The 70916-nt window shown below is 45.4% G+C and overlaps 4 protein-coding genes and 1 long non-coding RNA gene across 6 annotated transcripts in view; 3 read left to right on the plus strand and 2 right to left on the minus strand.

The window, feature by feature from the left end:
• Nucleotides 1-30813: 30813 nt before the first annotated feature.
• On the minus strand, nt 30814-32124 carry LOC112895015. Its single transcript, XR_003229125.1, has 2 exons — nt 31501-32124; nt 30814-31206 (listed from the first exon to the last, which is right to left on the minus strand). It is a non-coding gene; the product is annotated as an uncharacterized LOC112895015 (long non-coding RNA).
• A 1121-nt stretch (nt 32125-33245) lies between these two features.
• LOC112892696 lies at nt 33246-37107 on the plus strand. Its single transcript, XM_025959824.1, has 5 exons — nt 33246-33406; nt 33499-33742; nt 34471-34600; nt 36519-36576; nt 36662-37107. The coding sequence occupies exons 1-5, from the start codon at nt 33363-33365 to the stop codon at nt 36903-36905; spliced, it is 720 nt and encodes a 239-aa protein (XP_025815609.1). The 5' UTR covers nt 33246-33362; the 3' UTR covers nt 36906-37107.
• Nucleotides 37108-40433: 3326 nt separating this feature from the next.
• LOC112895305 (bidirectional sugar transporter SWEET17-like) lies at nt 40434-44185 on the minus strand. Its single transcript, XM_025963252.1, has 6 exons — nt 43991-44185; nt 43820-43856; nt 43496-43709; nt 42727-42891; nt 40899-41018; nt 40434-40797 (listed from the first exon to the last, which is right to left on the minus strand). The coding sequence occupies exons 1-6, from the start codon at nt 44022-44024 to the stop codon at nt 40603-40605; spliced, it is 765 nt and encodes a 254-aa protein (XP_025819037.1). The 5' UTR covers nt 44025-44185; the 3' UTR covers nt 40434-40602.
• A 9464-nt stretch (nt 44186-53649) lies between these two features.
• On the plus strand, nt 53650-57410 carry LOC112893891 (malignant T-cell-amplified sequence 1 homolog). Its single transcript, XM_025961414.1, has 8 exons — nt 53650-53785; nt 55181-55262; nt 55360-55427; nt 55642-55739; nt 55931-56067; nt 56318-56385; nt 56662-56725; nt 57105-57410. Exons 1-8 carry the CDS (start codon nt 53775-53777, stop codon nt 57120-57122), a joined length of 546 nt encoding a protein of 181 aa, XP_025817199.1. The 5' UTR covers nt 53650-53774; the 3' UTR covers nt 57123-57410.
• Nucleotides 57411-67477: 10067 nt separating this feature from the next.
• The window catches only part of LOC112894663 (lipoamide acyltransferase component of branched-chain alpha-keto acid dehydrogenase complex, mitochondrial), a 4306-nt gene continuing 867 nt past the window's right edge, over nt 67478-70916 (plus strand). Inside the window, exons 1-6 of one of the 2 annotated variants that reach the window (XM_025962437.1) lie at nt 67587-67902; nt 67986-68144; nt 69162-69287; nt 69724-70103; nt 70199-70446; nt 70539-70627. In XM_025962437.1, coding sequence (XP_025818222.1) covers nt 67684-67902; nt 67986-68144; nt 69162-69287; nt 69724-70103; nt 70199-70446; nt 70539-70627 — 1221 coding nt within the window. In that variant the 5' untranslated portion in view covers nt 67587-67683. Of the gene's footprint in view, nt 68145-69161; nt 69288-69723; nt 70104-70198; nt 70447-70538; nt 70628-70916 lie in introns of both variants that reach the window. The other variant, XM_025962436.1, reaches the window with a different exon arrangement.

The raw sequence follows: 70916 nt of genomic DNA on the forward strand, positions 1-70916 counted from the left end.
TATAAAGAAAATGCGTGTGTGTGGGAAAGGGTAAAATGTGGATTTGAGAAACGAGTCGGACGGGATGGATGGCATTTCTGTGTGAATTGCCGTTGGTGTGCTCGTACCTGTGTGGTTGAGCGTGGAGGGGAGATATCCATCTTGTCACCCCTAAGGACCGAGTTGATGTGTCGTCTCACCTAGCTTCCTGTCGTGCAAACCACTTGACCGTTGTATGGGCAACGGCTTGGCCTAACCCCACTAGTTAGTCTGATAGCCATCAGGAGAGCTGGGAGCAACGGGTGATCAAGGAGACGGGGTAAGCTCTGTGTGACTTATGCCCCGGTTAAACCTCGGTGGTAGGTCGAATGACCCCTTGATAAATCCCGTGGTGGCTAGTCAGGTCCAGCTAAGGTGGGTAAGGGCTTCGATGGGATCTGCACCGGCACTAAGGTGTTCGTGCTGTGGTACCCCACCTGTGGGTAAAGTTGCACACCTCTGCAGAGTTGAAAATCTATTCGAATAGCCGTGCCCACGGTATTGGGCAAGTTATGGTGTGGTCACATAACTAGTGTTTCTCTTGGGAATGATTGGGCTGGTGTGAGTTGTTTGGAAAGTGTCCGGCAGTTGTGCCGTGTGCTACGGCGGACGGGGAGTCCGGTAGCGATCTAAAACGTGAATCCTGTGTGGATCCACATCGTGTGTTCTTTGATATTTGAAAACTTACTTTGAAAATATTTTCCAAAACGAACCCTTGCATATAACCGAGTTTTCCATAAATAAACCCTAACTCCTATCTTGAATATTTCCTGTGCATTTAATTCTATTGTATTCCCCCCCCCCCCCGTGGGTGTGATTGGACTTGCTGAGTACGTTTGTACTCACCCCGTTCTTACTTTACAATGGAGGATCCCGACTACATCCCCGAGAGCGACGAGTAGGGTCCCGTCCTGCACCCAGTCTTGCCTGTGGGTGAGGTCACCGTTGGAGCTCCGCATGGCGCAAGACTCTGATGATCCCCTGTTCGTAGTTAGTGTAGTAGTATGGGCTTTTGTTGTAATCCTCGCGATAGTGGCGCTTCACTGCCCATTACCGCGAAGAGTTGTACGGTGATGTACCATCTGATGTAATAAAAGTGTTATCAGCCTCCTGGGACTGATAAAGTAACACTTTTAAGTCTTCCCTGATGGGGGGACGCTTCAGGTGGTATCAGAGCCGTAGGCTGGCCGTAGGACGTGACCCTAGGAGCGAGACCCCTTTTCAAGCCCTAGAACTTGTCCCGAGTTAGAAATTTTCTGCACAAACACTCACCACTGGTCTTTGCCTTGTTCCAGATGGCTGGCAATGGATGGGTTAGCGGAATCTGCCACGCAGAGCCCGGCCTCCCCAAGTTATTATTGCTCAGCCTGGAACGCGTCGGGGTTATGGAACCACCGGAGTATGCCTACCGTGAGTACATCGCCGGAGGCACCCTTCGGTGCGACACAATGGTTTTTGTGGAGAAAAGCACCCGCTACCCGGATGTGGACCCTTGGTTCATCTCCACCACTGGTTTCCGTTTCCCCGACACCTATCGAAAGGCCGCCCGTAAAGCCCTGCGACGGCTGCGTGTGCTCTACAGGCACCACCTTCAGCGGACTCCTATGTGATTTTTCCCACCCGCTGAGGGAAGAGGGCGCACTTGGATTGCCCGAATGAGGGGACTTGGACGAGAAGAAGAAGACCTGGAAGACACGATCTCCCACCTGTCCATCTACCTCACTGGCTTGGATGCACTCTACCGTGAACAGGCGGCACAACTGAAGCAGCTAATCCATGGGGTTGAAAAGTTAACCCAAGAGCTGGAGGAACAACGGACAAGAGCCGCGAGCGCCGAGTATTCCTTAGCCGCCCTCCAAGCCCAGATGCAAGAATATGAGAACCGCAACGGAATAGGTGGATGGATCGAGGAAGAAGAAGAAGAACCCATGGAAACCCATTGGGATAAGGGTACTCAGACCGAAAACGAGATGGATCGGTTCCTTCCAATAAAGAAGCGCTCTATCAGGACCGAGGAAGAATCCCCATGATAGGATTAGCACCCCTAGCAAAAACCCTACCCTAATGACCCCGTATCCATGAAAACTGTACCACCCTTGTTGTAATAATAAATATCATCTACTCGCTTTTGCACCTGTACCAGGTTGTTTACCCTACTTCTGTTTCAGATGGCTGAGGAAGGATGGACCCAGGGCGATTGCCAAGCTGCACCTGGATTCCCCAGCTTCTTGATCGACACCTTGGAAGGCCTTGGCGTTACAGAGCGCCCAAGGTACTACAGCCGAGAGTACGAGTACCATGGTACCCTCCGCTGCAGGGTGATCCTGGTCATCGCCAGGAGCAACCGCTACCCCGACATCCAGCCCTGGCGAGCGACCGCCACAGGGTTTAGACACCAAGACGCCTACCCCTTGGCCATCAGAAAAGCCCTCCGTTATTTGTGCCGGATCTTTGAAGAACACCTCGCCCCCACGCCAGCGAAGTTCTTCCCGCCAGCCATCAGAACCCCAGTCTGGGAAGCACGCATGAGAAACCTGGAGCGACGACGCCACGAAGAAGGCCCCCTGTACCAAGTGGCTACTTACCTAGCCGCCCTGGACCAACTCTTTGATGAGCAAGCCAACCTTCTAAGGGAGCAGACCCATCGAGCCGAGCAAGCAGAGCTCGCGGTGAGGATACAGCAGATCCGAGCCGCCCATGCCGAGGCGAGAGCCGCAGCCGCGGTCAGTAGCGAAGTAGTCGCCCAAGAGAGCCTCAGGCAGACCCGAGACCGGCGTATGCAAGATTGGACCCAAAGCGGAACACCAGTCCCGGCAATTGGGGAAGACCATGTTTTACTCGGGACACCCGTCATAGGGTGGGGATCACTCTTTGGGAGCACACGAGCCCCACCCGAGAATCCTGAAAGTTCTGCTGCCGCCGACGAAAGGGATGCTGCGATGCAACCCCTGACCGATGGGAACCCAGAAGACGGCGAGCGAGAACCTCTCACCCTGTCCGCCCCGGAAGAAGACACACCGCGCAAGTAGAGTGACTGACGCCATCCCAGTGATGCCCCTCCCCAGCCTTTCTGTTTACGCCGTACCCTTAAGACAAGACCCTGGCCGAGTAGCACGAGACCTAGTCGTACCCCCAAGCTGTACCCCCCCTTGCTGTAATAAAAGGGTTTGTGCTTGCTGTTTGTGGTGATTGTGTGCTGATTTGTTGCGTGCTGCTTAGATACCGGCAGAAGGTAGATTCTGCCTTATATATACGAATTAAACAACTTAAACATCACCAAAATCGTAACCCTGATTTACCCAATCAACAGGTGACCCCCCGGAACGTCGCGAGGGCCTCCCGTGGCCGGAACCCCGTAGCCGCTAGTGTCGGAGCACAACCCGTTGAACAAGATCTTCCCCAAGGAGAGCAAGAAGTAAGCCAGAACCGAGGGGGAAGTCAAGAAGGTGAACAACTACCACCACCCCCACCCCTCGGAGACCTGGCGCAAATCATCCATAACCAGACCCTCATACTGGAGACTCTGGCGAATGCCCTTATTAACCGGCAGCCACGAGGGCAGAATATGAACGACAAGCTGACGGCCTTTCTAAGGACCAAGCCACCTACCTTCGCCGGATCCTGCAACCCGTTGGATGCTGACGACTGGTTGCGAGTAATCCAGAGGAAGCTCGAACCATTCGAATGCCAGGACCGGGATAAAGTCCTTTTGGCAGCCCACCAGCTCACCGGAACAGCGTAATCTTGGTGGGAAAACTATTGTGCCGCAGCCGAAGATGCCTCTACCATCACCTGGGGAGAATTTGTAAGGGAGTTCCGCCGCTACCATATCCCTTCGGCCACTATGAAGCGCAAGGCGGATGAATTCCGCGCACTACAACAAGGAAGCATGTCGGTAGAAGAATACACCCACCGGTTCATAGAATTGGCCCGGTACGCGCCGGAAGAAGTGAATGACGACGACAAAAAGCAAGACATGTTCAAGAAGGGGTTGAGCCCAGAGCTCCGGACCTTTCTTACTCCCCAGATCTATCCGGACTTCAACACCCTGATGAACAAGGCCATCCTCACAGAAAGGGCCAAGGCCGAAGAAAGAAAGGACAATAAACGCAAATTCTTGGAAAGTAAGGCTCGCCAACAGGACCGCTTCCAAAAGCCGAGGAACTCCAACTACACTGCACCAAGATCCCAGGCCCCAATGCAGTATAGGACTCAGTCCCAAGTGACTGGATCACGAGCCTCTGAAGCACAGCCCAAGAGTCAGAATACCATGAGGGCCCCGCAGAGCAACACAAGTCTGGCCGCCTCCGACAACAACAATGTTAGGGCCTGTTTCAACTGCCGTGAGACGGGGCACTTCATCGCCAATTGCCCCTACGCCAAGAATAAGCCGGCCACGTCAGCCTTCTCCAACACAGTGAATGGGCCCAGACCAGCCCTGACCGGTGCCAACCGAGTGCCCGTCCGCAACAACGACGGCAGCCAGCAGGTGAAGCAGCAATCATTTGGACGAGCCCGCGTCAACCACATCGACGCGCAGGAGGCTCAAGAAGCTCAGGGCGTAGTGCTCGGTGAGTACTTAGTCAACTCAGCTCTGGCGACAGTATTATTTGATTCTGGAGCATCACACTCGTTTATATCCTCGAGCTATGTGGAGAAACACAAAATACCTACAGTACTACTAAAAACACCCCTATTAACCCGGACGCCTGGAGGCGACATCAATTGTCAATTAGGTTGTCCCCGGGTAAGGATCAATTTAAGTGGGGTAGACTTTCTAGCAGATTTGGTAGTACTTAAGCCTGGGGGAATAGACGTGATCCTTGGGATGGACTGGTTAAGCCGACACAATGGTCTCATAGGCTGCACTGACAAAGTGGTACACCTAACAAACCCCGAAGGAATACAAGTGATCTGCCATACCCGGGATAGTAAGTTTGACCCAATGATGTTTAGCATGGAAGCCAAGCCCTTAGAAGGGGTCCCGGTAGTAAACGAATACCCAGATGTGTTCCCCGAAGAGCTTCCCGGTATGCCGCCAGATAGGGATATAGAGTTCGTCATAGACCTTATCCCCGGAACATCCCCTATAGCCAAGAGACCCTATAGGATGGCGGCTTCCGAGTTAACAGAATTAAAGAAACAACTGGAAGAACTGCAACGAATTGGCTTCATTAGACCAAGCTCGTCACCATGGGGAGCCCCAGTTCTATTTGTCAAAAAGAAGGATGGGAGTATGAGGTTGTGCGTAGATTACCGGGCACTGAACGAGGTTACCATTAAGAACAAGTACCCTCTCCCCAGGATTGATGACCTTTTCGATCAGCTAAAAGGAGCCAAGTACTTTTCCAAGATCGATCTAAGGTCAGGATATTTTCAGCTCAAGATTAAGGAAAGTGACATCCCTAAGACAGCCTTTGTCACCCGCTACGGGCAGTTTGAGTTCACCGTAATGTCCTTCGGACTAACCAACGCCCCTGCCTATTTTATGAACCTCATGAACAAGGTATTTATGGACGAGCTGGATAAGTTTGTCGTAGTCTTTATCGACGACATACTTATCTACTCCAAGAGTATTCAGGAACATGAGCAACATCTGCGGGTAGTATTGGAGAAGCTGTGGACACACAGGCTCTATGCTAAGTTCAGCAAGTGCGAATTCTGGCTGGAAAGAGTAGCTTTCCTTGGTCACATCCTGACCGCGGAAGCAGTAGCAGTGGACCCAAAGAAGGTTGAAGCCGTATCCAATTGGCAGCAACCGACTAACGTTAGTGAAATCAGAAGTTTTCTTGGATTAGCCGGATACTATCGGAGATTTATTGAGGGATTCTCTAAGATAGCCCGACCCATGACGGAACTTCTTAAGAAGGAGAAAAAGTTCGCTTGGACAGAATCCTATGAAAGAAGTGAAGCGAAGACTGACAACCGCCCCAGTGCTGACTCTACCGGACATCCATCGGGACTTTGTCATTTATTGTGACGCATCCCGACAAGGATTAGGGTGCGTACTGATGCAAGACGGGAAAGTCGTTGCATATGCCTCCCGCCAACTCAAGACTCATGAGCAGAACTATCCGACCCATGATTTGGAACTAGCAGCCGTAGTGCATGCCCTTAAGATTTGGAGACATTACCTGATCGGGAATAAGTGTGATGTTTACACCGACCACAAGAGTCTGAAGTATATCTTTACCCAGCCGGATTTAAATTTGAGGCAGAGAAGATGGTTGGAGTTGGTCAAGGACTATAATTTGGAGATTCAGTATCACCCCGGAAAGGCGAACGTGGTAGCCGATGCCTTAAGCCGAAAAACCTATGGACCCAAGGATGACCACCTATGCGAGGAAATAGCACGATTAAACGTGCACATCGTTCCTCGAGGTTCCAGCCAGGTGCTAAACGTCCAATCGACATTAGAGGATAAGATTAGAGAAGCCCAAAGCTCGGATCAGGAGTTAATGAAGGTCTGTAAGCAAACTGGAGAAAACAAAGCGCCGGGCTTCCGAGTAGACGATAAGGGAACATTATGGTACGAGGATAGAATTTGTGTACCCCGGAATGGAGATTTCCGGCAATTGATCATGGACGAAGCCCATAACTCGGCCTACTCTATCCACCCAGGATCCACCAAGATGTATATGGATATAAAGCAAAAATATTGGTGGAACGGAATGAAGGCGGATATTGCAAGATTCGTGGCTCATTGTGACATTTGTCAAAGGATAAAGGCCGAGCATCAAAAGCCGGCAGGATTGTTGCAACCCTTGCCTATTCCGGTGTGGAAGTGGGATGAGATAGGGATGGACTTTGTAGTGGGACTGCCCCGAACACAGAAGGGACACGATTCCATATGGGTGATAGTGGACCGACTCACTAAATCGGCACATTTCATACCCGTACGAACTAATTATGGTGGGGAAAAGTTGGCAAAGCTTTATATTGAAAACATAGTGAAGTTGCACGGAGTGCCTAGCCGAATTGTCTCGGATAGAGGGACCCAATTCACCTCTAGGTTCTGGAAAAGCCTGCATCAAGCCATGGGCACCAAGTTGGATTTCAGCTCTGCATATCACCCACAGACGGATGGTCAAACCGAAAGGGTAAATCAAATTATGGAGGATATGCTGAGAGCATGTGTCCTAACCTACGGAAAGGACTGGGAGCAGAGTCTGCCCTATGCGGAATTCTCGTACAACAATAGTTACCAAGCCAGCTTGGGCATGTCGCCATTCGAAGCTCTCTATGGAAGAAAGTGCAAAACTCCATTGATGTGGTCGGAAGTTGGGGAACGTGCCCTAGTAGGACCCGCACTTATAAAAGAAGCAGAGGAAAAAGTAGCGGAAATCCGCGAGAAATTGAAAGCAGCTCAGTCCCGACAAAAGAGCTACGCGGACAAGAAGAGACGGGAAATAAGTTTCAATCCGGGAGATTTTGTCTATCTCAAAGTCTCACCCATTCGAGGGACACGAAGATTTCAGGTACAAGGAAAATTAGCCCCTCGATACATTGGGCCGTATCGAGTTCTAAAGAAAGTCGGAGCCGTGGCGTACCGACTAGAGTTACCAGAAGAAATATCGGATATACACCCAGTATTTCATGTCTCGCAATTAAGAAGGTGTCTGAGAGTACCCGAGGGAGAACACGTGCCGGTAGAAACAATAGACCTGCAACCGGATCTGCGGTACCAGGAAGTGCCGGTCAAAATCCTGGACACTGTCACTAGAAAGACAAGAAACTCCGAAGTACGGATATGCAGGGTTCAGTGGAGTAGACATGGGGTAGAAGAAGCGACATGGGAACGCGAAGAGGCGCTAAAGAAGGAGTTTCCCCATCTATTTAGGGGCCAGCCGAATCTCGAGGACGAGATTCATTTAAGTGGGGTAGGTTTGTGACACCCTAAAAATTTGCAAATTTAAAACTACGCGTTAGAGTATCCTGGCCGAAAATGTATTCGTCGTAAAACCCTGATTCTCTCCGTTTCGCCGTCACACTGCCGCCCCGACGCGAGCCTGACCGCCGCACTGCTCATTCGCTAGGGTAATTCGTAGAAACGGTTCAACGTCGAAACCCTAAAACCTAACCGGAACGCTGTCCCGTTCCGTTTCGCTCAATGGCCTGTCACTCACGCGCAACCGCCCGCCGCGATTAGCGCCGGCGCGACTCCTCCTCTTTTCCCTCTCTCCTCGCGCGAATCCCGCGCGCGTGGCCGACCGGCCGCGGTCACCGCCGCGACCGGCGCCGGCGCTTCTCCCTCCCTCTTTTTCTTTCTCTCCCTATTTCTTTTCCCCTTTCTTCTTTTCTTTCTTTTTCCTTTCTTCCCTCCCTCTTCTTTCTCCTTTCTTCCTTCCTGCTTCTCCCCCTTTTTCCTCTGCTCCCGCGTACCGAGCACCGAACGCCGGCCCAGCTCCGGCCACGCCACGACGCGCGCGCCCGCGCCGCGCGTGGCCGTGCGTCGCGCCGCGCCGCCCCCGCTCTGGCCCGCGCCGTGCCGCGCCGCCCGCGCGCACGCGCGCGCCGCCCGCCGTCGGCCGCGCCACCCGCCGCTGCTCCCCTGCCGCGCGCGCCGCCCTGTGCTCGCACAGCTTTCCCCCCCACGTGCCCTCGGCGCCCGCGCCCCGCTGCACGCCGCGCCACGACGAGAGCACGCGGACAAACGCCATTACGGCGCCCCGCGCCGCTCGCCGGCTCCCCCTCACCGGCCACCGCCCCTCCGCTGCCCCGGCCGCCTATAAAAGGGGCCGAGGAGCACCCCCGGCACCCCACGACCGCCGCCCCACGACCGGCCCCTCGCCTCCACCGCCCTAACGCCGCCCCCGCTGTGCTCCCGAGCCGCCGCCGCCCTCTCCCGCCGGCCGGCCTCCACGCGCCGCCCCGGCCCGTGGTGAGGCCGGGAATCAATCCCCCTCACCTCCCTCTCCCCTTTGCCTCTATCCCCGGCCGCTGCCGCACTCCGGCCTGCCGGAATCGGCCGGCGCCCGAGCCCCATTTCCCTCCCCTGTTCCCTGTTAACGGGAGGAGGAAGAAGGGGGGGCGTTTTTGCCCAAAACCCCCTCCCTTTTCTGGCTTCTCCCCAAAGACCCCCTCCTTCCTATGAGCACTTCCCCATTCACTCCCCTTTTGCAAAAGAAACCTCGTACTTTCCATTAATTCAAATTGAACCCTCTAATACTCGAACCTAGATACACTTGACACTCTTTAGCATGCCCCGAGAGTTTATAGGATTTACAAAAAAACCCTCGTTCTTTCCAGATACTTACGAATAAACCCCTAGAGCCCCGTTTAACCACCCGAACCCCCTTTAGCTCATCATTTTATGTGCGAAACGACCTCCGATTTACCCGAAACTTTACCACACCCTTTCTAGTATAGTTTTAGCCATGCCATTAAGAAACCACCAGAGATACCACCCCTAACTCCGTAACTAAATTATTTCCGATTCAAGCCCAACGATAAAAGCTTTTAGTTCTTTCGCTTGATTGTGTGTCTGTTTGTTTGCGTCGTAGGACACGGAGTGAACGACGAGGTTCTCGACCGCGACCAAGCAACTGAGGACCAGTTCTGCGACCCCGAACCCGAAGGACAGTGCTTCGATCAGGACCTTCCGCAAGAGTTTGACGATGGCAAGTTCAATTCCGCCCTTTGATGCATGTTTTTGTCCTAGTTTTTATAAACATAACCCGATGGCCTGTTTTACAAAATTGCATGGTAGGATAGCCACCCTCGTTGTGACAACCATACCTTGACCACCTGATTTTATAAAGAAAATGCGTGTGTGTGGGAAAGGGTAAAATGTGGATTTGAGAAACGAGTCGGACGGGATGGATGGCATTTCTGTGTGAATTGCCATTGGTGTGCTCGTACCTGTGTGGTTGAGCGTGGAGGGGAGATATCCATCTTGTCACCCCTAAGGACCGAGTTGATGTGTCGTCTCACCTAGCTTCCTGTCGTGCAAACCACTTGACCGTTGTATGGGCAACGGCTTGGCCTAACCCCACTAGTTAGTCTGATAGCCATCAGGAGAGCTGGGAGCAACGGGTGATCAAGGAGACGGGGTAAGCTCTGTGTGACTTATGCCCCGGTTAAACCTCGGTGGTAGGTCGAATGACCCCTTGATAAATCCCGTGGTGGCTAGTCAGGTCCAGCTAAGGTGGGTAAGGGCTTCGATGGGATCTGCACCGGCACTAAGGTGTTCGTGCTGTGGTACCCCACCTGTGGGTAAAGTTGCACACCTCTGCAGAGTTGAAAATCTATTCGAATAGCCGTGCCCACGGTATTGGGCAAGTTATGATGTGGTCACATAACTAGTGTTTCTCTTGGGAATGATTGGGCTGGTGTGAGTTGTTTGGAAAGTGTCCGGCAGTTGTGCCGTGTGCTACGGCGGACGGGGAGTCCGGTAGCGATCTAAAACGTGAATCCTGTGTGGATCCACATCGTGTGTTCTTTGATATTTGAAAACTTACTTTGAAAATATTTTCCAAAACGAACCCTTGCATATAACCGAGTTTTCCGTAAATAAACCCTAACTCCTATCTTGAATATTTCCTGTGCATTTAATTCTATTGTATTCCCCCCCCCCCCCGTGGGTGTGATTGGACTTGCTGAGTACGTTTGTACTCACCCCGTTCTTACTTTACAGTGGAGGATCCCGACTACATCCCCGAGAGCGACGAGTAGGGTCCCGTCCTGCACCCAGTCTTGCCTGTGGGTGAGGTCACCGTTGGAGCTCCGCATGGCGCAAGACTCTGATGATCCCCTGTTCGTAGTTAGTGTAGTAGTATGGGCTTTTGTTGTAATCCTCGCGATAGTGGCGCTTCACTGCCCATTACCGCGAAGAGTTGTACGGTGATGTACCATCTGATGTAATAAAAGTGTTATCAGCCTCCTGGGACTGATAAAGTAACACTTTTAAGTCTTCCCTGATGGGGGGACGCTTCAGGTAGTATCAGAGCCGTAGGCTGGCCGTAGGACGTGACCCTAGGAGCGAGACCCCTTTTCAAGCCCTAGAACTTGTCCCGAGTTAGAAATTTTCTGCACAAACACTCACCACTGATCTTTGCCTTGTTCCAGATGGCTGGCAATGGATGGGTTAGCGGAATCTGCCACGCAGAGCCCGGCCTCCCCAAGTTATTATTGCTCAGCCTGGAACGCGTCGGGGTTATGGAACCACCGGAGTATGCCTACCGTGAGTACATCGCCGGAGGCACCCTTCGGTGCGACACAATGGTTTTTGTGGAGAAAAGCACCCGCTACCCGGATGTGGACCCTTGGTTCATCTCCACCACTGGTTTCCGTTTCCCCGACACCTATCGAAAGGCCGCCCGTAAAGCCCTGCGACGGCTGCGTGTGCTCTACAGGCACCACCTTCAGCGGACTCCTATGGGATTTTTCCCACCCGCTGAGGGAAGAGGGCGCACTTGGATTGCCCGAATGAGGGGACTTGGACGAGAAGAAGAAGACCTGGAAGACACGATCTCCCACCTGTCCATCTACCTCACTGGCTTGGATGCACTCTACCGTGAACAGGCGGCACAACTGAAGCAGCTAATCCATGGGGTTGAAAAGTTAACCCAAGAGCTGGAGGAACAACGGACAAGAGCCGCGAACGCCGAGTATTCCTTAGCCGCCCTCCAAGCCCAGATGCAAGAATATGAGAACCGCAACGGAATAGGTGGATGGATCGAGGAAGAAGAAGAAGAACCCATGGAAACCCATTGGGATAAGGGTACTCAGACCGAAAACGAGATGGATCGGTTCCTTCCAATAAAGAAGCGCTCTATCAGGACCGAGGAAGAATCCCCATGATAGGATTAGCACCCCTAGCAAAAACCCTACCCTAATGACCCCGTATCCATGAAAACTGTACCACCCTTGTTGTAATAATAAATATCATCTACTCGCTTTTGCACCTGTACCAGGTTGTTTACCCTACTTCTGTTTCAGATGGCTGAGGAAGGATGGACCCAGGGCGATTGCCAAGCTGCACCTGGATTCCCCAGCCTCTTGATCGACACCCTGGAAGGCCTTGGCGTTACAGAGCGCCCAAGGTACTACAGCCGAGAGTACGAGCACCATGGTACCCTCCGCTGCAGGGTGATCCTGGTCATCGCCAGGAGCAACCGCTACCCCGACATCCAGCCCTGGCGAGCGACCGCCACAGGGTTTAGACACCAAGACCTTCAAGAGCACCTTCAAGGAGCTATACGACTTCTCCATGGTAATACTCGGGTAACGCTCCAGATGTGCACGTTAGAGAGTTGTTGAGGACTCATTCTCCCCCTTTTGCGCAGCATGTCATCACCAAATCCCAGAAGAAGTCGGAGAAACTCCGTGCGGTCGTGAGTGACGCGCGAGAGCTGGCTACCCTGGACAAGCGCGTCTCCGAGGAAATCACGAAGAATTGCTATCTGCAGCGAGAGCTTGATATACTGAAGCAAGAAAGGACTCGAGAGACCTGGCTGCTCAAGAACGACCTGAAAAACATGGAGAAGGCCAACTCCGAGCTCCAACAACAGCTCATGGAGCAAAAAGCGGAGTACCAGGAGCAGCTCAAGGCAGAGAAGAAGGCGCACCAAGGTAGGCCCTAGCTCCACTCGAGTACTTCCCCTCAGTAATTCCTCATTAGATGCTGAAGTACCCTTATCACAGAGCTTAGGAAAATAACGAAACACAAAGAGGAGTTGCTTACTGACGTGAAGAATATGCTGTATCGATGTACAGATGATGTCGAAAGGCTGCAGAAGGTGATCGATGACACTGAACGTCAGTTCGTCGACTGCCTTCAGCAAGTCAAAGCGTTGAGCGAGAAGGACGAGCAGCAGCGCAAGGAGCTGGAGGACCTCCGGGGGGCCGCCCAGGAGCTGGTGGACATGGTGGATCCGCCAGAAGAAGGCGATGTAGGCCCGCGGCCCCTGCTGGGGCGACTCCGCGAAGCCCCGAAGAAGGTGCTCAAGTTCCTAGCCGAGGCTCCGGTCGCGTGCGTGAGCAATGCCCTCGCCTATGTCAAGTCCTTCGTGCCGAACGCGCAGCTGAGCATCTTCGCGCAAGGGATGGCGGCGGACTGCACGGTCGAGCGGTTCGAAGAGTAATTATTAGAGGCCCAACCTGTAGCAGAACAAATTGTACAAAATGTACTGCAGGATTAGGGTATATGAAACACTTAATCATTCTCGTATGTAAATGCTTTCCTCGACAATATCTGAGCTGGATTGGGATCCAGGCTTACGAGACTCAAGTAGTAGACGTGTCCCTGGGTGCAACGACCCGGAGGGCAGCTAGAATTCGTCTAACAGAGTAGCCACAACTCGATCGAGCGGGTCTAGACTTGTTAGGATAGAACGCGAGCAACGTCGCGGGGTTGCCGTTCGTAGGGCAAAGAGGGGACTACCCCAAGTACGAGACCTTGGAGTGTAGTCGAGGAGCGCTCCTTCTGTGAGCGTGCTCCGCAAGCTAGGCAAGACCCGGGCAGACGGATCAAACTTGCAAGGAGCGGGTGCGGGCAGTGCCGCGAGATTGCCATTCTCTTTTGGCAAAAACGAGACTGTTCTGAGTGCAGCCACTCAGAATGTAGTCGATGTAGCTCTTTATGCGAGCCGTTCCAACGTACTAGGTGTAGGCCGGTCGAACGGATCGAATGTGTTGGAAAAAGTGCGACCGCTGTCGCGTGCGACCATCGAAGGTCGCGGCGGAACTCGAAATGCCGAGGAGTTAGCCGGAGCCAAGGGCTCTGTGGGAAACGAATGTCGAAGGGGGATGACCGTGGCCGTAGCCCCCGCGTCGTGCGTGACAAGAAGTCGATATATATATGTTTGCACGTGACGCTGGCCATCGTGGAGGTAAGAAGGCGTGTACAACCCGAGTCGTGTGGCTTATGGCCTCCAGAGTGACTCGGGAAAAGGAGATCTTCTGAGCCCCCGGGGAATTAGCGATCACCGGGTCTCGACTTAAGTGTAGAACTTGCGCAGGTTTTGGATGTTCCAGGAGTTCCGGACTTCGCGACCATCGGGGAATTGTAGTCGATAAGACCCTGGCCTTGTGACCTGCTTGACGACGAACGGGCCTTCCCACCTTGAATTGAGCTTGTGCAAGCCAGACTCGTCCTGAATGCGACGCAAGACCAAATCGCCGACGCTGAATGACCGCACCTTGATGTTGCGATCGTAGTATCGCCGGATCCCCTGCAGGTACCGGGCTGACTGAACAAGGGCGGTGCAGCGAGCTTCCTCCGCGGAATCGAGCTCTAACTGCCGCGCCTCGTCCGCCTCGCCTTCATTGTACATTTCGACCCTTGGAGACCTCCACATGATATCGGCTGGTAGGATAGCTTCGGATCCATACACGAGGAAGAAAGGTGTTTGTCCTGTGGCTTTGGACGGCTGAGTCCGAAGCCCCCAGAGGACATGTGGTAACTCATGCACCCATTTTCCTCCCTTCTTGCTGTTTTCATCATAAAGTCTCTTCTTGAGGCCGTCAATGATCAAGCCGTTCGCCCTTTCGACTTGTCCGTTAGCCCTGGAGTGTGCAACCGAGATATATTTAACTTTGATGCAAGCATTCTCGCAGAACTCATAGAACTGGTTCGCCGTGAAGTTTGACCCCAAGTCCATGATGATGGAGTTGGGGAAGCCGAAGCGATGCATAATATCTGAGATTAAATCGACGACCCGGTCTGGCGTGAGCTTGGCTATCGGCTTGTACTCGATCCACTTGGTGAACTTGTCGATAGCCACCAGAACATGGGTGAAACCGCCTGGTGCCGTCGTGAAGGGCCCGATCATGTCAAGGCTCCAACAGGCAAAAGGCCAGGATGGCGGTATGGTGATGAGGCTATGAGCTGGGACATGCGTCTGTTTGCCGAAGAATTGACAATTTTGGCACCTGCGCACGAGATCCTCCGCGTCGGTGACTGCAGTGGGCCACCAGAAGCCGGCCCTGTATGCTTTCCCAACCAGCGTTCTTGAAGCCGCATGGTTGCCGCAGACGCCTTCGTGGATCTCCCGCAGTATGTCGTAACCCACTTCCTTCGTGACGCACTTCATGAGAACTCCTGGCCGAGCGCCACGCCGGTAGAGCTTGCCGTTGACCAGGGCGAAGCCCTTGCTTCTTCGCAAGACGCGTACCGCTTCTGCACTCTTGGCGTCAATTCCCGCTGGTAACCGCTGGTCTTGAATGAAGTCGATAAAGGCCGCTCGCCAGTCCTCCCCCAGCACCATAACCTCTCGATCGGGTTGTTGGGAACCCGAGTCGATGGTTACCTGCGGAGAAGGCTTGATGGATGGCTGATCGAGCTCCTGGACGAAAACCCCCGGCGGGACTTGAGCGCGCGTTGACCCCAACTTGGACAGGATATCCGCACCGACATTGTGCTCCCGTAACACATGGTGGACCTCCAAGCCGGAAAACTTGCTTTCCAGCTTGCTCACTTCCTGTACGTATGCATCCATTGTCTCCTTGTTGCAGTCCCATTCCTTATTGACCTGCTGAACAACAAGAAGAGAATCGCCGTATACGAGTAGTCGCTTGATCCCTAGTGATATCGCCAAACGAAGCCCGTGAAGCAAGGCTTCATACTCGGCTTCATTATTGGATACCTTCCATAGGATCTGAAGGACGTACTTCAGTTGTTCGCCACGTGGGGAAATAAGCAAAACACCAGCACCCCCGCCGTCGAGCTTGAGGGACCCATCAAAATATATGGTCCAGTGCTCTGGCTTGTCCACTGGGGTTGGGACTTGATTCTCCCTCCATTCAGCCATGAAGTCGACTAGAGCCTGTGACTTGATTGCAGTGCGTGGCTTGAAGTCGATTGACAAAGCCCCCAGTTCCACTGCCCACTTAGATATGCGTCCCGTGGCATCTTGATTATGGAGAATATCCGCCAGCGGGAAATCCGTAATCACAGTGATCTTGTACTCGTCGAAGTAATGGCGTAACTTTCTTGATGTAATTAGAATTGCATATAAGAGCTTTTGAACAGCTGGGTACCGTACCTTTGTTTCGGAGAGGACCTCGCTGACGAAGTAGACAGGCCTCTGCACTCCAAACGCATGGCCTTCTTCGCCTCGCTCGACTACAATAGCACTGCTGACAACGTGGGTTGTCGCTGCGATGTAGAGTAGTAGGTCTTCCTCCGGTAACGGAGCTGTAAGGATCGGAGGCGACTGGAGGTGAATTTTCAAGTCTTGTAGAGCCCGCTCGGCCTCCTCCATCCATTGAAACTTGTCTTGGTGTTTTAGGAGCTTGAAAAAAGGTAGTCCTCTCTCCCCGAGTCGGGAGATGAACCTGTTCAGGGCCGCCATACAACCTGTCAGCTTCTGCACATCCTTGATTGTGGCCGGAGCCTCCATATCAGTGATGGCAGTGATCTTTACAGGGTTGGCTTCGATGTCCCGGTTGCTGACGATGAACCCGAGCAACTTCCCTGAAGGTACTCCAAAAACGCACTTGGTGGGGTTGAGTTCCCATCGATATCTGCGTAGACTGCTAAATGTTTCCTCCAAATCTGCGATCAAGTTATCGGAATCCCTGGTCTTGACGACCACGTCATCCACATAGGCCTCAACATTCCGGTGCAGCTGATCCGCGAAACACATCTGGATCGCACGCTGGTACGTTGCTCCTGCATTCTTCAACCCGAAGGACATTGTTTTGTAGGCGTAAGTCCCGTACGGCGTGATGAATGCAGTCTTGATTTGGTCCTCCTCCTTGAGCGCAATCTGATGATACCCTGAGTAACAATCAAGAAAACAAAGAAGAACACATCCCGCCGTCGAATCGACTACTTGGTCAATGCGCGGCAGCCCAAAATGATCTTTTGGGCAATGCTTTTTGAGATCGGTGTAGTCGACACACATTCTCCATTCATTGTTCTTTTTCTTTACAAGGACGAGATTCGCTACCCACTCTGGATGGATTACTTCTTTAATGAATCCAGCCGCGAGAAGTTTAGCGATCTCCCGTTTAATGGCCTCACGCTTGTCGTGGGCAAACCTCCGCAGGCGTTGCTTCTTAGGCGTGGCCTTCGGGTGTACATTTAAAGCATGCTCCATCAACTCCCTGGGCACCCCTGGCATATCCGCTGGTTTCCATGCGAATATGTCTCGGTTAGCCCGAAGAAAGCTGACGAGCGCGAGTTCCTATTTATCACCCAAGCCCGCACCGATGATGGCGGTCTTGGATGAGTCTCCCTCCTGGAGCTGGATCGTCTTGAGGGCTACATTATCAGTCGACTGGATGCTCGACTTGTTGGCCTTCTTGGAAGGGATCTCCAGCCCGGTCTGGGAGAGCTGCTGCGCGGCCGCGAGTACTTCTCCCGAAGCATCTGGCACGCGAGTAGTCGAAGCGTACTGGATCGCCTCCTGATTGCAGTCATACGACTTCTTCAAGTCGCCACGGAGGGTGAGCACTCCACCGAGTCCTGGCATCTTAAGAAGCAAATAGACATAATGCGGCACTGCCATGAACTTGGCAAGTGCCGGACGACCCAGTATTGCATGGTAAGAAGAATCAAAAGTAGCCACTTCGAACTTGATGAATTCAGTACGATAATTTTCCCGCGTGCCGAAGGTGACTGGGAGGATCACCGTACCAAGCGGGTGCACCGCATTACCTGGGACGATGCCGTAGAAGGGAGACTTGCTGGGAACCAGCATCTCCTTGAAGTCCAGGCCCATCTTCTTCAAAGTGTTGACGAAGATGAGATTGAGCCCACTCCCGCCATCGATGAGGACCTTGGTAAGCTTGACCTCTGCCACCACAGGGTCCAAGACCAAGGGGAATTTGCCAGGCTCGGAAAAGCTCGTCCACTGGTCATCACGAGAGAATGAGATGGGGACCTCCGACCAACGGAGTGGTCGTGGTACCGCCGGCTCGATGGACAAAATCTCTCGGAGGAGCAGCTTCTGATCCCGCCTGGAACAGAAATCCTCGTCCCCCCCGAAGATGACGTTGACCACTTTGGACGCATCCTGAAATTTTGGGTTGCGCCCGTGATCCTCCTGATCATCATCTTCGGGTCCCTTGTCGGCAGGCTTCTTATTCTTCTTGCCACCACCAGAGTTGCTGAACGTCCTCCGAAGGTGGTAGCAGTCAATGGCAGCGTGGTTGGCGCCCGGGTGCCACGGGCACTTCTTCTGCAGGAGCTTCTCGAACTCCTCCTGAGTTGTCGACTTCTTGCCCCGCGAAGGACGATCGATAGCCGCGATGACATCATCTGGCTTTCATTTCTGGGGTGGCCCAGAATAGTCCCGCTGGCCTTTGTCGCTGCGGTTGTCATTTGGGCGCCGCGGATTGCTGTCGTGGTGCCGCGGGAATTGCTCCCGCATCTTCTCCTCCTGCTCGGACCAATCATGCATCATATCACGAAGGCCCGCAACAGTTTTCGGCCTGTTCCGCCTGAAGTCTCTGTAGATGCTCGGGTCGGTGATGCCGTTGTAGAAACAGTCGATGATGTCCTCCTCCGAGATGTTCGCGATGGTGGCGCGGACGTCAAAAAAGCGACGCGTGTAGGACCGCAGGAGCTCGTTGCGTTCTTGCTTACACTGGGCAAGATCATGTCGAGTACCTGCACGAGCAATCGCTCCCTGGAAATTGTCGATGAAGACCTTCTTAAGTCGTCCCCAGGAGTTGATGGAGTTGCTGCCGAGGCTCTCCAGCCAAGTGAGCGGCGCAGGATCCAAAGCCATCGGGAAGTAGACGACTTTGGTGACGTTCGAGCCCCCTGCTACCTCGATAGCCGTGGAGTAACAACGGAGCCACTGCTGAGGAGCTTGCATGCCGTCGTACTTGGTGATGCCAATGGGTTTGAAACCCTTCGGGTACTTGTAGCTGCTGAATCGTGCAGAGAAAGCAGGGAATCGATCGCTACAATCAGTACCTTCGTTTTCGACTTCTTCGCGGGTCTTGCGCCTGGAAGAAATCACGGTCCGCGCATCGCGGCCTTCATTGATGTGCTGGCGTAGATCCTCCAGAGGAAGTCGATGATTGGCTTGTCGTGGCTGACCCCCTTGCGGTGGCTGCTGCCTCCCGCCCGGGGTTTGGCTCCCGCGAGCGTTGTCGTTGCTGGGCTGGTATCGAGGACGGCCGCTAGCTGTTCGGCTGTGAGCCTGGCTCCGGCTCTCACCCACGCATTCCTCCCTGATGGTGGGCGCCGGGTTGTGCTGATCCAACTGGATCCAGGCCCTTTGTGCATAAAGGAGCGCTTGACGCACTTCCGGATCATGGCTGCGCTCGAGGATGGCCGTTACCCTGGCGATGTTGGCCACCGGAGTCCGGAAACCCCGCTCGCTTACGGCGGCAAACTCAGGGTCGAGCTCGCGATGCATAGATCGCCTTCGCTCGTTGGCCCTCCTCCGCCGGATCGCGCGGGCCCTGTTCCTGGCCCTCCGCGCTTCGCGATCGGCGTCGTTCTCGTCAACGGCGTCGGCTGTGATCTCATCCTCAGAGATCGCTTCGAAGTTGACGATGAGGAGGTCCTCATCGCCCTCGCCTTCTTCGGCCATCAGCACTTGGCGGGAGGAGAGCTCATGAGAACTTTCATCGACTAGTTCAGTCGACCCCTCCGCCACGGTGGCCAAAGGCCTGCCCTCTTGAAAAGGCAAGGGCTCAAGGTGGGCCACGAGTCGACCCTCTGCCTCGAGTAGATTGGGGAGCGTCATGCCCCTCCAATGCACCACGTGCCCCTCCGACAGAGAGGTGACCACCAGATCTCCGGTACCGGAACAACCCGAAGCCCCCCGACACGCGGTGGCTTCAGGCTTTCCGGCCTGGGGTAGCAAGTCCAGGTCCTTCTCTAACATGGAGAGGGACCCGGAGGCGTTGGCCTCCTGAAGGTCAGTGGCCGATTCGCACAAGCCGAGTTGAAATCGGTTATGCAGATCCCTAGATTGGAACGAGTCCAAACCAGTGGGAATTGCCGCAACACCAGAAGAAGTCGAGGATGGAGCGGACTCCATCTCGATCTGTGCTGCGGAAGTGTGGAGCGACAAGTTGTCGAGCCCGCCGACGAACTTGTCGAGGTTGCTGCGGAGATCCGCAACAGAGGTCTTTGGCTTCATGTCGACGAGGAATCGTCGGAAACTACCCGCACCATCTGCGACGCAGACCCATGAACCAAAAACGAATGTCGTGCCCTGAGAGGAAACTGACCTGGCAAAATTGAAAAATGCCATCGAGCTCGCCGGTGGATCTTCAACGCGCTCCCCTACCTAGCGCGCCAGCTTTCGGTGTTTAACCGGCTGCCCACCGAGGGATATGCCCAAGGTGGTAAGTTTTGGGTGAAGAGACGCCGAGATCAGGAACTCGAAGGTGCAAGGAACACAAGACTTAGACAGGTTCGGGCCGCACGGAGCATAACACCCTACGTCCTGTATGGCTTGTATTGCCTTTGGTGTTGAATGACCTAATGATCTTCTGTTTTGAGGGGGTCCCTGACCTCCCTTATATATCCGAGGGGTCAGAGTTACAAAGATGCTAACCAACCCCCTCCGAGGGATCACACCAGAATTAATCTCAAGTAGATCCTCTCCGTGTTGGTTAGCTCTATCTCCTATTTAAACGGGATAAACAAGAGATAAATAAAATGAATAAGAGATAAGACGGGCTTAATCTCTTAAACTCCGTAACATGCCCAGCCCGGTGGCCCCGGGTCTGACACGGACTGTCCATCACCCACAACCGAACGGTCCGCAGTTCACTTCTAACTTTCATACAGAACCAGGTCGTTTCTGGAACTCACCCCGATCTTGTGCGGTGGACGGTCCGCTAGTCCACACCAGACGGTCGGTATCACTGTAGTAGCACGGTAGGCAGACTAGTTTCTTAAGCATGTATCATCTTGCATAATTCATATAAAATTGAATATAGCTCCGATTGATGTGAAACAAATTTTGTTGACTTTGTCCTGATGTTCTCTACCTGTTAAAAATATGTTTGCTTGAAAATAATTATATTGTTTCCCAATTTTTTAAATATGTGCCTATTATATTAATTGCATAACTAATTCTCTATTAGTCCAAAAATTATGAAACCAATTTTGCTAGCTTCCTTATGGAACGTACTATCCTTTAGACATGTTTTTTCTTGTATGAATTATTTCTTGATTGGTACAGTTTAATCTATATTTGTTTCAGCCTAGTTAACTTGTAAATTGCATAATAAATACACATTTGCCTCTAAAATTGTGGATCAAATTTTATTAACTTTGTTTAACCTTTGTATACTTCATGAAATTGATTACACCCATGTAATAGTTATATAGTCATATGCTTTGGAATTTATTGTTAAGAGGTTGCTACTTAGTTGAATGCTTGGCCAATTATTTTTATGATGCTCCTAAAAACATGAAACAATTTTGTTAGTTAGCTATGGCCATGATGATATGTTGATGTTAAACGTTAGATTTCATTAGGTGTTTGTAGAAGGATACAAATTTAGATATGTTTGTCCTAGAACTAATTTACTTGCAAAATTCCTAACGAATCAATTATGCTCATGTGAGCTATCAAATTTCCTTTGCTAATTAAAGATAAATGTGATATGCTTGATGATTACAAATTTCCATGATAACACTTACAATTATGATGCTTGTATTAATTAAATATGACAAAGTTAGCTAGTTGCTCATATGTAAAATGAAGTTATTACCTTAACTAAGATGTGATGTTGCTACCAGCTACCTGTTAATTATTGAATTGTCTAAATTTGGCTATATTAATGTTATAAACTTATCTGAGCATGCTCTAGTACTCTATGTTGATAACAATCATGAACTAACTCCCATGGTTGATGCTTCATATTATGATGAGTTAACTTATTGTTAGATTATATGATAAATAATAGTAGCTCAACTAATTTTGATGACTATCCTCATGTTACAACTTGTCTTGTTGAGTGTATGCAAATGTATGAATAAGTGTTTGACATCTTCACCCTATGCAGTTCTTGTGTGCCTAATTTCCCTCTTTTAATTGCTTACTTTATGACCTTGAATCATGTTAGCCTTTACCTCTCATGACTCATTGCATCTCATAAGCATATTCATTCATAGCATCTTTTCTAATTCATGCATTTGTCTACTTTCTTAGAGAATGACGTTCTGAAGTATCACGGTTGGTGGAGTACCAAGACAGGCACCTATGTATCTCAAATCTTACTTTTAAATCCTTAATTTGCTATTATAAAGTATTGCTTGTGCATGGGCTTAACCCTACCTAGTCCATGTGATCTGTGTAGAACCCACTTGTCATGTTTTCTCCTTCTAACTCTAGAATAACCTGTACTAGGTAAAGTATATATGTTTATACTTCTCGAATTAATTTGCTTAGCCATACTTAGCTTATGGGAGAAGTCAAGAGATGGTAAGGTCACCATCACTCGCGAGCTACAGAGTGTTTGTCTAAATATATACTCGAGTAGATGACAAGAATTAAAACATGAGCAAGGTATAAGCAAGTGAGATAGGACCATGTTTGGAGTGGAATCCAAGTGGCATAGGCTTGCTTGAGTTGGTTAAGGATCGACGTTTCATCGCTTTGATACTTGAGCATTTTTTTCGTACAAACCAGATGCTTAAATATGGTAATGGTAAGCTAAGTACTATACGCACACCCTTCACTAAGCGGATTTGGTGCGGTTTGTGATGGGGTGTACTCAGCGGTTCCATTGCACCTATCCATCCTGCCCGTTCGTTTAGTGTCGGGGATGGGTATGCGAACGGTTGGCACGTGAATTATTGCTTACGGACCGATGTATGGCCTATGGTCTCGTGTCGTGTGGAAAAAGTTGTACATCTCTACAAGGTCTTAATCTATTGCAATAGCCGCGATCCCGGTCAAAGAGCACGCTCTTGTACTTTGACTTTAACGTACAGTTTCGCGAAGGGCTTATGGAAGATTGAGCTCGTGATTACATGATCATTTTACTTATGCAATTATATTGGTGCTTGATATAGGAATGTAGATACCACGTCTTTTGCTTATTCACTTGATAAATTATGCTCACATTTTTTTATAAATTAATGTTAAAATTTTACAAGCCTCATGCATCCACCAAATGTATAGTATTATGGATAAGTTCTGCAAGTACAAAATGTACTTACAGTGTTGCCGTTAAGTTGTTTTGCTGGTTTTCTTCTAGGAGTGATGACCACGTTCACCCTGCCGAAGCCGGCAATGTGGATGTATGGTGGAAGTTTCTCAAAACTTATGCAAGTGGTGTCTTATGAGCAATGATATCATTATTGCAAATTAATACTCTCTACTTTTCCGCTATGTTTGAGCTCTCAATCTATCAAATACATGATAGGATATCCACGTAGACCTAGGATACATTTTAATTGGGAGAGAACCTTTTTAATTGGTGAAAACCTTCATGATTATATATTACAGTTTCAATTTATGAATTTTTATAAGATGATCAAGTTAATTTAAAACTTTGCACTTATATGTATCCCTGTGATGGTTGCTATGATGTACAAACAGTATGCGAGTTGTTCCTGGGCGATGCTCAAGGCGCATACCGGGGAGTACCGGAATTATTTCGCTTAAGCTGGGTTCATCAGTAGACGATAACACAGTTTAGCCGAGATAATTTGGGCGGTTGCTCACAGTTTGAGTCGTCATTGAGACCCGTGTCGAATAAAGCCCCTTTTGATCGAGGCAATTATCCTTTGTATACGCAAAGCCCGTGCTGACAACTGCAAGAAACGGTGAAATTGTGTGTTCCTCATCGTCGTTTGGAAGTCTAATCGATTCACGAAGACTGCAACATCGAAAGGTGTGTATCGTCATTTTTAGCCAGCCGGATATGTGGATCAGTGAAACGTACAATTTCTGAAGAGGGGAGTTGGTATCAGCTGGCATGTACAGCTGATAGCATAGATGCAGGCGTGGATGTGGATAAAGAAGGTGCTCCTAAACAAAAGATGACTAGACTGGTGGTGCTCTTCGAGCCTGACTTCAGGAGAGCAGGTGACCTCTGCATCAGAATCAGAGCTTACTGCAACTGTTATAAAAGTCCTTGCACACATGCTGCTGCAGACTCGATCAACCCGTCACCGAGATGACACAATGTGATTTTTTAAATTCTGATTAGTTAGTCTGTAATCTTTATCAATGGGAGTTTCATATGGTTTCCAACGTGTTGGAAACGGTGAGCATTAGTTTGATCCTGATGAAACTGATCCCATCTCTCTTCTAATAAATTCTTTACCATATCACCATATGAACTGATGTGACACATTATTTAATTGGAATAAAACTCCAATGAAACTCTAACCAGGAATTGCCTTACTATATTGCTCTTTTCTTAATCCCGAGGATATATTGGTCCTTGCATTTCCAGGTCAGCTGTCGATTCACTGCGCGCTCCTTGTCAGAATTCATGGACATGTAGTAGCATGCATCAGATGGTCGGGGAATCACATAGCAGGGCGACAATTAATCTTCAGAGAATGATGGATCGCGTTACTAACCGTATCTTACATGATAATAACATTATCATATATCTGCAATCTTATCTTTGCCGTCATCTATTGAACAGCGCAGCTGCATATACATTAATAGAGCAAAAGAAAGAAAATCCAGATAAACGAAGACTTAGTTTCATGGATTGACTTTGACTTTTCCTCTTGGCACTACAATATGTGTTAGGATTTTCCAGCAACATGGCATGAAGGGTCTACGTCATATAAAGGATTGATGAATGGCGCATCTAGCGCTGACAATTGGACAGGATCCGTAACTCAGAAGGACAAACCGTACAGTTACCAACTAGCATGAACAAATGAGAATGCAATTAATTAAGCGCTTGCAAGTTATCCTGACGTACAACTAATAATTTTTTTATTTTTTTATATAACAGGAGGAGTGTGAGCCCCTACTGGTTATATATTATATAAAAGGGACAATTCTAACTAAAATATGCTAAAAATGTGAGAAAGTGTACCTCTACGGGGCCCTGAAAAATAGATGCATGGATTGCTGATATATGCATGGCTCCGAAAAAGATTGCACATTTTTATTTGAAGCTTTCAGTCTACTTTCACACAATAATGTCACTCTCTGAATAATATGTCTGATCTGCCTCAAAAGAAATGGGGTGGAGGAATAATAAATATACTCCATATAAGTCCAACGTCTAGGTTAATTTAGAATTGTCAGGAACTAAATTTCTCTATGTGTCAGTGTATTGATTCATTCAGTTCAACGGATCAGGATATATAGTGGTTGTCCTGTTCCCCCGCAAAGTATTCTGAAATCTGAACACAAAAACAACTCCAAACTAAACCAAAGCTTGCTAAAAATTTCCTGTCCTTCATGTGCTATGCCTTAATTGCATAGCATCCTAATTAAGGATAAACGAAACTATGTCACTTTTTCTTTGGGAACACACATGCAGAATATGATACTTTTTCTTGAAAAAAAAGCACTAATAAAGCAGCCTCGCGCCTAACTAGATACTCTTATGATGTTCATGAACACAACACTACGTACAAAAGGCTTTCTTTGAAGCTACTTTAATCTTTGGAATATATTCTAGGGCGCTGCCAAACAAGTGGAGCCAACTGGTCATGCTTGTAGATGGAGAACTTTTCTGCACATATTTGCGTTTGGTTCAGAACTTGGACCCGCTGATCACAGTGTTATTTCTATGTACCGGAAGAAGAGAGGTGGAATAGATTTTGAACACATCTTGTGCAACCATAAGATGCTGGAAACTTGATTTATGTGCCTTACAAATGATGTCTTAGTTTGAGCACTATATTCTAAGCGCAGAACACAATTCCAAAACACGAAAATAACTTGGTACACTACTACAAAATGAATTTTTAGAGGCGGTAAAAACGTGTATTTTTAGGAGTACCCGCTCTTACTTCTCGCAGCTAGAAATACTATTTTTAGGGGTGGGTAATGCGTCCATCTCTGAAAATAATTTCTAGGGCAGGTCATGGCATGACCCGCCCCTACAAATTAATTTTCAGAAATATTGCAACCAACCAGCCACTATACTATCCAGACTAACTTGGGACGAGACGGTTAAGAGAGACCTTAAGAAGTGGAATATCGCTAAGGAATTAGCTATGGATATGAGCGCTTGGAGATTAGCAATTAACGTATCTGAACCGTGACCTTTGTTACTTTTATTTAACCCCTAACTCTTCCTTTGGCTTGTGCCCTTTTTGTGTTTCTTATTCTTGTTTTCTGTGGGTTTCATCTCTAGCCTATCCCAACTTGCTTGGGATAAAAGGCTAAGTTGTTGTTGTATTGCAACCAACCAGCCACTATACTATCCAGGTACAATTTTTTGAACGAAATATGCACACTTGGATCACTCGGGGTTCGAACCACATACCTCAAGTCTCACGCGTACCTCCCTCTCCACCACACTACATAGTCACTTGTGATTTTATTGGGTATGCTATTCTTTTATATTAACTCTAAAATTAATTTGTAGGAACGGTTGATGGCGTCACATGCCCTAGAAATCCGTTTCTAGGTGCGGGTGATGCCACCAGCCGCCCCTAAAAATATTTTTCTACTTTATTTCGAAAGTTCATTTAAATCTTTACATATAGCAAAACAAATAAAAAAAGTGAAACTTCTACACTATAGTTATTGTGAACTGTAGATAAAAATATGCCAAGTATATTTCAGTGTATATAAATATTAAAATTATGGAAACATCAAAGTATGACTTGAGTTGTATGAGATACTATATAGTCATAGCTATTAGACAACTTATAATAATTTTTTGGACTATTAAATGACCTTAAATGAAAAAATTATCAACTACAAAATTATAGGTCTCGTCAATCTGTACAATTTTAGTATAAAGTTTGACTTCATCCAAGATTATATGAAAAAGTGATAATTTTTTGCGTGGAACTATTTGCAGGCGGGTCATGCTATCACCAACTCCTAGAAATGCATTTTTATGGGCGGGTAATGGAAATGACCATCATTTCCAGGGCAGGTGATGGCATCAATCGCCTCTAAAAATGGTGGTCATTTTCAGGGATGGGTGAATTGCTATAGTAACCCCGCTCCATTTGTAAGAGCGGGTTATTTTTTGGATCGCCCCCAGAAAAAAAGGGACGTCCCTGCACATTATTTTTGTAGTAGTGGTACACCCCAATTGCATTCTTCATGTGCTGTGCCCTAATTGCATTTACAACACTTATTATGCTGGCTACAAATAAGTCTGCCACTTCTTTTGCAACACATGATGCCTATGAATACACTTTTTCTTTCATAAAAGCAACCTCCTAATTAAGTACTAACTAGCATCATTCAACATCACTGAAATTCTGAGGATAAACTTCTATGATTTTGTTGGCCACAGACTAAATTTTTGTGATGTTAGCAGGTAACAATTTTTTTTATCTGCGATCTTCTCTTGTCTGACTTTTCACCTTCTTGACCTTCCCAAGGTTTCATGGTTAATTTGACTTTGCGCGCAAGTATTTAAATTTGTCCAGCATAAGGACTTGGATAACATGTACTATACGTCAGTGAGATAGCAACGACATACAGCTAGCTTTGACATTTTGGGCCGGATCAATAGTAATCTTGAAGCTAGGTTGATCCGTACCGCTACCTATACTTGCTGAACACAACTGTGGCTTGACGTATAGCTAATAAACAGGTAAATGCCTGAAACTTTCTCCACTCCTTCGAACTTATGCATGCATCTGACGGAGCTGTTGCCTCCACCACTTCTCTCTTTCAACGAATCATTTTTGTTTTGCATTCGTAATTTGGCTGGCCATGCAATTAGGACGCATATCTATTTTCGCTTGGTTACGAGAATATGAAATCAGAGACTACCATCGTTTGAACATCTTGGTACCAACTTCTTATACACTTTGTGGGCTGTTTTGTGATATATGCCGCTGCAGGTAGCAAATTTTAATATGTGTACCTGCACTCATCATGTCTCACCTTCTTGACAATCGGATAAACTAACAAGGACAGACGCCAAAAGTTTCATGTCTGACTTTGTGCATGATTTTCTTTTGTTCATGTTAAAAATTTCCATCATTATCCTCCTAGCAAGCAAAAAAAAAATTACAGGATTATGACATGAAGGACAAGAAAGTCAGTAAGATAACATGACTGAGCGAGCGCTTCGATTTCATCTGGATCCAAATACACGAAGCTCAATCTGTACAGTTAAGATAGATTGATGTCTAATCATTATTCTTTTCAGCTGTGGGCATGCATCTGGACAAGTTTTCGACGGTTCCAAGCATCATTTATTTTTTTATCTGCTCATATGTTTCAAAACTAATTACGGAGCTACTAGCAGTTGGACGTCCAACGGGAAATTTCTCATCGGACGCTCCATCGCAACATTAAAAATTAACTAGAAATCACCGCTTGCAATGTAAAGAAACATGTATAAAAATAACTGCATCTCATCCAATTTTATAGTAGAAAAATTCCCACCACAATATGATACCTTTGTTTCCTGCAACATCCACTAAGAGAGCCGACATGCAGAAACAAAGTTTGTAGCATCAACGCTTACCTTTTTGCAACATTTTAAATTTTATGTAATATTTATAAACTACACTTGCAACATTCTAAATGAATAATAAATATTTTAAAAAGCATTAGTGAAACAAATAAAATTAGACAATTAGACTTAAAAGGAGCAACATACTAAATCAACTAGTGCCACATATAGAATAAACTTTTGTAACATTCTAAAGCAGTTGTTACTACATCACGTCACATATCAAATATCTCAAAAATATCCATTAACATCACATATCGACCTATTGTACCATCTCAAAATAACTATTGCAACATCCATAATCAATAAAACTCCTGCTACAACATCATCGCATGACTATCGCAACAAAAATGTGTGTAAAAATTTCCACCGCAACATTCTTTATGAGATTGGATCATTGTATACTTGTCGCAACAAAAATATGTTTAAAAAATTTCCACCACAACATCACTATTGGATTGGGGCGTCGGATGCTCTAATCCAAGCATTATCGGATAATTATTTATCTGACCTTCCTCGGCCTCTTCGCTAAGAGTTGCTTAATTTCTTGCTGTGACTTGGAGGCATAATTCAAAAGCATGAATCAAGGATAAAGAGTTTACCACCTCAAGGAAGCGCAAACATGCATGCATCAGTCGCTTAAATATGCATGTCTCTTGATTTTTTTTTTGGGAAAAGAAGACTGCATTTTTATGTGGTATGCTGTCAGCCTGTCACTCTCCAGAAATATTTTCCTGAAAACAAAAATGGGCGGATATAGACGCACTCCGCAAAAAAAATTTGGGAATTTAAGAGTGATATATACGTAAATTTATTGGCTCAAAAGGTAAATTTTGGTTTGAATAAAAGCATTTTGTTGCGCAATTTATTGGCTCGACCAAATGATATTATCTCAGAGGAAAAAGGTGAATTCTTATGTGCAGGTACGGCAACTTGCTAAATAAATTCATTTCCAGGCACTGCTATATATAGGAGGAGGAAAGGAAAAAAAAAATTGGTGGCGATTCTGTAGCATGGAAACAACTACGACTGACGGCATTGTCACCAAGCATGGTGGATGTCCCATAATATGGTCTGTTTAATTTGTGAATATTCTGGCTTGCTTGTTTTAGTTTTAGTTTTAGTTTTGGTTACTCTGAAACTCTATCAATAAATTGCCGCATACATCTTTGATGTAGTGGCTAGGATACCTCGATTCTTCTATCATTAGGAGAAATGAAAACGATGTCACAAAACTTAATTCCTCTAGTTGTTAGCAGCTGAAAACAGAGATGGACCTGCACATGATGCATGCTATCCCTGTCGTCGTTGGCGTTTGCCCGTTCACGCTTCATCCACGTATGCATGCATGCATGCGAGCAATCCTTGTCGGCGCGTGGAACCTTTGAACATGAGGCAACCAGCTGGAGCACGAGAATTCGAAAAGTGAACTTCGATTCACGCGTGAACGGAGGGTTCGAGCCTTTGGGAGGAAACAAGCGTGTGACGCCGCATGCATGGCCAAGGCGTGGCTCCTCGGGTGATACGATCCAGCGCCAACGCAACTTGCCCGCCACGGATTCGGTCTTGTAGTGATCTTTTGCGGCGAAGTTTCTAGTGATATGGTTGCGGCTGGATCGATCCCACCGGACTCCACATAGCAGTCTCGGCGTAAGTTAAGTGGCATGATTTGGTTTTCATGCCACTCCAGCTTTTTGTCTTTCGGATCTTGATCGGACGGCCAAGGTCAGCCCTTTCTGGCCTTTATAACATATTTTCCTTATCATCTCTCGTGTATTTCTTCAATGTCTACTCTGATCGGATCGTGTATTTCTCTCAACCTCTACCACCAGTGTTGGCGGACAAACCACTTCGGCAAACACCGATGAGCTCGTAAGTCTTAACCCAAATATTCAGTGGTCCCATCGAAATTCAACAGCTGAAAAATTCAGATGATGATTAAGCAAATCTTGCATTGACTAACGTTGAGCAAATTCCTACATATAGAATCCTTGTGGAAATTAAATTGTACCATCTTCAATGTTTTAAAAAGCGGCTTATAGGATTTAGCAATATTTCTCTCCGGCTAGTAATCACGCCATTATAGGCCGGCATACAGATACGTTGGTAAGCAGTGCAAACAAAGTGTTGCAAGCTTTGCAACGGATGCTGGCAACACTTGCTATGCGTTGGTATCTCAAGGTCCAAGCTTTTCATATATAATAAACATAGAACTATGATATTTATATCGCAACATATTCCACAGGCACCAGACAACTCGAACTTAAACATTCCACTCAATCGTGATAAAAAAATTAAAAATGATCTTATTAGACAAATACAAGGATTATCTTTACGTGGTTGTTGATAGCATACAGGGATACAAAAAACTGAAATTGAACATATGACTAATTTATCACGAAATGCGTCCACCCAGATGATCCTTCGTGCTCCACATCCTCAATTGTACGACAAAACATATGCATGATGTGTCTTGCAATCTGTTCTCCACGCTGATCAAGTTCTCTATGGACAGTCGGCGCATATTATTCATATGACAAGTGCATAAGAATATATGTGTACTCTAATACAAACTTAAACTAAACAGAACTTTCACACCTGAGTACTCAGAAACTCTTCAAGTCAGATCTTCTACAGCGGAATCATTCAGGCTGTAACTCCCACATGTTAAGAATCCTGCAAAAACTTAATGGTAAGGTAATCATAGTGACACGTCTGGTAAAAGCTGCAGTATGGAACACTGCAAGAAACGACTATATTTCTATTGTCAATTAGAAGCTACTGGTCTTTACTTTAATTAAATTAGATGATACAAATTGCATTGAAAGGAAACGCATTCACTGTAAAATTTGACCTTTTCTATGCAGATCAATTCTACTATCCAGTCTTTACACAGTTAGCACATATCCACTACTTCGCAATTACTGGCACTAATGTCAGATCAATATAATGACAAAAACAAAGGAATACCTGTTACATCTCACTTTCAGATGGGTAATCAACTCAATTCAGATATGACAGAAGTGTCGAACCTGCGCCCTGATCAAATCTGAAGATATCAGTAAACAATTGATGCACGAAATTTCATAGATCAATTCTCCCCCAGCGAGGGCGCCGTTTGGAAGGGAATGATGGTGCAGACAGGATGAGAAGGCGATATCCCTCCTTCCGATCTGGTGATCCGGCAGCGATCTCCCCTCTTCTCATCGCCACGGGATCTGACGGAATTGGCTAAGGGGAGCAGATCGTTGTGCTCTCCATGGAACCTAGCCCCCATGGAGGAAGGCAGCAGCGCAGGCTCGATGGAGACTCCGGTGGCGAGCCCATGATCTGCGGGCCTCAAGGTAGTCTCCCTACAGCAGGTGTTGGGGAGGGCTGATGAGGAATCGAACAATCCACCGCCACCGAAAATGACATGGAGGAGAATTGTGGGAGGGGTGCTGGAACCCTATGCGCAAGAGAAGGAATTGGTCTCGTAGATCAGGGATGGCTTGGGGGTAGTTTATTTTCATTTTGGTCTAGGAGGTTGAAAGGAGGGACGGACGGCAACACATCTTATCTCCGCTGCAAGACATCTGTTGCTACACAGGGGTTCGTGTTGTAGTGGCAGCGGCCATCCAGAGCCCCTGTAGCCCGTTATATATTTAAAACACTCGCGATCTTCCATAACCTTCTAGCAGAATTCATGTTTCCATATTCCATAATAATACTTACATAATAAGATGCGAGGTGGAGCCAAGAGTGGAGAAACTGTTTGAGGTGAGTGGAAACTTCTTCAAAAGTACTACATGCAATTTTTTACTTCGAATTTGCCACTATACATAGCCTAGTTTGTAGGGATTAACTTCCTTGGGATCCAACTTCTCTTAAGAAATCAGCGAGATGTGTTTAGTTTATCTTATTACTCAAATAGTCAGGTACCCGTTGATAGCGAGGCGTCGACAGCAAGGCGTATGTGGTGACTTCGTCAATCTCGAGGATTCGCCAGTTCAGTCTTCGAAGATGTTTCTAAGGGCAGGATTTGCGTACGTGTGTTTGTAGAGGTGAGTACGCGTGCGTTGTGAGTGTCTGAGTTGTACCGTGTAAATAGAAAAAAGATGTTATTAAGCAATTCACCAAGAAATTGGTAAGGACATGAACTAGCTTGTACCGAAGAAGTAGTAGCACCTTCCCTCCCTCAATTAGTGGTAATTAAGGAGGGAATAAATGACCCCAAAGTAAGTGGCGCAGAGAAGATCCACACGCGGAGAAAAGAAGCCTTCCATCTCAATGTCCCATTGTGACGCCACCGTGTTCTTTAGCCAGCAGACGCATCATATTAATTCACGCACAAATCATATAAAATCTTTCTCCATTATTCCAACTAATTCAGCCGCGCCGCCCGGCCAACTGAAACGGACGTCGCAATCACGCACTCGCACCCACAAGATCCGGGAATCAGGACCAGTCCAGATCCCAGCCGAGACGAGACCTAACCGGCGGCCGGCAGGGTCCTGCTTGGTGCTTGCCATGACAGCCACAACGAAGCGTGTGCGGCTCGGCCTCTTGGAGGCTGGAGCTGGCTACACCGTGCACCTGGCAAGGCCGCCTTTTGATTTGTATGGCCATCTGTCCTGCTTGCCCCTTGGACATGTTCCAAGAGCCTTCGTTAATCCCGTGCTCACCATAATTTGGTCCCTTCCGTGTCTCCTCTCCTGCTCTATATAACAAGCCACCCCTGCAGCATCCCTCCTCGCATCTCAAACAGATCACCAGAGAGAAGAGAGAACTCCTCGAGAGAGATACAGAGAAAGAGCTAGCGCGGAGTTAAAGAGAGAGCTGCTGCTTCTTCCATGGAGAGAGTTGCATCAAGCTGCGTCGGCCTCCTGGCTCAAAGGTCGATCAGTTGCTAGCTCTACTCTGTTTGATGTGTTCTGTCAAAAGTTTCTTTTGTATTGACGAGTTCTTTCTTTTGGTCATGAATTGCAGGAGGGCCTACTCCGTGGCCGCGGCCATGGCGAAGGGAGCCGGGCAGAGGGCCGACGAGAAGAAGGCGGCGGCGGCTGCGGCGGCCAAGCGCGTGATGCTGGGCAAGAAGGAAGTGAACACCGCTGCTGCCGCGGCGGAGGAGAAGACGGCGTGGGTGCCGGACCCGGCGACCGGGTACTACCGCCCGGCGGGTGGCGCCAAGGAGGTGGACGCGGCGGAGCTGCGCGCCAAGCTGCTCACGCAGGCGGCCACCTGATGAACCAGTCACTTTAATTTGACTTTGCGAACCTTCAGAGCTGAGGTAGCTTGTCTTGCTTTGGGATCCGCGCTCGTTGATTGCCGGGCTCCCTAGCCTAGAGCATGAGGGCGCTGTATCTTTGCAGCATAGTAGTAGTTTCGTCGGCGACTGCATGCTTCATCTGATCTGCAATCATCTTGCCTGGCTCCTGACCTTCTTGACTATGCAGTCCCGAAAGAAAGAACCAAACGTGCAAGGTTCATGCATCGTTAAGTATATTTCAGCTTGCGTTTTCCGTTACTTTTCATGGTCATAATTTCAGTTTGAGCCGTTACAGTTAACTTCTACCAACTGAAAACTTTCTCTATTCCTCCGAACTGTGCATGATTTTTTTTCATGTGAACCTGTCACCATCTGAAATCCTGAATATATTTTCTCCGAGAATAATCCTGGAAAGAAAGTCGGCGGATCGGAGCTCCATGTTTATGCAGCACACAATTTTCTTCTGCAAAAATGGCAAGCTGGCATACCCGCCCAGATCATATTTGGCAACTCTTTATAAAAGCAAGGGCATGGGAATTTTGCTTTCATATGCCGCGTAATGGTGTCGAACATAAACTGGAAAGTTCAAACAGAATTATGAACAGAATTGTAGAATTGCGTCCACCACCAGCTCTCTTTCCGATTTTTTTTTGTTTTTTTTTTGCAGTTCACAATTCGTATTCGTATGGCAGGCCATGTGGACTGCCGACTACACAATGGCTGTTTTCTTTTTGTTTGGCTCAGAACCGGGTTGTTGTACAAGAGCAGACACTGCCACCGTGCAACAGAATCCAGGGAGCTCAGTACCATCAGATGCTTGGGGTACCTGCACATAGCCGGCAAATATTAATCCTTTCCTAGAACCATCTTGTCGCATGCAAATATTCTGCTCACCTGAATTAAATTTAGGATAACCTTGTATATATTTGTGGGCCATATATACGCAAAACCATTTGTGGAGAAATAATGCGAATGAATGTTGTACATCCAACCACCTTATCCCAAGCACCCAAGCTGGCTGGGGTTCATGCTTTGACTTTGTGTTTCCCTAACTGTCCATGCTAAGAAAGTTTTCCTGAATATTCTGCTGATCTGTTTTGTTATTCACGAGTTGCTTTTTTGTGGCTTGGAGTTTAGCTCACAAAACTCCATGTTCGATGCTGATCTGAATAGTATGTATTTATTAATTATTTAATTCGATGCTGTCAGCCTGCCACTCTCTAAAAATTATGGGCGGAGAGAGATGATGCAGAGGTCAAATTTCTTTTTCAGAAATTCAAAAGCCGAATATATATGCGCATATCTAAATTTCTTTTTCAACGTCTGAATCAAAGTTCCATGGACCATCCATGGCAATATAGCAGCTGGCAAGTTGGCTAGGCAAGCCCCATTTCTATAATGCTGATGAATCCCTGATCCATGCCCTCTGAACTAATATGATTAGAGCAAAAAATATACATCCTAACTACTGATTGCCCATCAGTTTTTGGCGAACAAATGATGCGTGTGATCGATGACGCGCAAAAAAGAAATAAAATACTATGAAGTATAGAAAGCAGCAGCATGCAGCTGCTCTCTTGCATTGAATCACACGGCGCCCATGAACAAATGGTTCTGTCGAGCTACTACTTTATATCGGCAGCATGTTCGTCCTAGCTAGTGCGCTACCGAACGTTCGGCGCCACGGAGTAGGCCTGCATGGGATCCCTGTCGGCGCTCACGTCCCTTTCGCGGATTCTGCACGGCGGTTACACCATTACAGGCTACGCTAAAGCAGCAACGTTAGGCAACCAGCCGGTAAATAATACTGAAAAGTGAAGCCCGGCCGATTCATCCCATCCGTGGAGGAGGAGAGAAGGGCGCGAGGTGAAGCAGAAGCTAGCTAGCTAGTTGCTTTGATAAGTCATCAGTTACCTCCAAGAACACATGACATGGCCAAGGTGGCTGGCTGGCTTCTCACGGAATCCACAAGCCCTAGCTCAACTTGCCCGCCACGGATTCGGTCTCCTCCATGATCTCTTGTGGAAGACCTAGCTTTACGTGTGTGGCTCTCTGGTGGAACTCAAGGCTTCACAGAATTTTGTTGATCTATTGGTTTAAAAAGGTGAGTCTCTACTTTTGGATAAATTCTAGTCAAATCTGAAAAATGCAGCGGCGAACATTTTAATTTGTACGGTTGGCGATCAGCCGTATCATCCTCGGGTACGGTGTGCGGCCGCGCGCGCAGAGAGGATCCACACGCGGAGAAAAGAAGCCTGCCTTCCCTATTGATACGCCACCACTCCTTTTACACAGGAGACGCCATCGATCACAATCCACGCACGCACACATCGTATCTTTCTCGCGGCCTCCACCCAGCCGCGCCGTCGCGCCCTCGCGCCCACAAAGCTCCGGCGGGAATCCGGACCGGCCGCGCCATGATATGATAGCCACGACGACCTACCGGCCGGCCGGCCGGCCGGCAGGGCGCCGGGCCCATGTCAGGCGTAGCCGCCTGCTGATCGCCGAGCTTTTGATTCGTGTGGCCATCCGGGCGTGCCCCTTGGGCGTGTCCCAAGAGCCTCCGTCGATTCCGTGGCCGTCGTCATTTGGCCCCTTCCGTGCCCGTTGCGTCTCGACTCCCGCTGCCTCTATAAAAGGGAGAGCCACCCTGCAGCACAGCACGTCCCCAACAAGCTAGAGTACGTCTTAGACACAGAAGACAAACAAGGTAGAGATCGACTAGACGTTCAGGCCTGAGCTACTCCGGGTTCCATGGAGAGAGTCGCATCAAGCTGCGCCCGCTTCGTGTCGCAAAGGTCAGGCAGTCGTCGTGCAATGTTATGAACTCTTATTGGCGAGCAATGAGTTCTTGTGGTGATCTGATGCGATGATGGTGTGCAGGAGGGGATACTCCGTCTCCGTGGCCGCGGCCGTGGTGAGGGGACCCGGGCGGATGGCCGTGGAGAAGGTGGTCAAGCGCGTGACGGGCAAGGAGGTGATGAACGCGGCGGCTTCGGCCCCGGCGGAGAAGACACCGTGGGTGCCGGACCCCGTCACCGGCTACTACCGCCCGGCGGGCGGCGCCAAGGAGGTTGACGCGGTGGACCTGCGCGCCGTGCTGCTTCCGCAGAGGGTCGCCAACTAACTGACCGGTTGCTCCATCAGTTCAAATGGCTTAGCTTGCATTGCTGAGATCTCCATGCGCTCGCTGACGGCCGGGCAACGAGCCAACGAGGCCTAGAGCATGAGGGTGCTGTGTCTTTGAGGCATCATATAGTTTGGAGACTTTGGCGAGTGCTCCACGTACCGTATGAGCTATACAAGACGTCCATTTCTGTTACGTCCTACACTATCTGTTCCAGTGAAGATAATTATAAATGTTGGTGTTTTGAATTTGGTTGCTGTCTTTTCATTTCATCAAACCTAATATTCAAACTCTAGATCGTTTGTTTTATCAAATACACATTAACCATTTGAATCAATTCCTTGCTAAAAGATTATATTATAACCATCTAAATTCAAGAAAGATTCTTGGGCTGAAACCTTATCACCAGCCCGTTCCCTTTTCCGCCTTGGCCCAAAGCCAACCCAACAACCTACTCTCAAGTCTCCACTCTGTGCGACGCACACAACGGGAGCATCACTGGAACGGCATTCGGCAATTAATTTTAAAGAAAAACAGCAGTAAAAGTTCCCGTTTATGTAAAGGAAGTACGATGTTCAGAGTATTGCATGATCTGTGGCGGACACAAATCATCAGCAAACAACAAATTTCCTGCAGTGTTTTATAAATATTTAATCAACACATGATTAATTATAACCCATCTTGAAAAATTTGGCATGGATGTAACGTTCTATTCCTCACCCTTGTGAGTCATTTTAGTTTTTTACTTAAATTTGCAAAACTAGTGCTGATGGTATAGTAATCTATTCCTCCAGTAGTATACATAAACAAAACAACAGTTGGGCAGTGTCCCTGACATGGAACAACCCAATATACCACAAGCATAAGCCACATCATTTTTGTTCCAAAACCCAATACAGGTGCGCACACAGATTCATCCTATGAATTAACATGCAAAATCTATCCTTATGATTACCTCTGAGATATTGGACCAACATGTTGTATGATAAATAAAACCACCACAAGCAAGCACATTGCTATCGATGGCCACATCACCTGTCACTGAAAAAATAATATCATTAATTTTTCAAATAAATATAAAAAAGTTTGAGCATCCGTGCTAAGTCAAGTACTGATGCGGTTGAGCAAGTTCCACTATAAGTGAATCTAACCAACCGAGGTATGCTCAATTTGCATATTCTTTTAATATTTTAGAGACAAATTTGTCAAAGGATATTTATCTTTACAAAGCAAGTCCGATATTATCCCGATGATTGGGTATAATTAAAAACCATAGCCATAATATTTATTCATTTTAAACAGATAACAGACTTGTTCACTTTTATTTCTTTTCCTAGTTTAATGTCCCAGAGCCTTAATATGGTGTTGGTGCATGTATAACTATAATATTTATTCATTTGGAAAAGATATACAAGTCTAAAAACCCACAGAACTAGAAGCACTGCAACAAACCGTTTAATCTATGACAAATTCCGAGTGACATTCATAAGAAATGTCACAAATAAGGCAAGATTTATGACATTTATAATATTTCATCACTGATCAGCAAGAGGACCAATTTGGGCCCGATTTCAATGACAGAACTCTAGAAAACATCATAGAATGCACATAGAAATCATCACAAATTTAATATATTACTACGTGTCAGTCCATGTTCAGCCCAATTTAGCTGAGTTAGGCCCATATGTCAAAAATAATGTGTTCAGATTTAGAGCGAATATAGAAAAAAGAACAAAAAAATGAAACCAAAAATAGAAAAAAGGCACAAGAATTGAAAACCGATAGTAGTAGATAAAAACCTCAAAAAAAGTGGCGCATGCGGGGCTTGAACCCATGACCAAAAATTACAACCTTCCATGCTTTACCACTAAGCCACATGTTCAATTGCATAAAGTTGTGGCAATTTTTTTAATTATCTAATATTGCTAGTGTTCCACTAGCCACCATTTTGACCTTCTATGACCTGTATCCGGGTCGAACTATTTTTGTCGTTCAGCCTGCAGCTCTCTCTCTCTCTCTCTCTCTCTCTCTCTCTCTCTCTCTCTCTCTCTCTCTCTATCCTCCTTATCAGGCCAACGGTGCGGAGAAAAAAATTGGTGGAGTTGAAGGACCCCAAACTATCTCTCCTTCCTGTCATGGGCCGAGCTCAGCAGCTCTCTCTTTGTCCGGCCGAGCCCAGCTGGAGTTGAAGGATCCCAAACGTACTGTAGGGGAAAAAATAGCTCCGAAGAAGAGAATTAACACAGGACCTCTCCAACAGTTGCAAACGACTTACCACCACAAGCCCACCGGTCCAAGAGCTACGAATCCAAGAGTAACTCCAAAAAGTTGAGAAAAAAACCATCCATTTTTCCTATATCTATGCTAGTTAAAGGGGATTGAGGTGCAAAACACCGCTCCAACAAGGGGCGAAGCCAGGATAAGGATAAATTCTAACCGGTGTCGGTAAAAAATACTAACTCACCTTTGATCCAGGTTTGAAATTGCATATGTGTTTTATATAGAAAAAATACAAAAAAATCATAAAATTTCAATGAAATTTCACCAAAATTTTAACCTAGATTTTGATAACATTGTAGTTTTACATGAGCCACGCCAGCAGGTCCTTGGCTTAGGCGGGTGCCAACGGGGGGGGGGGGGGGGGGGGGGCGCCTTAGGCGGCGGTGGCATGTTCGGGTCCGCACCTTGTGCTGGCACCCGCAGCCGGCGCGTTGAGGGCGTCGGCACGGAGAAGTAGTTGTTCTTGAGGAAGATGAGCTTGCCGGACTTCCTTCATGTGAGACAGAGTGGGTTGAAGCATTGCTACTGGATTTACTTAAAAAACTTCTGCTTTTTTTGTCAGATTGTTTCGTGCCGGATTGTGTCAGACTATTTCATGCAAACTTCTGCTTTTTTCAGATTGGTTCTTGTTCCTTCTTGATTCTTGTTTAGAATTTTTTATTCTTGTTTAGAATGATTCATGATCCAATTCTAAGTATTTCAGTGAAGAATCACCTCTAGATTTAATTTACTAGAGATCAAGATTATTGGAATCATGAAGAATTTTTGCTTCTTCCTCTCCTTCTGTATCATGTTCAAAAGTCTTGGAATAGGCGTGGCTTATGTAACGGGATACAAATATGTAACAATGTTTTATTAACGTACTAGATTGTTTGTTGCCAGATTGTAGTGTTTCTGCTTATGTAAGTGGGGTTTACTTCTCAGGTATTTCTGCTTAAGGAGCTGGCAGCACAAATCAATCATTGTTGATGGCTTCCTTTTCTTGTTGACGTTGATTGATGCTATATTCAATCATTTATCTCTTTTTCCTTTCGGATTCATGCAGGAGATGAGAGAGAGAACGGGAGATTGAGATGAACAAGCTACTGCATGGTAAGACTTTTACAACTTCATCGGACCCACACTCTTTCTCTCTCCGTTAACAGATGTTGATGACGTTAGGATGGGCACCTGCCCATGTGCGCACGGAGTGTTTTCCGTTTGTTCATGGGCAACACACCCTTCTTTGAAAAAATTTTGGTGCTAGAATTCTAAAATGTAATTCGATCAACACGGGCATCATCGAATCTTACCAAAAAGAAATAGCACTCACATATCAAAGAGACTTTACATGTCTAATAAACAATCACTAATCTCTAGGATACTGGTGGACGCACTTGTGAAGTTTGACAGTTTTTCAGACCTGTTTTCTACTCCATTAGACCGTACATCGACCATGGCTGCTAGATGGTTCTCCCTGGCCATATCCATCGTTGGAGGCCAGAAAAGGCTCCGAAGCCTGCCCTCCATCTTCCGCTGTTTCTCTGCTGCTCTGGGAGGCCTTGCTGTTCATGAAGATCGCGTAGATGATCAGCTGGATGCTACCAAGGACGAAGCCTATCCCATTTGGGATCTGCAAAGATCACACAGAAGAAAAACGAGCAGTGTCAGAAAGGTATGTAAGTGAGTAGTTCTTACATTACGCCTTACGCGTGAGGTGAATGACAGACTTACCCCGAGGAAGATGTCCCGGTCAAGCACGGCGTACGTTGCCCAGACGCCTCCGTTGAGGAAGAGGAAGAAGGAGAGGAAGAAGGGCATGAACTCCACGCTCTTGGTGTTGATCACCGTTTTCTGTGCGCCCACCACATTCACACATGCAAATTTTGTAAAAAAAAAACCTTAACAATGTTGATTGAAATGTAAAGCAAGTAAATTAGGCTGTCCAATAAAGTGTGTACAATGGTTCGTAACAAAAAACTGGAATATGAGACAGTTGCAAACAAATATAATCATTATTCTGTGATTTTTCTGGGAGGACGTAGATGTAAAGGTTCGCCCGCATCTCGTATTCTAGCCATATGTTGCTATCTTGGCCTGTCTGACTGAATTTGGCACGATGGGCTTGGTTTCACTTTCGACGGAACAGAACAAAAGAAATCAGAGAGCGAACCGCCACCCAACAAGGCCCACAAGAATAAGGCCGACAAAATAGGAGGCCGGGCCTGTGAAATTAAGTTCACTGGTTCATCAGGTCGTCATGGCCCAATGGTGTTGTACCCTTGCATTCTGTCGGGTTTGATTTTTTGTTAATTGCCACGTGACGCAGAACTTCGCCAGCGAAAGGATTGCGATTGGCAGGGAGACATGCACACTGGCATGATGTGCTAGCTGCTATTAAGACCAGGCCAGCAGCATGTCATGTAGAGGCTGCCACATCACGGAAATCCAGCTCAGTGCTGTTTATTTACGGGTAATTGTTCTGTAATTCTAGTGTTAAGCTGCTAATGAAAAACGTTTCTTGGTCCTCAGATCCACAAGAAAAAAATTTCAATCCAAACTGAAACAGTGATTGCCAATTGATCGGGGTACTGGGCAGATAATAGCCGGCGCGTAGCCACGTCCTACATGTGTCGTAGCTTAATTACCCCATTTTCTAGATTAAGGAAGCTTATCCCATAATCTCGTCAATATATGATTGTGTCGGCTTTCTCCTTCAACAATACCCATACGTACGTATTGCAAGAAATAGATGGATGCCGTACAAGAAAGTGCAAATGGACATTGACCAATCTTTTGCTTATTATTCGATCCCTTACGAAATTGCAGCTTAAAATTATGCAGAAATTAGTTCCTATAGTTGAAAGTCGAACTTGAAGCTGTCTCTTTTCATTGCAAATTTAAGTTTAAACAGTTCTCTTTGTATTAAACTACTTGTAAGCCTTTAATTAATTTAGTGTACTAACTTGGAGCTCTTACTTTGTGGAAATTTGTTCTTATACTTTGAAGGAATAAAAGTCAGGGATCAATTGGATTTGGCATGACGAAGGGGAACGAGGGATAGATGACCATGAAAGGACAACACAGCCAAACAAATAATTGACAAGAGCCTAGTTGTCCATAAACATCAATCGTGGACACAAATAAACCACCGGATGATAAATATGTTTAGTATCTTTTCTTCTCAGTTATATCTCAAATGCCTATATTTTTTGTGGCTCAAGCGACATAAGAACATTAAAAAAAATATATAAGATCATTGTGTCACTTATCTATCATCACATGACAAATAAGTTCATCATGTTAGTTTGCATATACTTTTCTGGCCCACTAGCAGCAATTTAGTTTTCCCCCCTTTTGCAAAGTTCAAATATAATTTAGTAGCCATATTTGACTGCCGTTGTGTTTAAAATTGAGATGTTCTCAAAATCGGTCTTATAGCTGATAGAGAAAAGGAAAGAAAAGAATGCCTTTTCAAAATCAACAGCAAAAAATGAAGCCTAATTTAAAAGGGAAAAAGGACGATTGATTAGTATCTATGTACGTGACAAAAAAAACTTACCATGGCAGCAAGGGGAGACCCGTACATGAGCACATTGAGGCAGGCACATATCATTCCGATCACCATGATTCTCAAGTCCAATTCACGGATGGCGAATGTGGTGGCTGCAAACACAACTCCAAAGCCACCAACGCCCAACGCTGTCGCCAGCTTTGCGGTCTTAACCTGCACAAAAGAATTGCAAGGAATATAATCAACCAATAAGATGCTAGCGTTTTTTACTATATATATTTTAAAACAAAGGTTGCACTGCTTAAAGATCCCATCACAGACCAGAAGTTGTATATATAGGCTAGTCATATGAAACTATCTGAAAATTGACAGTCGTTTCCACAATTTTATATTCGGTACACTTCAGTAAGCACTGGACCTAGCTAGAAATAGAACAATTTTTTTTGAGGAACAGAAATAGAACAATTAAGGATTCATACATAGCACAACATGTCTGAATTGAAGAAAGAGACATGAATTATGAGTAGGCCATATCTAGAAAGCAATGGAATGCGAGTGGACAGCGGAAACATTTAGTTCGAGAAATGTGGTGTAAATTGAAGTTACGGCCTCGGTGGAGCTACCACATGCGCGCGCGGAGAGGCAGGGGCGAGGCTAGATCATACAGGACGGGGGTACACCATTATCTAGCTTGCTCTAAGGGATGCATAGATTCTAATTCGGAAGGTGCATAGGTGGTGAAAATTTGATTGTAACAAGTCATTTTTTTTTGGGTGCATTGGCACCCACCACTTCCTATGTTTGTTGGATGCCCCACCCTTGTGGCTTGATCGGCGGCGTAGACGATGAAGAGGATGACGTAGATGGCCTCCATGGCTGCCCCAAAGCCGTTGACGGTGGCGATGAGGAGGCCATCGGGCTTGGTGAGGCCGTAGTAGAGCCACAGCAGCGCGTTGAGCAGAGTGAACACGTACGGCGCCGGCTCGAACTCCTCCGTCGACCCGCTCCTCACGATCCTCCAGAAGGTCTTGCTGTGTGATGCATATATAATGGGTGGTGGTGGCCGCGTGTGTTGGAAACAGGAAGAAGCTTTTTTGCAGCGACGCTATAGGAAAGCTTTTGCGACAAGGAAGATACTTACACAGGAGATATGAAGACTAGAACTGAGATGATGTTGCCTGCAAGGAGAAAAGACGATGGATTAAGACTCTAACAAAGGAAAGGAATTGAATCAAGAGAGCAACACCACAGTACACAGAGAGAGAGAGAGAGAGAGAGAGAGAGAGAGAGACCCTCCATACATGCGTATTACCTATGATGCCGATGATGAAGAGGGTGGAATCCATGGAAGCTGGCTGATAGGCAGACAGAGGGGTAACCACGCCACAGGCTCAAAGGGGAAGCTAGCAAAATGGTGGATCCAACCAAGCAGGAGGTAGTACGACGATCCAGTCAGCTGTCTCCTCTGCGGCCGCCTATATGGTCGCGAGAGACAGAGAGAGGACCAGGGCCATGGATGCATATATCAGGCATGAGAAAGACAGGCGGTGCGGTGGGCCCTGCCGGTCAGAGGCGTGTACACATTCACCGTATGATACCTAGCAGTGGCATGAACGTCCGAACGAATCAGGCCTGCCTCACGTAACACATGAAGGTATTTGTAAAGAATGGACGCCACCGGCTTCACAAATAAATGGATCTAGCTATAGATCGACTTGGGGTGGCATAGTTGACTAAAGAGAGGGCTAATGTGTAAAGGATATGAACGGTACTGTCGGTTTAGTTAATATATTAGTAGGGGTGCAAATAATTAGTGATCCTAACGTGACCCTCTTTAATTTAAATATTTGTGCTACCTATTTTAGAAAATTAGCATAAATATTTGAACTAAAAAAGAGTTGGGGGTGTACATAAAAGTTACCAATTTGCACTATATATTACCGTTGAAAGTACGCGCTGAAAGTACGCGCTCTCTATATTCTTAGGTGAATTGTTAAACGCTGATCTGACTAAAGATGTTCACCAAACAAAGAAAAGGAGAGACTTCTGAATATGCTGGTACTCATGCATTAACTTTCAGTTGAGACGACTTGAGGTCCTGGTCATTGCATTGTATTGCTGATTTGATCGCAGTGAGTATTTTAGTTTTTTATTCTCCGTTGCTCATCTAGGTTGAACTAACTTGTTAAACAGGATTTAGGACAAAGAAGCAAGAAACCGCGTCTGATAATTAAGGATTGGTGTGCAAAGGGTGTCCTTGGTCAAGAGGTCATGTGCTTGCTCATTATCCAACTACTCCAATTTGCTGCAAATAGAACTCGATCTCAGATCTCGCCCATAAAAACAAGTTCTAAAAGATGGTATAATACTATAATATCTAAATTTCTTCATACTATTCTTGAGAAAAACTCTCCCACGGTAACTGTTCGTCTTCTTTCTCAATTACAAAGATACTCTCTTGGTTTCCAATTATTAGTCATTTTGACTTTTTTACATACATAAATTTTGCTACACATCTACACATAATGTATATCTAGAATGTATATCTAGGTGCATAACAAAGACTATGTATCTAGAAATGCCAAAATAACTAATAATTTAGGATGGAGGGAGTATAAAGCTACAAATAAGCCACACACTGAAATTAAAGCATAGGCACCAAGATATATAAAAGGAATCAATACTCGTAACCTTAGAGGGGGAGGGGGTGAATTAGACAACTCTAAAAGTCTTAACCTATGGCTCAAACTAGATTGCACAAAATATAATCTAGAACATGCTATTTAGATGTGCAACTATAATTCCTCTAGTATGAAATTCTCATCCCAAACAAGTTTTACAACCTATAACCAATCCTAACTCATCCAAAACAAGTTTTACAACCTATAACCAATCCTAACAAGATACTACATTAAAAAAAGTAAAAGCACACAAGTTACGAGAATGAAATGCGGAAACATAAAGGAGGGGATGAGAGGAAGCAAACTCTTGACGTGTAGATTTATTCCGTGGTATCAGTAGGCACTAAACCACCTCTAGTCCATGTTGTTGAAGCACTCACAAAGAGTATTATTTTCCGGTCACCAAGTCTCTTCCGGAACTCTTCTTGACTTGCCACAAAGGCTCGGCCACTAAGCCTCACGCCAAGTCCCCAGTCACCTTGATGCCGCTTTCACTACGGAGCTTCCCACGAAGGAGGGGTCTCCTCGTCCCCCGCACAAAGCTGTCGTCGCCACTCCACACGAAATCGGAGGGTCGAAGACTTGCCGACGAGCTATAAAGACTCCAAGGAGCCGGCACACCGAGATACAAGCTTGAGGTTCACTCAAGAACCAACACAAGATCACAACACCTTGCTTTCATACTCTCTCTCTAGAGCTAGCCTAGCACTACACCTCACAAAGCTTGTGATAAACCTAAGGATTTGATCAATGAGCTCTTTGATTGGCTTGGAGAACTTCAGCAGAGTTTCTATAACTTCTCGCGAACTCCAGCAGCCTCAAATGATCTGGATTGAGGCCTTATATAGGATAGATATCCACTCCTAGGCGTTGCTAGCTTTTCTTGCAAAAAGCCTAAAGTGTCGGTTAAACCGATTGCTACTATCAGTTTAACTGGTCACACTCAGACTGCATGCTAGCTGTTGAACTCCAACATTCTTTTTCTGCTTATGTCATTGCACCGACGAGTGTCGATTTAACTGGTCGTAGAGAACTTCTTGAGGCAGTTAACTCCCAAATCTCTCGGGCAATCTAAATGACAATTGCACCGACGGCTTCTCTGTGAGCATCGGTTAAACCAGTCATGTGGTCGATTTAACCGATTCTTCTACCATTTCTGCACTTGATCATTATTTGAACTTCCAATGCGCTGACCCATTATTATTCATGGGCGGCAGTTCAACCGGTTCTTTGAATGTTTCTGCCACTTGTCCAAATCATCACTGCGATCATTTGGACACCCCAAATATATTCTATCTCTGGTTTTTCACTTCAATTTGTACGTCTTGGCTACAATTTGGATGGTTTGGAATACATCCATTTGACCTAGAAATCCTACAAACTTGAGCTCACAAACTCATTAGTCCCATTAACCATGTTATCACACAATCACCAAAATTACAATCATAATCTAATGGAACCATATTCCTTACAATAAAAAGCCAAGTAGATCGAGTTGTACTCGCGTATACTTCTACCTACCCCCCCCCCCCCCCCCCCCCCGCGTCCTGTTAACTAGTTGTTTTTTACTGTTGAAGCAACAATATTTGGCAACTAGTATATATATTATATATATATATATAGCTCGTGCTTGCTGAGGATTGTCCTCTGAATGATGTCAGACACCTATTAACAAATATGGTATATGTATCTATAATCTTTATTAAAAGGATTGTGAATCATCATGGAAGAAAATGTAGATATAATAGTTGCACTAACTTGTACCATTCCAACCTAAAGCAACCTTTTCAACGAATCTTTTAAGCATACCAAAGGTTCTATATATTCCTATGATTATCTGTAAATCACTTAACTTCAATGACTATAATTAATCAGGTAAGTTCTTTTATATCGATACAATTTTTTTACTAATATTTCTGATACGGTATATCCTCAGACCCCGTGAGCTACTTCCTCCTTCCTCCGTTCCAAATTGCCTATGGTCTTAAAAAAAATTGAACGTGGAAATGGTAATTAAGTGGGTGGGCAGTCATTCTCTAATTAATTTACCATGCATGCATGTCACTACATATAAATTAAGTCTCTTGGTCAAGCATCCAGTGTTTGAAGCATAACTTCACGATCTATTCAAGTACTCCCTCTAATCTGTCTCATAATATAGCTACTTCTAGAGTTTTTCGGACAGATTAAGGATGAAAAGTAAAAATCTATACTATCCTTCTTTAGTTACCATGTACTAACCAATTACCATGTACTAATCAAGAGAATAATTATAACTTTCCTATGCTATAATTAATTTGTATACAATGAGGGGCATTTTAGACCTCTCATACAAAAATACCCTTGGGAATTTAAAAGAAGTAGTTATATTATAAGATAAAAATTGAATGTTAGAAATAGTTATATTTTAAGATGGTGGAAGTAACCCATGTATCGACATAAACTAGGTAAACGGTTTCTAATCTTCAAGAGAAATTAGGATAGATATAGTTGGCGCTTAGAAGAGGCAACGGCGGCCAGTGAGCCACATTTAAAGTTGCACGCCACATTTATATATATGACACTGCATTATTTGACCAAATCAGTTATCTGGCTATAGTATAGTATGAAAACATAGCACAACATCATACCTTGGCGAAACGCGGCTGGTATTGGATGGATAACACTCCTGTGTCAGCTCTTGCGGTGCCATAAGCACGAGAAAGGGACAGAAACAGAAGAGAACGACAATAGCTTTTGTTGGTTTGTTATCCTAGTATAATACTGAAGATCAATATTATCTGCAACAGTAATAATACAACGTATACTAGCCTATCAACCCGTGCTCAAACACGAGCTAATTAGAATTAATATAAAAATAAAGCTTATAGCTAATAATTATAATTATCCATACCATACCCTCTTTCATCTATTAAATATTCTAATACATAATCTAAAATACATATTTATCATTATCTAGTTGCAATAGATTTCATTTTACATCACACATCCATGTGTGTTTGATATATAATTAATTGAACCATTTATTTGTGAATTGGCATTCTTATCTCTTCCATAATACATGAATACATGGTGACACATATCATAGGTAGTATTTTTATATAAATAATAATATAATAATATATTAATAATGGTAGAAATACTAATTTAGAATTCTATATTGGTGCGATTTAATATTTTGTTATAATTATATAATTTAGATTCAGATTTAAGGGTTACTTTAACTTTAATAATGACATAATTGATAATTTATATGCAAATTTAGGGGATTATTTGCATTATTTTTATAATGGCATAGGCATGGGTAATTTACACAAAGATTAGAGGGTTACTTTAGTATTTTTATAGTGGCAGAGGTGGGTAATTTAGATACATATTTAGGGGTTATTTTAGTCTATTTTCATAATGGTAGAGGTGAGTAATTTATTAGAAAAGATAACAGATCCAATAACTATTATGATTAGAGTTATCAGATTGATAACTGGATGTTTCTGAGTTTTGTGAAAATTTCTAGAATTTCTCTATTTTTCAAGTGCCCATCTAGGATCTTAGGTGGCTTCATGTGGAGGTTTTAAAATGAGCCGCCAGCTAGCTCCAGTTAGTAATAGTAAGATAATGCACAGCAGCAGACATTCCAACGCTAATCTTAATTATTTACAAAAACTTTTATACATGCAGCATGACAAATGCCTTTATCTAGCTTCTTCTTCAATCTCCAGTGTATGCTCCTGTATATATATATTCATCACGTGATGCTTTGGAGAGATCATGCGATAGATGCATCCAGCACTGGACCGGACAAGCATCTATCTATCGATCCACCCGTCCATCCATCTGGACCGTGTCGTTTTCTTTCCCTGCCGCTCACCAAACCCTACCACATGGAACGACGCAGGACGCGTAGAGGCGTGTGCTCGCTCGCGGCCATGCATCGAACACGTACGTCCTCCGGCTCCGATCCGTCGCCTCGCGCCGGCACCGATGGCTACGCAGCAGAAAGGAACGCAGCGAAAGAGAAGGCGGCGAGACTTTCTGGCCCGCATCGTCGCTCGATCGATCCGCGTTGCCATCTTTAATTTGCCGCTGAGATGGCTCCGCTCGTAGCTTTCTCGCCCGATTGTGGAATGAATCATGAATGGCGCCAGGCCAACAGCGAAGTTTATTTGCATGATCTTTGGCCAGCGACAAACAAAAAGATCGCATCGAATCAGTGAGTTGATTATTAACCCTTTGCCTAGCTAGCTACCGCGTTCAAACACCATGGATCATTCCCTTAGCTACCTGCTGCTGCCTTGTCATCATCTTCCCCAATCTCAGAGACGGACTAGTAGTGAGGGGCACAAGAGACCAAAACTATAGATATAATTTTATATACACACACGAGTCTTATCTTACATCCACAATACGCAACCACGCAGGAGCCTTTTCATGCACGCTGTCCGGTCTTAATATTATCCTTCGCCGTCCATAGAGTTGTGTGCGTACAAGCAACCCTTATGGGAATGATGTAAAAAGGAACGTATTCTCAGTTTTTAGAAATGATCACATGAAAGGCCGGGTTAGTTGGTATATATCATGACCACGAGCTAACAACTGCACTCCACATGTTGAAAAAAATATTCAAGTGGATAGGTTCGCATCCGCACGAGATCGACCAAACCGGATAAGAATATGTGCCTGTTTGGATGGGATAAAATTAAATGCTAAACTTTAATTAGCACCAGCATATGCTAAAATTTTCATTGGCTAAAGTCTAGTCCATCCTATTAGCATTCTTGTTTGGATAAACTAGAGTTAAAATTTAGTACTTTAGGGCATATTAGCACTTGGATCCAAACACCCCTCGGACCTAGAAGCACAGCCAGATGTTCTGGCCAAGTATCATGCCTGGGAAAAATGGTTGGAAAATGCAGGTCACCTTCTACTGGCCCAGCTAATTAACAAGAAAAATGCACAGGGAACCGTCATTGAGAATCATAAGATTGAAATGCAAGAAGCACGAGACAGCGACTACAAACAGACATGGAGATTTTTTTAATGTTTTTTCTTCCTTGAAGCTCTACGTACTAGCTGTTGGAAAAATCTCTTGTGTTGCTAAACGTCTTTATTATATTATATCTGTTATATCCCGTGACAGAAGACATGGTTTGTTGGTAGCCGAGACTCGAGAGCACCGTACCGTACCGCCCGGGAGGCACCATCCATGCCTCCGTTGTCCTAATCTTCTCCGGGCTGCAAAAAATGGCGTTGTCTTTTCTAAGATTTTTGTTGACTAGTAGTTTGTAATTGTACATGCTTTAAATTAGTAGTTGGCCTGCAACCAACAGGCAACGGCTCCATCATCTTCAAATCACTCGTTTGTTTGGGTTGTGGAATAGAATGTCCATCATCTGACCACCCATCCCTCATAAGAACATAATTAGTTTAATAATGAGAAATAATGGACCATCTCATTTTAGCAAGAGGCATTCCTCAAAGAAGTATGTTTCGTGCCCCTCCTTTCAATGGAGATTTATCTAATCTTGGGGATGAGTTTCGTTTTCCTTCCTTTGTAGCAACCACGTTCTCTAGCAGAGAAATGAGCTTGGGGATAAGTTTTTCTCTTTTTTTTTGGTTGGTGAGAAATCCCTAGTAAACTGTTGCTATTAGTGAAGAAGTCGCGGAGGATCCACAATATGGACCAATTCATCTTCAAGCTTGAACTTATTTTCCCTTCCACTAAAACATTTCTTCTTTTGCTTGAAATAAACATTTTTTTCCTCTAGGACCAGAATTTTTTTCTTCTTTTTGTCTTGAACAGTTTTCTAAGACCGAAACATTTTTCTTCTATTTGGGACAAATTCTAGGTAGGCGCTTGTTCTATGGTAGAGGTGCTTGGAGTGGCGTGGAGCTAGCGTGGTTGGTGCTTGAAACAATGAGGGAGTCATGCCGAGTGTTGCTTTGCACGATTTTTGGTTGTAGTACCACATAAGCTTTCCTCCCGTGTTTCTTTGCAAGTGTAAAAGAACAAAATTAGTAACTTCATAAAAGTTTGAAACTTTAAAAACTATAGTACCAACACATATAGAGCATTAAATTAATTCTGATTGCACAAATATATTTTTTACAACAAGATCTTCAAAATAGAACCAAACTTGAATAGCTTTATATGATATTTTTCCTATGAATATTCTTTAATGAAACGGGAATACTTTTTTATGAAGCTAAAAAAATGTTCTAAAGTCCAATAGAAATTTGTTCTAGCTTCAGAAAAAGTATTCCATGTTTATAAAAATGAATTCTAAGAGAAAAATATTTCGTGTTCACGAGACAATGATTCTAGAGAGTTTTGCACTTCGAAGCAACTGCAGACTATCCACCTATTCATACCTTTTCTATTTTAGAAATGGAAAATAGATAAAATATCTTTGAATTAGATCTAACAACCTTTCGTAGGACTATTAGATTCCCAGGAGGATTTGTACCGGGTTTAAATTTTCTATATGCTTGTCCATACTGTATAGTTTCTCACTTTCTGTTTATTGATGTGTTTGAGAAACATTAGTCCGTGCTAATTGAATTTTCTACAGATGGAAAATTACCACCACTTCACGGTTTTGCTTCATCCTACCGTCTTCGTGATTTCTTTTCCTTGGCGTGCCCCCTTGCAGGCCTTGCTGCTCGCTCTATCCCTTGTCGGCGGGCTACAAATCCTCAGTACCCAGCAGCTTCGGTGGTAGCTGGGCTTTCAGATGGTTTAATGGGCTACGGATCTCTTGCTACCACGGCCTTTGTTGTGAGCGGGCTGCTCTGGGGCCTGCAAGTAACTCGCGCGTCTAGCATTCTGGTTGTCACAGTTATTTGGGCTGATGGCCCACTCAACGGAACGGAACGGGCGCTGCGACTGGGTTGTGAACCATCACAGAAGGCCCATAACGAGTTCCCCATGCCGCCGGCCACCTCCTGAGCCGCTGGATACGCCACCGTCCGCCGACGCCGTCCATCTACCACCGTCGGCCTTCGACCCCGCAGTTTTTTTTCTTGCTCCCACTGCCGGCCACCACCCACCTAGGGTCTAGCTCCACTCGGCCGGCGGCGCTCCCTCGCCACCTCGCCTCCACCACCGGTCAATCCGCCACCACCGTCGGACCGCCCTCGCCCCGACCTCCCCTCTATAGCTGCCGGCTATGGAAAAGTTCCCACCTCTGAAAATCCGAAATCTTAAAACCATTGCCTCGACCACCACCCCAGCCGGCGGTGACCTCGCCGCCGGCCGCTCCCCCCACCTCCCACCCCTCGCCGGTCCCTCCACCTCCTACTCCTCTTCGGTCCCCCATCTCCCACCACTAGCCGGCCGGTGTCGTGAGGAGGAAGAAGGGTCATGCGTGCGCTTCTGCGACAGATCCGCTCGTACCCGCGCGAGTGACCCTTAAAATTTGCGCAACGAAACGGCAGTAGTTACTTTCGGGGATATTGCACATCATCCGTATCCAAGTCCAAGTAAATAAAAGATTCAAAACAAAGTTTCCGTAGAAACAAAAAGTCATAGAGATCTTTAAAACTATATGATTATATATGGATGATATTTTTTAATGTGGATCAATTTAGTCGCGAAGCTAGAACATGGGGACCTGGAACAATTGTTCTAGCTTTAGAATTAAATTGTTCCTTCATGCTCAAAATGTTTAATTTTCACAATCTAATTGTTCTAACTCCACAAATCAAATTGTTCATCCTTCATGATCAAAATGTTCCTCCTCCACAATCAAAATGTTCTCTCAACAAAATTGTTCTACCCTCATAATGAAAATGTTCCAATCAAAAAATATCCAAATATATTAAAGTGTGATCTAGTTTTAAAGATCTTGTCGTAACAAATACGATGTTGTAATCGGATTTTTATTGGGATTTTTGATTCGGAAAATACAACATTTTTTATTTCGAATTTTGTTTGCACAAAGTCCGACGTCATCACCTGTTGTTGCTCTCTGATATGTGTTAACATTAGAACAGACAGGCACACCTAGAAAAACAAACAGCAGAGCGCTCTGCGACGTAGCCGCTCGAAGTCGCGCGCGACTGCGAACATTGGCGGCGGCTCTCAGCCAATGTGAGATAGCTGGGCTTTGAGATGGTATAGTGGGCCACGGTGTTCTTTGTGAGTGGGCTGCTCTCAGCACATTTGGATCCAGTAAAGCCCAGCCCGCACACGGAGGAAGAAGCCCAGCCCACACACCGAGGAAGAAGCCCAGCCCGCACACCGAGGAAGAAGGCCCAGAACCGTGTCTTCTTGCAGCACCGATTCTAGCAGTACAGCGCGGCATCGGCCGTAGCATCTCCTCCCCTCCCCTGCTCCGCTCTAGGTCACCTTGCCTCGCTGCCGCCTCCGCCTCGTCCGACGCCGAACAAGGGCAAGAGAAGAGAAGCCCGTGCGCCATGTTCAAGAAGTGAGTCCTCACCTGCTCCCCTTCCCCCCATCCTAAACTTTCCCCTCCGATTCCTGCGTTCAGTAATTCGATCTGTCGCCGTGGTCCACTGCGCTTATCGATCTGGTTCTCTCCGTTACGATTCGGCGCAGCGGAATCCCCCGACAGCGCCATGCGTGAATCGAGATTGCGTTTCTCTTTATTCGTTTAGCTGGGATGGGGGATCTGTAGAGAACGACCTCACCTTTGGCCGCTTAGATTTTTCTCGCTGGAACTTAGTAGGGGGCTTTCGGTGAGCAAGTGTAAACATCAGTGGTTGCGGACATGGAGCTATTGATACATGAGTTTGCAATGTGATGAAGCTGCTCGATGTTGCATCGAATGGCTGACAAGGAGGCTATGTCACTAGGGCGGTGTTAAATGCTATGCCGTTGTGTGGTTAAACCTTAATGCTATTGAGGTGTGCGGTTGGACCTTATTGCTATTGAGATGTGCGGATCAAATGCTGTGATGCTTGTACCTGCATCGCTGTGAATGTGATTTCTGCTTCAAGTCTTCTGTAGAATTCAGTTGGTACCTGTCTATTTCATGGAAAATTGAGGAAAATTGAGTTTCGGGGTGGTACAGTTGCAGTTGTAGCCATGCGTATGTGCTCAGGTGGTTTGTTCCCAAAATGTATTGGGCCCGTTTGCTTGACCTAAGACCTTTTAGTGTATGTTATGTGTACAACTAGTAAAAATTAAGATAGCATGGTGCGTCCCCTTGAACTCTCGAGATTATATCATCTGTGGGGAGAACTGTTGTGTATGCTTTTGATTCAGAGGCAGTATGGTGCTTTTGCTCCATCAAGCTTGTACTAGTGGATCTTCCAAATACGATATTTTGTAGGACAATTTTTATTTAATTCATAGAGGGACCAATATAAATTTGTAATTCCAAAAGACTCTTACTAGTCCAGTTTGCTTAGTAATTTTGGTGTCAGGACTTGCCTGGTTTGTTTCCAAACTAGGCCTGCCAAAATTTGGCTAGGAAAAATTTTGGCCAAGGTTTTGTTTGCGTACTGTTTGACTAAGTGCATGGGACCTGAAGAAGAGAGCATTAACTTGTCAAAAATTTAGTGGTTGTCCAAAATGCTAGTTCTTTGAGCCTATTCAAATTTCAAATTTGTTTCAGCACAAACTAGACACACCCTCTTTCATTTTTCCTACATTTTTTGTGATCATGGTATATAACTATATCACATACCTAACATCATGATATAAAACAATATCGCATACCTTGTGATTGTGTATCATCTGCAGACAGCAGAATAATTCTTTGCTTGGAGAGTTATTATACTCTTTGCAAGGGTTTTGTATCTTTTATTGTTAATGCTCGGGGCACTCTTAACTCAAACTTACTCCTTTTGATCCCCAGGTTCTCTTCGGAAGATATATCTGGACAGAATCAAGTTAAGGCCTCTGTACAGCGAAGGATTCGGCAAAGTATTGCTGATGAGGTTTTGTGATTACAAATAACCTACTTAGACCTATACTTCCTTTTCATTTCAGTTGCAAAATCTGTTGTATGGCTTACTAAATTTAAATTCGTTGCAGTACCCTAGCCTTGAACCGTTGCTAGATGATTTGCTCCCCAAGAAGTCACCTATGATTGTTGTTAAATGGTTAGTAATTTCTCTTTCTTGTTCAGTGTGCATGCTAACCTGTTATTATTGATATTAACATACCTAAAATTGCATTTGAGAGTTCCTTTTTCATAACGTTTTTTTCGATTTCAGACTAAGTACATATGTAAATCAATTTTCATTTCCTTCATTTGCAAGATCATGAGTTTCCTTTCAAGTGCACTGACCACAGTGTGTTTCTTTCTTGCTTCAGCCAAAACCATCTGAATCTTGTGGTGGTGAACAATGTCCCACTATTTTTCAACATCCGTGATGGTCCTTATATGCCAACCCTGCGTCTTCTTCATCAATGTAAATCTTCCTTTCAATTTTCCTCGAATGTCATCTCTGCATCCTTTTTACAATGATATACACCATGATATGTGAAACAAATTTTAGGGCTCATTCTGTCTTGTCCTGCATATCTGTTAGGATGCCATCATTCTTAAAGTTTACCTGTTGGAGAATATTAACTGGAACAAAAACTGATTACATTTGATCAGATCCTGGTATCATGAAAAGGTTCCAAGTGGACAGAGGTGCTATCAAATTTGTGCTCTCTGGTGCAAACATAATGTGTCCTGGATTGACGTCACCTGGTGGTGTCTTGGATGATGAAGTCGAGGAGGAAACACCAGTGGTAAGACAGTGAGGGATTCTTGTCTACTTCAGTGACAGTTTGCAACAAAAATTTCTATAACTTTTAGCATGTTTCTGCATCCTGCGAGCAGTGTATATACTTTTAAAGTGTCCATAGTAATTTAGGAAGATATTTTGCTTCATATGGTTTATTTGCACCATGATCCATCATGGTTTCTTAGCAACCTTTTTTCTTTGTTGAACATGGCTGCTGGCATTCTCATCTTTTCTGTTCAAATCTATTTTGCCAGGCTATAATGGCGGAAGGCAAACAACATGCACTGGCAATTGGGTTTACAAAGATGTCAGCAAAGGACATGTAAGTTCCTTTCTGTAGGATTGTTCCATGCTGGTGCTTCTCTGTCTGTAAATTATACTACTGAAGTGTGAACCTTGCACTCATGCTTGCTGATTCACTCTTTTGTGTGTTCATTAATATCCAGCTTTAACAGTGCAATTGTTCTTATAATTATACCTGCCAATGCACTCCAAATATATAAGACAGAATTTCAGCTTTACTTACCTTCACATCCCACATAATATTAGGTACTAACATATCTTCTGTTGGCAATGTTGCTCCTGATTATTTTTGCAGAAGGACCATCAACAAAGGGATTGGAGTTGACAATATGCACTATCTAAATGATGGCCTATGGAAGGTACTTGTCTTTCCCTGTATCTCCCTCATCACCTTCATTCTCTGATTGCAAATATCAATTTCTTGCATTAAGTTAACTATATAGAATTGCAAGAAGATTTGCTACCTCCGTTCTTAAATATATGACACCATTGACTTTTTTCATTTGTTTGACTATTTGATACAAATATTTATGTAAATAGATAAATCTACAAGTTAAACCTAAAGTACTTTTGATAATAGATCTACTGGCACTCATTTTACTTCACTTAACTAATTGATTAAATAAACGGAGTGCTGCAGTAAAATTGCTGGGATGGGGAAAGAATGAAACTTATAATTGTATCTAGATTCTTCTGAGTTGAGCTTGGGTGATACTGACCATTTTTTAACTTGAACAGATGGAGAAGCTCGAATAAGAACTTGCGGTATGGTCGTATTGAGATGTAATGACCAGTAGAAGTATGTATCTGCACAGCTGGTATCGTTTAAACAGATGAAGTGGCCAGAAGCTACATTTTCCGGATAGAAGTTGAGTTTACTCCATCCCGTTGGTGTTGGAATGCCTGTTGAAACAGACTTTGAATGCTGTGTTCAGCACTGGAACCCTGTATAATCCTGCCGGCTTACCATTGACTGGTGCGCTTTAATCAAAACAATTACACTGAAATGGAAACGAGGAAATCCTTAATGCTCGACGTGAGTAATTTGATCTCAGCATGTATTTCATAACTTATTTTCGTTGACTAACACTCTGAGTAGATAGCTTGCTTGTTCATAAACGGAGTTTCTCGCTGCTTCTCGCGTGGCACTCCGTCGATGGATGATATCCGGAAGCGCGTCTCCGGCTGGCGAAGGGCCAATCGGCGGTGTCACGTGTTCCGGCACCTTCAGCCACCCCTGGCCGTGATTGGTCTCAGCTCACGGCGGATGTTCTAGTCAGCATATTTGTCTCGTTGGATGTTCTGTTCTGGATGTCTTCACCGCCGGCGCCGTCTGCCGTTCCTGGCGAGACACCCACCTGCCGTTGGGGATATGCATTGGACATGGATTGATATAGACCGACGCTGCTTCGATTACAATGACTTCTTCTATAACGACTCAGATGGCTTGTTCTACGCCATCCAAGATCGCCGCGAGTATGTCGCGCGATCTGATCCCATCGCCTGAAGCAATTCTGGCCAATGCGAAGGCTTGGGCCTAGTTTGAGCCTGTCGCCATCGTCTTCTTCCTTTTGCTTATGCTGCTCCTTGCCGCTGCCAAACCTCGCTGCCATCGAACTTTGCCGCGGTTAGGGTTCGGGGTCTAGAGTTTCGGGGTTGGGATTGCCGTCGGTGATGTCTCGACTGTAGAGGAAGGGCCCTTGGTGACGGTGGACCGTGCGGTGGGCATGGGTTGTGGGCAGGGCGGCGGTGGTGCCACCGGCTCCTGGTGGCGGAGGACAACGGATGGGTGGAGAAGGATACGGGTTAGTTTAAAAGGAAATCATTATATCTATGGGCATGGGCATGCTGGTGGAGCTGCAAGGGTTGCCGGTCGCCGTGCATTGCTTCTTGGTGTGCAGGTTCTAGGGCGAAAGTCTAAATAAGATGCCGGTAATGACGGTGCCATACTACCATGGGCATTGTTTTCCTTCTTGAAGGTGTTACCATGAGGACCTTAACCTATAGGGACAGATCTAGGTGAAAACCAAAGAACCGACACACTGGTTCGGGCGGCGGCAACATCTTGATGTTGCTCTCCTCTTGAGGCGCCGTTTTGGAGTCCTTGGTGGTGACACCTTGGTCACTTTGGAGCAATGGCGGTGCCTGATCTATTTGCGTAGTAGAGATTGATTTAGTGCGGTCTCTAGATCATAGGGCGACCGGACAACACATCGACGATCCTTACATCAAGAGTTTCTAAGAAGACAGTTGATGTGAGATTTTTGTTACTGCATGAGGACCAAAGCAAGGTTGAAGGAAGGACGTAGAAGAAGTTCAAAACTTAGTCTTTTGTGGTTTCTTTCTTAATTCTTCCTTTCCTATCTTGTCTTTTGTGTTCCTCGATGGAAGGTTTGGAGTCTAAGTACTCGTGTAAGTTTCTAGCTTTGTGGTCGGACGTGTTCCTTTGTGGCCGTAAACATTCACTTGTGAATGTTCAAGATCAGAGTTTTCCCTTGATCTAAATTGGTGAGGTGGTAAGAAAGTTACGTAAGAAGTAAGAAGTCTTGGGTTCAGGTCGTGCGGACTGTAGGGTTAGGGGTGCTCGCTCCAATTATTTTTCTGAACTTGTATCAGTTGCTAGACCCGGGAATAAAACAACTTGCCAACCGGGATTAAATCTATACTCCTTAGCCGCAAGTGGTGGCAGACTTCTCTTAATCTCCTCCTCCACCTCCCTCGAGCGTGCAGCCCGCCGCCGCCCGTTCTTCTTCCCCTAGCACACATGACACCAGCCTCCTCCGCTGTCCCCACAAGTTATTGCTACCTCCTCCTTCAACCCTAGGATACATGGAGGGATACGGTGGAGACGAATTGATGGTTATGTTAGATGAGCCTCCTCCCCTGTCCCCACAAGTTGTTGCTACCTCCTCCTTCAACCCTAGGATGCATGGATGGATATGGTGTAGACAAATTGATGGTTATGTTAGATGAATTAATGAATACTAGCACAGTGTCCGTGCTTGCTACGGGTAATATAAATTACCCAAATCTATATGAGACCACCAATGTTCTTTCACTCCGTATACAGGTCCTGCCGTAACCGCGTGAGATATTGATTGTCCGGATTCCTCCCGATTGATTTGTCTGGGTCCCGATTAGTATTCCGATTGATTGATCGCGCAGGTTCCGATTAGAATTCCAATTGATGGACCAAGGAATCATTGCTTGCTTTAAAAATAGTAGAGATAGAGATAGATATATGCGAAATTAGTTTGCAGTTTAGACAAAACATAATTTGAAATTTAGTTAAAATTTCTCTCAGTTCTTTGAGGTATTACTTTCTAGCGATTCTAAATGGTGTATTTTCACTTTTAAAAAGGTTATTTTTCTTGTGTGGATAGATTCTATGAACGTACGTCTTAAGCTACGAGCCTCCATCACGAATTTGACATGTTATTTTATATTGTATTTGTGATATGTTACTTTTCTTACTTGAATTTGAAATAAATGATCTGGTCTCGATCGTTTGGAGGGGCCACACGACAGTCCATGGATTGATGGCACAGGGCACTCCCATGGCGTTCCCGTAGCGTGAGCACATGGCGTTAGCTAGTAACTGTATGTGTGTGTTGTTGGTTTTTACCTTCAAGAAACTAGCTTTGGTAGATACAACACGTATCATACAATGCCCTATTTCAAATGCTCCAACGAAACTCATAACTACAACCTCGCGTACAAATAGAAGTCTATTAGGACATCTATGAAAGAATTATATTAAATGGAAAAGGTTGTGTATTATGAACTTTTTTTCTAATAAATCTAGTAACAGAAATCTTTTGTTGACAAGGTTTATAAAATTATTTATATTGATGGTCAAAGTTAAAATTGTTCGACTTAGGGCACACCTAAACATACATCGGAGAAGATCATTTGTTTATTCATCGTGATGGAGAATGACAAATCCAAAGCCACATCACATATTGCTATATATCGTTTTAGAGTAATTAAAGGCCCAAGGATCAGGGTATCCTCTAGGTTCTATTATCTTGTTCACAACAAAAAATAACTTCCTAAGTAGCTGGCGGAACGGCACCATGTACAAAAACGACAAGAGATTGCAAACTCAATAGAAACTAAATTATTGCTTTATCCGTGCCACTCCTAATGCTCCATGTTTTAGAATATCTTAGGCATTAAATAGAGGAAAAAGATAATTTGAAAAGAAACTAAAGAAATGGATAGCTAGTACCTCTTGGGGACACAAAATCTGACAAATGGACATAGCACAAACATGCAATGGGTAGCTTATTTATATCTTATGCTTGCTAGAGATAGGTGATCAATTATGTGGTGGATACACTACACTAGGGTTGTTTGTTTCTACTTTGTGCAAGATTATGTAGAAACCTTTAGTCCTGTGATGTCAAATTGAAAGTGGCCTAAGTATACAACTAAACAAATAAGATCATATCTCCCCTTTGGCCAATATGTTCGATCCCAAAAAGTTATCTACTTTATATATCATAAATGCAAGTAATTCATGTTAAAACTTATATAATATTTTATTAGAATGCCCAATAAACTTTTAAAAATTAGATCTCACAAACACTGTAAATTTTATGCTAAAATTATGGTACAAACAAGATCCTATTTCCTTTATAGCTAATGTGTAATAAGTCATTTTTCCGACCTCATAGGTCATATAATATTAGAGTGAATTTTTAGAGTTTTAAATCATCTCAAATTACAAGAGTTATTTCTCCGCTTTTGTTGCATTCAAATTGCAATATCTCAATACACAAACCAACCAACAATTATTAGGTACACATCAATTTCATAACGAGAGACATGTGTAGATCAACAACTGTATTGGAGTATATTTCATGACTCGACACTTGGTAAAGAACATTTAGGTTGAACCATCAGTTGTAAGAGAAAAATGACAATGAAAGAATTTTTTTCCTTATGTGTTATCGATTTAATTTTTCCATTCCCTTATACCATTACCAACATTCCAACAAGTTTTGGATGTTAGGCTAATAATCTTGTCACATTTTTTTTTGTCAAACTGATCAAACTACCCATGATCCACCTCACGTATTTGGTCTTCCTTTTTCTTCTCACACGTAGAGCTCACTAATACCCCATTTTATTTCAATCCTTTCATTGCTAGTTAGATCTGCACATGGACACTTGATGCGAGTAGACATGTTGGACACATGAGGCTACTAAGCGCATGCACATAAGCACACACCACGCTGGTTTGGGCAAGCAATGAATGATCAAATCTGGTATCTAGATCAATTCTAGGAGACAAGGTGACTTGTGTAAATATTTGCAGTGTTGCAGGAAAGAGACTTTGATGCCGCCGGAGTTGGCAAAAAGATGAAGGAGCCTAAGCTTGTAAATCTGGGAGTGTAGCATGGTCATATAGCAGCATCGCCATTGAGTGGAGGTGGAAGGCGAGGCCTGCATCATCATCGGCTATTCACCATATTCCCATTTGGAAGGAATAGGTTAAACCTATAGCCAACATAGACAGTGAATTCATCTAATTTAGGTGTATTAATAATAATCTAACTAAAATGTTAATGAGTTGTAATGAGTTTATTTGAAAATGAGTAAAAAATGAGAATAGCTTGTATATGAAAGGAAAAAGATTGATGATTGGCTATCCCCATTCTTAAAAAAAGAAACAATGACGGTATTCAAAATTTAAGAGAAAGGTTTAAAATCATTTTATTTTTAAAATTGAATTTTGGAAAGACATACTATCAAGAGGATCCACAATTCATATCTTGAAAGTGTCCCAAAGCTTAAAAGATTCTCTACACACCAACCAAACACCCACACAAATAGATACAATTAAATTCGTCTGTTGTCACTAGATCTGCTTGACCGAATTATTTTTTTCTGGGTCATCAAGTCGAGCTCTCTGTCTTGAACCTACCCAGTAAACATCAACTGAAAAAACAATCCTAGGTCACCATGTGTGGACACCAGCAGAATAACTATTATATTTTTAGAGTGCAGGTATAAATACCGCTTCACTCCCATCTTCATAACTCTCTTGGCTCTCCCTCACCCAACCTTGAGACAAACTCATTCCTAGCATTTACTCCACCTTCCTTGCTCCACTCTTAAGCTAATCTTAATTTTACATAGATTTAGATTTGTGAAGAGGATTTGGAGAGTTCTTGGCGAGAGTCTTGAGTGAGTTTCATTCCCACCTCTTGATCTTTGGAGAAATTCATCAAGCATCGCGATTTGGATTTGTTACTATTGGTGCCTTGCTCACGAATAACTATACATCATCAGTGAGCACCCAAGTCATGTGGATTGTCCCGGTAAGTCTGTATTACCCCATCCTCGCAGAGGATTCCATAGTAAGCATCTCAATCTTGATCGTTGTGATTGGTCGAGAGAGGAAAGGGTTGAAGGCAACCCGGCCTTTGTGGGCTCTCAATAGAGATGTAGCTTCCTTTGTGGGAGTGGACTTCAGATCTTCATCTTGTGTCTCTTTGTAATTTTTGTGTTCTTGCTTTTTCTAAAGTTGCCCTTTTAAAATATAGCTCGATTTATTTGTTGTGGGTGTTTTAGGCACAAATGTTCCATTGATCTAGAAGTATAAATCTTCCATACTGTGGAAACTCATTTTCAAGTTTTGTTGGATATTTTTAAGTTTAATTTGATACGAGTAACTAACCTTGGTAAATTAAGTCCACGTCCAGTCAGTAGTCAATCAGGATTGAAACCCGGTCGGCCAAATTGGAGCAGAATTCATCGGTTACTTTTATCCACTTTTTCTTATTAAACTTTAGATTAGGATATTAACCCCCTCAAAGCGACATCAAGATACCTTTCAATCATCCTATATTCATAGTTCAAGATTAAGCTATGTCTTACCACACTTGAAAAACAAGATAGCCCAAGGGTTAAAGTTGTCTTTGCTCAAGTTGGCAATGGGCGGGGCGAGGCTGGGGAAGTGAACCCGTTCTCCGAAATGTAGCCCCTACCCTGGCCAAAAATGTAGTCCGGAGTGGCGGTCGGCGGGGGATGTGGGGCCCTTGGTGGGCGGGTGTGCTGCTCCTGAGAGGGCGAGTGCTGACTCCAGGGCGTGTGCGTGCGGAGCTTTGAGCGGCAGTAGGCGGCACCACTGCCGGTGGCCGGGGCGAGCAGTTGGTGCTCTGCTCCTGAGCGAGCGAGCACTCACTCCTAGGCGCGCACGCGAAGCTCTAAGTGGCGGTGGGCAGGGTAAGCGTCCAAGCAAATGTGTTGGGTGCTCTTCTCCGGAGCGGGTGAGCGGCCGCGGCCTGAGAAAGGGTGGAGAGGGAGGAGAGGAGTGAGGGTTAGGGTTTGCTTAGGGGAGGCTGGAGTATATATATTTTGTGTGTTCACTGTGTTGGGCTCCATTGGGCTGACTATTACATGGGCTACATTCCTACTTTTTTTTCTTTTGAGTACCCCCGGGCAATATCCCTTCCTGGACCCGCCTCGCCAGCCCCTTGGGGGAAAATGCCCCCTTTTCAGTCCTTGATGGAGCGGATCCATGTTACCGCAGGGCAAATTGCCACCCTTAGTCTTTGCCTCTGACTTGATGATGTCAATTGTCATGACAGCCAACGGACAAAAGTGGCATAGAGGATGGAAAAGTTAAATGATGGAATGTAAGGGAAGTCAATTTTTTTATGGTACATAAGTAAACTATATATAAATATCAATGACATAGAAGAAATTTCATGATAATAACTTATGACAACTCAATCATTATATTAAGCTCTGATATATTAAGTATTAACTATTACATTGCATAAATATTTAAGAATAAACAATCAAAACTCAATCTCGTAGTAATTATCTAATTTTGGATGACGATAAACTTTTTTGTTAGGGTTAGGATACTACCAGTCCCGTGGAATCATATAGAACCGAAATGTATAATTGTGATGCTATAAAAATTATGATATATGGTGGGATCATCATGGTTTCGACTTCTTGTTTTAGATGGGGATCTAAGTTCCAAGCAACCTTGGAAGGACTAGCTGTGAGCAATTACCATACTTTCTAGATTAATCCTTCCCTTGATTAAAGCACTTGCTGGTTTCTAGTAGACGAGGAGTATTTTATTTCAAAAAAGGTAATTTTTTTTGAGGAAAAGAGAGCTTTTTATTGCTCAGATAATAGGTTACTGTCGGTACATACAGATAGGGGTACCTCCTGCTAGGGTGTCCAGGCCCTTGGCGTCTCACAATCCGTAATCTCCCCCTCGCCTTATGGGTGACGTGGCATACGGCCCGGGCCTGACAGCTGGGACCGTGATCTCCGGACCCTCCCCGTGCTCTTCCAGGTCCGGGGCTTCTGCGTGCCAGGGAGGCTGGAGAGCTCTCGGGTAGCCCCCGTAAACCCGGACTCCCCAGGAGGTCCGGGGCCGCCACGTGTGATGGCCAGACCATCACAGGCCAGACCGCTCCAACCGGCCTCGGGGGGCCCGGACCCCCCTCCACCCGGGAAGGGGTCCGGTGCCGCCTCGTGCCGCCCTACAGTGGGAGCGGGGCTGGCCCTGCCACGTGCCTGCGGCTGGAGGCCCTTCGCGGGTCTCCAGCCCATCTACCAGCATTCAATGCGGTAGCTGGGCCGGGCGCGCCCAAGTCAAAAAGCACGGCCTGCCACTGACACACGGGGCAGGTATGCTGACACCACGGTAAGCCTACCTGTTTTTAAGGCGGCGCGTCGTATCACCGTGCACAGTGCGCAAGTTGTGTATAGTCCCGTCACGGCGCTACGCGCGTGATGATGGCCTGAAATAGGCGAGCCAAGGCGTGCGCTGTAACAGTGCGCACGCAACGGGTCAGCGTCGTACCACCGCCTGACAGAAGGTTCCATCCCAACAGTGACAGCACGGGTTTACTGTTGGACAACACTGACACCAGACACTGTGCAAGGCAAGGCTGCACACGGCCATATCCTGGCTGTGGATACGCACATCAACTTCCCGATCGAGAGGACTACGGAGAGGAGCTCGAGGTGATGACCTCCATATCTCTCGTAGAACAGGCTCCTGTTGGCCGGACCCACCTGTCGGGGCCCGGCTCAGTGTAAGTACTCCCCTTGGACTATAAAAAAGGGAGAGTGCGCTCGATAGAAGACAGATTCAACACACACATCTGAACACACACGCCTCAGGCACAGCAAGGCTTCCCAAAGTAATACAAACACCAAAGTGGACGTAGGGTATTACGCTCCGGCGGCCCGAACCACTCTAAAATCCTTGTGTTTTTCCTACGTTCATCCACCCAACGACAAAGCGCTCCTAAATCTCCTCCAAACCTATCCTTAACTAGGATTAGGCGGGTGCATTCCGCCACCCGGCTGGAGATTTCCTCCGACAGCTACACTCCTAAGCAATAACTTGCTTTACACAAGCCGGCGCCGAGAACCTCCAAACCACAGAGTGTTTTGTTCTCTTTGCCGACTGCCGAGCTCATGAGGCGCACCATTTTGCTCTCTCTTCGTGTGGACGATTTTCCATTCAACTAACACACTCCCCCATCCCAACAATCTCGTCCAGGATGAACTTAAATAGAGACCGCTGTCCATCTCATTTGGACAACGGGTTTACCAACGCACTACAGTCTGTCTGCAGGACGACCTTTCCTCCGCACTATTCCGCCACCAGCATCGTGCCTACACGCACGCCAAAAAAAAAAGTAGATGAGGAGTCTACCTAACAAATGAGTTGAAAATCTGAATATGGATATCCATATTCATACATGATTCAAATGTAATGGTACAAAACTAAATATATCCAAATCCTTTTTTATTATTTTATCTATTTGAATCCAGATTCATATTCAAAAAATATTCGGACACTATTCGTATCTGGAAAGGCACATGATATTACTATCAATGAAACTATTCAAAGATCATCTCTATGACTAATGGCTAATGGCGAATGATATTAATTTCAATACTACTGATGATAGTACATCATTGAAACTATTTAGAAGTTATCTCGACGACAAATAACTAATTATTTTAATTTTTTATCATTAATAAGAGCAACTTCAGCAAAAGTCTCTAAATTAGACCCCCCAATGCTAAATAGGGTCTTCCCGTATTTTTTTGGGGCTTCCAAATTTAATTCAACTCCAGCAATAGCCTTTAATTATGAATTATAATTGAGGGCTTCTCTAGAGACTCTCTAGGAACAAAGGGTGGATGAGAGAATTTGGAAGCCTCCCCAAAATAGAGGCTCCAGTAGAGGATCTGTTGGATTGCATCTTTTTTATTTAACCCTCTAAAACTTAGGATAGAAGCCTGTTTAGAGGGTCTGTTGGAGTTATGAGTAATAATTAATGATATTAGTCTTACTATTACTAACGATATGTAAAGTTTAAGTTAATAAGCTTAATATAATTGAATACTTTAATCTTAATATTGCTTATCATGTTAATTTTAAACACTTCAGTCTTCCTATTTATTTATTGTTTGATAACTATTTATAGTTTTTTATTCTATATATATATATATTTAATTATTGAATTATTTATTGATAAATATGTTTCAGTGAGCTGTTTTCTTTTTCTACATGTGTTATATATCCGCTATTTAATTTCTAGCAAATGAATACATGCTATATTTCAAAATGAGTAAATACACGAATACAAATCCAAATTCAAACGGTCAATTTTGTATTCGCATTGGATCCTCTTGCCCCTCCCAGCTGCTTGTCCTTTTAGTTTGAGAATAGCAAATTTCGTATTGTTTCACAAATTGATTCTAAGTACCAAGCATATTTGGCTGATTATTAGCCAGGGGCCGAGCTAGCCTATGTTGTTCCGGTCTTTGGACACCATGGATTTATGCAAAATCAGTGGAAATCACTGTTCTGCACTGCATTGCAAAGGTAAAGACCCCAGCAAGAGATAGGAAAGACCCAGCAACTCAGCTGGCTTCGCCCCTGTTTTAATTAGCGCACGAAAAAGTTTCACGTGCAGCACGGATGAACGTTGGAACTGCACATGGAATTGTATCGATGTCGTCAGCTTCACATCGGGTAGGAACCTCGCGGATAACTTAGAGAAGTGTGTTAAGCTCACGCCGCCAGCTCAGCTCCTGTTCGACCCATGCTTTCCACGAAGCATGGGCGCCGAGCAGCAGCTGCTCGCACTCGCAGAGTCCCGCACTCCTCTTCCTCCTCGTCTCGTGCTTCGCATTGCAAACAAGACGACCACCACCGGGCCAACCAATCGAAAACCCAACTCCCAGATCATTCACCATCAGCAGCGCCTCCTCAGCGGGAGACGACACGGAGACGTCACGTCGCCTCCCCCGCATGGCCTGGGCGCGCCTCGCCTCCCGCTGCCGTCTCCGCCCGGCCGCCGCCTCCGCCGTCGGCCGAGGCCCACGCGCCTCGCCGCCTGCTCCGCCTCCGCCACCGCAGGCGGGACCCACGTCCCCCGCCGCGCCGCCGCTCCGGCGGGTCCTCCGTCTCCCCCAACCCCACTCCGCCGCCGCCGCGTCCTCGGCGTCGCACGCGCGGCTGCTCGGCGACGTAAGTCCGCGAGCCCCCTGCCCCACCTCCTCGGCACTCGCTGCGGTTTTGATTTTGGACTTGGGGCTCTGGAGCATGTGCAGCGGTGGCAGCGCCTGGGGGGCGCGAGGAGGTGGCTCGCCAGCGACGCCTCCGCGGCGCCGGCGCCGGCCGGGGAGGCGGCTGAACTGGTGGAGGTGCCCCTGGCGCAGACTGGGGAAGGCATCGCCGAGTGCGAGCTGCTGCGCTGGTTCGTCGCCGAGGTGAGTGCCGGGCCGGCTGCATTTTTGGTTGTTGCTCCCAGCGGAATTGCGCCGTGGGGAATCGGGTCATGCAACTGTGGATTGTGGAGCTATGCTTGTAAAAATCGAGGAACGATTTCGTTTGTTAACGGTGACGGATTTTGTTTCCCAATTGTCTTGCAACTTAGTGCGTATTATTGGGTCATACAGCATAGTCGAGCAATTTAGTTCCACTTATCAGGGAAGGGAATGGGCACAGGCAGTGAAGAATTTAGTTTTGATTTCTTAACATTGCAAAAAATATGCCCTGTTCCAATGCCATTCTCGGCAATTTGATGGCAACCAGACAAAAAATCATGCTACTCACTGGTCTAGGGGCGATCACAGGTTCAGTAGCAATAGTGCTTGCATTTTGCCTCATGATATCAGTTGATGCGATATCAGTAGCAATAGTGCTTGCATTTTTCCTCATGGTATCAGTAGCAATAGTGCTTTCGTGTTATAATGTTGTGCGAATACGCACCTTGGTTTCCAATTGGCCTGTTACTTGAGTACTTGCTGCGGGAATAGCTGGCCTAAACACTGGAGGGAACTCAAATCGGTTTTCTGCTGGAATTCACAAGCTTATGTCACACTCCAATGAGAGGCTTTTAGTAGCTATAAATGGCCTGTGCCATCACGCACAGTGCGGATTGCTTCCTAACTGTTTTTCTACTGTTGCTCATGTTATGTTATTCATGTTTTGAATGTAAGCTTCCCTTTTTCTAAGAGGGGTTTTTGTCATTGCATTAGAGTTTTCATTAAACTTTTCTTGAACATAAATAGTGGAACGAACTACAGTATTAGAAAGGAATATGTATGTCACAAGAAAATAAACAAGCTCCAGAACACTATCTGGGAATGAGATCAGAAATTCAAATTAGCCTTGAATAGATTGTGTCATAAGCTTTGCTTGTTCACTCATCTTGAAATTTAGTATTCCTGCCTTGCAATCCCTGTATAACTGGAGTTGACTTTGCTTAGATATTCATTTTGCAGGGTGACCAAGTAGATGAATTCCAGCCACTCTGTGAAGTACAGAGTGACAAAGCAACTATCGAGATAACAAGTCGTTTCAAAGGAAAAGTACATCAGATTCACTTTGGACCTGGTGACATAGTGAAGGTAGTTATAAGATTACTTTTGTCAATTTTACCTCTCTAACTTATGTGAACAAACCTGCTAGCATGTTCTACAAAACTTAAATGTGCTCTGTGGAGAGTCCTGCATTGTAAGCTCCCTAGGTTGGTTGAACTTGTATTGCTGGAAATTACTTAAGTCAATGTGCTCCCTCCAGTAAAAAAATATTTCAAGGTGTTGGTTTGACCAATTTTTTCTATTAGAAATATCTAATAAATGTCTGTGATTATGAAGTGCTTTTCAAGACAAATCTACACATGATCTTTATGTTTCTTAGTAAAATTTCTAAAACTAGCGATGGTTAAAGTTTAAATAGTTTGATGGGATATTAGTCAAAGCGTGAAGCATTTGTGACTGCAGGGAGTATCTCCACTAACTTATTTTTTTTCAAGAACTTACTAAGTCAATCTGTACTTATTAGGTTGGTGAAACTTTACTGAAAATGATTGTGGGTGACAGCCAAATTGTACCACCAGATAATATATTTCCATCCGCTGATAAGTCACATGGAGTAGAGTCTGCAGTTCCTTCAAATGAAGGCAATATTCCTACTGGAACACTCTCTACACCAGCTGTTAGGCATCTAGCGAAGCAGTATGGGCTCAACATAAATGAAATCGTTGGAACAGGGAAAGATGGTAGGGTTTTGAAAGAAGATGTGTTGAACTATGCTGTTAACAAGGGTCTTTGCAAAGAACAATCATCATCTTTGGAAGAGAACATTGATCAAGTTGAGTTACTGGAGGAAAGGAAGTCATTATCCGACATGCCTTTGTATGAAGATAAGAAAATTCTTCTCAGGTACTGTAAAAGTTTTCAAGATGTCTACTTCAGGATGGTAGGTCACACTCATGGCCATTCAGTAGTAATCTTAAGTTGAGCTTTCCTTTCTGCAGGGGTTACCAGAGAGCAATGGTCAAATCAATGAGCCTGGCTGCAAAAGTTCCACATTTTCATTATCTGGAGGAAATAAATTGTGATTCTCTTGTGCAACTGAAGACCAGATTTCAAAATGAGAACAAAGATAACACTATCAAGCACACTTTCCTTCCGTTCCTCATAAAGTCACTTTCTATGGCACTGAGTAAATATCCTATGTTGAACAGCTCTTTCATTGAGGAAACCAATGAGGTAGTGTTGAAAGGTATGGAAATCTTTGAGTTCTTCATTCTGTTCTTGTTTCCTTTAATCTTCAAGAACGATGAAGTTGATGACAACTAGTATTTAATTTTCTAGGATCCCATAACATTGGGATAGCAATGGCTACAGCACATGGTTTAGTCGTGCCAAACATCAAGAAAGTGCAGTCACTATCAATATTGGAGGTCAGCAGCAATTTCTTTTTCTCCTTGAATCCATGATAGTTTTGTGGCTTTAGTCTGTAAATTTTGTCGCCGTAATTTTGTTGCTAGTTTCCAAAAGGTTGAAACAATGAACTATAATAAATTTGGGGTAATTTTATAAGGTGTTTCTTCCTTCTTCAGAAATGATAATAAATTCTTGTACCCAAGTTTGGAGGTAAATATATAAATCTTGTAGCCAAAACTCTGAAGAATGCTTCTCTTGTGATAAACTCACTCAGCTGGCTAGTCATTTGCAAAGCTTTGCAATCGT

This window comes from Panicum hallii, chromosome 5 (assembly GCF_002211085.1).
Source record: "Panicum hallii strain FIL2 chromosome 5, PHallii_v3.1, whole genome shotgun sequence".
NCBI classification, from domain to species: Eukaryota; Viridiplantae; Streptophyta; class Magnoliopsida; order Poales; family Poaceae; genus Panicum; species Panicum hallii.

What these genes read in the sequence shown, in the direction of transcription:
- LOC112895305 (XM_025963252.1), bottom strand. Translation starts at nt 44,024, where the DNA reads ATGGATTCCACCCTCTTCATCATCGGCATCATAG. An exon ending in CCGCCGATCAAGCCACAAGG is followed by an intron (nt 42,892 to 43,495) that starts GTGGGGCATCCA and finishes TCTTTTGTGCAG; the next exon opens with GTTAAGACCGCAAAGCTGGC. An exon ending in GGTCTCCCCTTGCTGCCATG is followed by an intron (nt 41,019 to 42,726) that starts GTAAGTTTTTTT and finishes GTGGGCGCACAG; the next exon opens with AAAACGGTGATCAACACCAA.
- LOC112892696 (XM_025959824.1), top strand. Translation starts at nt 33,363, where the DNA reads ATGGAGAGAGTTGCATCAAGCTGCGTCGGCCTCCTGGCTCAAAG. An exon ending in GCGCCAAGCTGCTCACGCAG is followed by an intron (nt 33,743 to 34,470) that starts GCGGCCACCTGA and finishes TTCGTATGGCAG; the next exon opens with GCCATGTGGACTGCCGACTA. An exon ending in AGTACCATCAGATGCTTGGG is followed by an intron (nt 34,601 to 36,518) that starts GTACCTGCACAT and finishes TTCAGGCCTGAG; the next exon opens with CTACTCCGGGTTCCATGGAG.
- LOC112893891 (XM_025961414.1), top strand. An exon ending in CCTATGATTGTTGTTAAATG is followed by an intron (nt 55,428 to 55,641) that starts GTTAGTAATTTC and finishes TTCTTGCTTCAG; the next exon opens with CCAAAACCATCTGAATCTTG. An exon ending in AAGATGTCAGCAAAGGACAT is followed by an intron (nt 56,386 to 56,661) that starts GTAAGTTCCTTT and finishes TTATTTTTGCAG; the next exon opens with AAGGACCATCAACAAAGGGA.